Source organism: Panthera uncia (genome assembly GCF_023721935.1).
Source record: "Panthera uncia isolate 11264 chromosome C1 unlocalized genomic scaffold, Puncia_PCG_1.0 HiC_scaffold_4, whole genome shotgun sequence".
NCBI classification, from domain to species: domain Eukaryota; kingdom Metazoa; phylum Chordata; class Mammalia; order Carnivora; family Felidae; genus Panthera; species Panthera uncia.
In genome coordinates this window covers 95,271,491-95,333,787 of record NW_026057585.1, presented here as the reverse complement: position 1 = coordinate 95,333,787, position 62,297 = coordinate 95,271,491, and the positions used below count along the sequence as shown (strand labels likewise).

The 62,297-nt window shown below is 46.0% G+C and overlaps 2 protein-coding genes and 1 long non-coding RNA gene across 3 annotated transcripts; 2 read left to right on the top strand and 1 right to left on the bottom strand.

Moving 5' to 3' along the window:
* Window positions 1-3,819: 3,819 nt before the first annotated feature.
* On the bottom strand, window positions 3,820-11,740 carry LOC125913096 (uncharacterized). Its single transcript, XR_007454924.1, has 2 exons — window positions 11,547-11,740; window positions 3,820-4,078 (listed from the first exon to the last, which is right to left on the bottom strand). It is a non-coding gene; the product is annotated as an uncharacterized LOC125913096 (long non-coding RNA).
* Window position 11,741: 1 nt separating this feature from the next.
* CFAP107 (cilia and flagella associated protein 107) lies at window positions 11,742-25,541 on the top strand. The gene is made up of 5 exons (XM_049618055.1): window positions 11,742-12,077; window positions 19,239-19,352; window positions 22,661-22,838; window positions 24,030-24,232; window positions 25,291-25,541. Exons 1-4 carry the CDS (start codon window positions 11,964-11,966, stop codon window positions 24,209-24,211), a joined length of 588 nt encoding a protein of 195 aa, XP_049474012.1. The 5' UTR covers window positions 11,742-11,963; the 3' UTR covers window positions 24,212-24,232; window positions 25,291-25,541.
* Window positions 25,542-38,542: 13,001 nt separating this feature from the next.
* Window positions 38,543-41,623, top strand: LOC125913760 (PRAME family member 12-like). Its single transcript, XM_049618940.1, is given in 4 exon segments — window positions 38,543-38,847; window positions 39,286-39,616; window positions 39,618-39,850; window positions 40,988-41,623. Coding segments are annotated over 4 exon segments (1,410 nt in total). The 5' UTR covers window positions 38,543-38,560; the 3' UTR covers window positions 41,547-41,623.
* The last annotated feature ends 20,674 nt before the right edge of the window (window positions 41,624-62,297 follow it).

Below are 62,297 nucleotides of genomic sequence, written 5' to 3'. Positions count from 1 at the left end.
GGACATCAGTGCCAACTCTGCTGGGTGGACATCGATGCTTACTCTACCACAGAAGCTAAATGAACTCTGAATCAGAGTACTTCGATGTGGCAAGGGATGTCAAGGACCACTCAACAAGTTGGCCACTTGTCCGTGAGGAATAAAAATTCCAAAGAAGGGGCTCCTGGGTGGCTCCGTCGGTTGGGTGTCTCCGACTTCAGCTCAGGTCATGATCTCGCGGTTCGTGAGTTTGAGCCCCGCATTGGGCTCTGTGAGCCTGCTTCAGATTCTGTGTCTCCCTCTCTCTCTGCCCCTCCCCTGCTCACACTCTGTCTCTGTCTCTCTCAAAAATAAATAAATGTTTAAAAAAATTCCAATGAAAGGGATGGCCCAGGTTCCCAGGCTGGCCCTACCTGGTCTTCAGGTTGGCTAGCAGCTTTTATAGGCCAAGATCCAAGTCTACTTCACAGAGACCCCCGTGCATGACCTTAACTGGCTTTCAGATGAATGCTCGTGCTGAAACATGGGGCAGAGAGGAATCCCATCTGGTGGCTCCTCAATCCATTCACAGCAGGAGACCAGCAGGTGTCTTTGTTGGAGAATTAGGAACCACTCACTGAAAGCACCTCGTCTGGTGGCCCCTCAGCTGTTGGGCAGCCCTGGGATCTGAGGAGCATGGTCCCTTCTAGAATAGGTCTCTGAGCTGAGTCTGGGTAGGCTCCTCTCCTGGAATGTGGCCTTCATTGTTTTATGCTGTCTCTGACTGAGCTGGCCTTCTGGGGAGTTGGGTGGTTAGCTCTCCTACTGTGGGATGGCAGGGGGTGTGTGAACCAGTGGAGGACCATACCCAAGGGAGATGAGTCAGTTACGTTTTTGGGGCTGGAAGAACCTCTGGCTTTGAATTTCCATTGCCCTGTGATAAGAAAGCAGTTGCTTCGAGCTGCTACCCTGGCATTTTCCAGCACGACAGCCCTGCTCACACCCACAGGCTAGACATTCAGATAAGAACCTGGAGCTTAGGATTCTTGCTGTAAGTTCCCACTCTACTTTTCCTGGGCCACCTTTAAAAATAGCCATGTAGGGTTGAGTCCACAAGAAATTAGTGACCTCTGCCACAGCCACCTTATCAGTAGCAGGTGCTTACTACCCTGCTCTCTCTCCTGCTCACTCGAGACCTGAAACAGAGGACTTGGCTCATTGTACATCACAACCCCATTTCTGGGATCTATAAGCAATAAATCTTGAGACTTTACTACCTTTGTGTGAGCATGTTGAAACTGCGCCTTCAATCAAAAAGACCCCCAGGTTTCTACATCCCCAAGGTCGGAGCTAGGAAACCGAGGGAGCTGCCTGCCCACCCTACGAGGGAGGCTCACACCTCCTCACTCAGCAGGTCATAATCTGCATATTCTTAATGTAATACACCAGCTATGGTCCCCCCAACAAACTCGTGTGTTCCTCATGTGAATTCTACAAAGTAGGTTTTCTTTTTTTTTAAGTTTTATTTTATTTATTTTCAGAGAGAGAGAGAGAGAGAGTGAGGGAGCTGGGGAGGGGCAGAGAGAGAGGGAGAGAGAGAATCCCAAGCAGGGTCCACACTGACAGTGCGGGGCTTGAACCCACGAACCATGACATCATGACCTGAGCCAAAACCAAGAGATGCTTAACCAACTGAGCCACCCAGGAGCCCCCAAAGTAGATACACTTAAGCCCATTTTACAGATGTGGACAGTGAGGCTCAGAATCATTAATAACATTGCTCACTTCCTGTCTCTTTGTGGTAAGGTTCAAGGCCACGTGATTGGCCAGGTGCTGTGCATTGTAACCCTGATCCAACTGACGACACCCCTTTTCTGCTGTGACCCATGACCCATTAGCTCGTTCCTTTCCTCCTCATTCAGAATTAAAAGACACAACTGAGCCACATGACCTTATTTGAGTCATTTGCCATCCACCTAGGTGCTGGCTCCTGTCTGATCTGAGTCATGTTGAAGAAGCTAGGTGTTTTTGCCTCCTGGTTTCCTTTGTTTTTTCAACTGTAGCTTTCTTGAAGTCTGAATGACTTTGGAATTGGTCATCGTAGGCCTTTCCAGCTGAGGTGCCCAGCTAATACCAGCTCAGGGGAGGTGGGCACCTATGTATACCATTAAACCTGGACGTTCTGCAACTGTTTTCTCAGTAATCTGCCAAGACGTCCCTGAAAAGATCTGCCAGTTAGCCTAGGGCAAGTGCCATCTGATAAAGGGCAACATGTCGCATCCCAAAGTGCTCTCATTGGTCGGGGGGTAATTGAGGACAAGGTCCTAAGGCAAAGTTGAAAAATGGGCAAAATTAGCATCTGCTGCTTTTCGGTCTACTTCCCTTTCAGTGTCCTCCTTGGGGTCCTCCTCACCCCCACCCGGGACCTCCAGGCCTTTCTGACCCCAAACCTTGTCTCCCTCTCTGCTCCAGAGTGGCTGCTACTCTCTGTTATCCCTGGGCTTCTCTGGGCTAGTCTAGGTTAGGTTCTGCCACAGTGACAAGTGGTCCCCACAGTCTCAGTGGCTTATAATAGCAAAGGTCTATTTCTTGCTCCCATCACACGTTGCATGGCCTTCACAGGTTGGCTGGGGCTCCGCTCCACATTTGTCTACTCCAGGATCCAGGCTGATGGGACAGCCTCTCTCTGATATGTCTCCAGTCTTGTGGCAGAGGAGAAAAGAACACGGCAAATCACACACTGACTCCTCAAGCTTCCATTCTCCTTTCATTGGCCAGAGCAAGTCTGACATTGATAGCACAGAGAAGCATCATCCTCCCCAGAGAGGGGCAGCAGATATTTTTTTTGGACAATATTACAGCTTACCATGCCCTCAATCATAATATTTCCATTCTACCTGTAAAATTTAACTTTACATTATGTAAGTGATAGACAAAGATATTATCTTAAAAAAATTTTTTAATGTTTTTTTTTAAGTTTATTTTTGAGAGAGAGACAGACAGAGCATGAGTGGGGGAGGGGCAGAGAAAGAGGAAGACACAGAATCCCAAGCGAGCTCCAGGCTCTGAGCCATCAGCACAGAGCCTGATGCGGGGCTCGAACTCATGAACCTCGAGATCATGACCTGAGCCGAAGTCAGAAGCTCAACCGACTGAGCCACCCAGGCACTCCAAAGATATTATCTTTTTAAATAAAACCTTCAAATACCAGAGATAAGGCTAAAATCCTTTTTGACCACCCTCCCTTAAATCTATCCCCTTTTATCTGGATGTATCCACTGTTACCTTTTTTGGTTGGGGGTGGTCTTTCAACTCTTTAAAGCCTCTTTCTATGGTTTTACATACACAAATATGTACCCATGGAAAATATGAAGCATTATTTTGTGGGATGGTTTTGCTAGATATTAGTACATAAAAGATATTCTGTACATGTTGTTACACTTGAGTGTTTTTCAATGATATACCAGAAATCTATCCTAGTAAACAATACAGATTTACCTTACTCTTTCTAGCTACTGCATAAAAATATTCCCCAGTGTGGCTATATTATAGTTCTTAGCCATTCCCAACTAGTGGGAATTCCCAATGTTTGGTCTCTTTCCGGTTTTTGACAAATAAATCCGTAGTGAATGTGTCTGCATACACCCCCCCCCACTTTTGCACATGTGATTCTGTGATAGATTCAAGAAGGAGAAGTGTTGACTGGGCATATTTTACCTGTCGGTGGATGTTACCAAAATGCCTGTCCCATTCCCTTTTTCTCAGCAGATCTCAACTGGGAGGGAAATAGATCATAACCACCCATCCCAAAGACAAAAAAAAAAAAAAAAAAAAAATTGATTGGCTTGACAAGCAGTAGGGTGCGACCAAGTTGGCATGGCATGCCTGTATTTTAAGTTCCTTAGTTCAAATGAACCTCTATGAGAATCAGCTGAGGAGTCAAGGGAAGGTTGCAATATAATCGGTCTCTTGCCTCCAACATCTTTGCATCTTGTCTAAGAAAACAATGGATGTCTGAATCAAAAGATTGGCTCCTCATTCCCATGGTTGCCATGGTTTGCTCTGTTCCCCAGCAAGAACATCTCTGCCCCAACACTGTAGCTGGCTGTCTTGCAAATTGCTGCACAAAGTTGAATCAGATAAGTCAGTGCCTGGGGTTCAGTTTCAAAGCATTTCTAGTCATAGGGAAAAGCCCTCAATTTCCCAGTTTCCCAAATTATGATTCTCTAATGTAGGGAAAGGAATGGATTTTGCCACCAACATAAACTGGGTTTAGGCACAAACAGAAGAAGGGGTTGAATATTTATCTACCCCTTATATGTGACAAACATCTTATGAAGTGTTTTATAGGTGACATTACACTGAATTCTCATAATCTCATAATGCACATGATATTTCCTCCCAATTTATAGATTAGGAAACCAAGGTTGACTTAGGCAATCTTCAAGTTGATGCCAAATGTGTCTGAGTTCCAAATCTACCACCCACCACCATCCCATTGCCTGTGAAATAACCCGAAGCAAATTGGCCATCTTTTAAGAAGTGTTTCTAGGCCGTGCTGGACAAGGAGAGGAGAAGTCAATCTATGATCCCTCTCTCAGGTTTCACCTTCTCTGGAAAGCCAAGCAGGGTTGGATCCTTCTGTGAGCTTGCAGAGTATGCTGTATTTCCTCTAACAATACCTCTAGCACACAGTATTGGGGTCATACAATGACCAAAATGTCTGTCCCTGGATGAAAGTGATCCCCAATTTCTAATGTCCACAGGAGACTGGAATAGCAAATGGCAATAATCTCTGCAGGAGGATGAGTCATCCTAGACCTACATTATTTTTGCAAGTAATTTTTCATGCACCAGGTACATGAGAAGAGAAAAGCTAGCAAAAAGAAGCCACAGAAATAACAGTTTAAGTTAGGCACCAGTCAGGGTTCCTGAGTGGCTCACTTGGTTAAGCGCCCAACTTTGGCTCAGGTCATGATCTCATGGTTCGTATGTTCGAGCCTCCCATTGGGCTCTTTGCTAACAGTGTGGAACCTGCTTTGGATTCTCTCTCCCTCTCTCTCTGCACCTCTCCCACTCACACACAAACACACACACACACACACACACTCTCTCTCTCTCTCCCAAAATAAATAAACTTTAAAAAATTAAACAAAACAAAATAAAATAGAAAAAAGAGTCACACACTGTAAAATAGTTCTGCTTACATTCTCCAAGGAGATAAAAATCTGTATAAATATATTTATAAGTATAATCTATATAAATATAACAAGTAAATCTATATGTAAGTCTATAAATATAATCCATAAATTTAAAATTTAATCTATAAATCCATAGATTTGAAAATTTGGAAGGCAAAAAGTGCTAATTTAAAAATTCAGGGGCACCTGGGTGGCTCAGTCAGTTAAGCGACCAACTTCAGCTCAGGTCATGATCTCACAGTTCGTGGGTTTGAGACCCACGTTGGGCTCTGTGCTGACAGTTCAGAGTCTGGAGCCTGTTTCGGATTCTGTGTGTGTGTCTCTCTCTGCCCCTCCCCAATTCACGCTCTCTCAAATAAATAAACATTAAAAAACATTTAAAAACTCAAAAGGTAGAAAAATTAAAAATTGGAACTATAAAACACGATGTATATATAAATTGAACAGAAATTTTAGAAGTGAAAAATGCAACAAATCAAACTAAAAATCCAGTGGGTGGGCTTAATTGTACACTTGATAGAGGATGTGTGAGCTGGAATACAGGTCAGAAGAAACTATTCAGAATCAGGCACAGAGAGACAAAAGGGTAGAAAACACAGAGGCGGGGACGAGAGGCATTGAAAATGCCTCATACTGAGGCATTGAAAATTCAGTGAGAAGGTATAGCAAATATGTAGTTGGTGGTCCAGAAAGCAAGGAGAAAGAAAGGAGGCAGAAACAATATTTGAACATATGGTGGCTAAGAATTTCCTAAAGTGGTTGAAAGATTAGCATTAAAAAGTATTTTATAGGGGCGCCTGGCTGGCTCAGTCAGTGGAGTCAGCAACTCTTGATTTCAGGGTTGTGGGTTCAAGCCTCATGTTGAGTGTGGAGATTATTTAAAAATAATATCTTTAAAAAATTATTGTGTAGTTTTCAATGTATTTGTTATCTTTATATATTTTTTTATATCATTAGGGCAAAATTTGTAAAATATAAAATAATCACATGGTAGAGATCATCAATATTGCCTTGTTTGGGCTCTTTGAAAACACTGAGAAAATTGATAAGCATCTGATGAGACCAATGAAGAGAAGGGGGGCACAAATAGAAAATACTTGGAATAAAAAGAGACTTCAGTACAGATCCTAGAGATATTAAAAAGATAATAAGAGGAAATTATGAGCAACATATATTAAAAATTTGAAAATTTGGATGCAATGTGTGAATTCCCAGAAAAATACAGTTTACCAAACTGACACCCACAAAAAAAAGACAAAATATGATTCATTTTATAATAAAAGATATTGAATCAAAACAAACTGAAACAAAATGTAAATCTCCTGGCCCACATGCCTTGATTTACTTAATATTAAGGGGAAAATGAACTTAATCCTACATAAATTGACCTAGAGAATATGAAAAGCAGGTAAACTCTTTCTGTGAGGCTTACCTAGTAATAAAATTCCACAAGGAGAGTGGAAATGAACATGACAGGCTGTGAGAATCTTACTCATGGGTATAAATATTTTTTAAATGTTTATTTAGTTTTGAGAGTGAAAGAGAGAGAAAGAGAGAGAGAGAGAGAGAGAGGGAGAGAGAGAAAGCATGAGTTAGGGAGGGACAGAGAAAGAGAGAATACCAAGCAGGCTCTGTGCTATCAGCTCAGAGCCCGATGCAGGGCTCAATCTCATGAACTGGGAGATGGTGACCTGAGACGAAATTAAGAGTTGGACGCTTAACCCGACTGAGCCACCCAGGCGCCTCTAGATATAAATATCTCTAAAAAGTATTTAGCAAACTAAATCCATCAATACATACAAAGGATAATATATCATGACCAAGTTGGGTTTATACTAGAAATGCAGGATCAGTTTAACATTGGAGAATTTGTTCATATCACAAACTCAATATAATTTGTGATACTTAATACATTCAATGAAAGAAACTGTGATTATCTTCATAGATGCAAAAAATTAAGCACTTATTTATGGGGGAAAAACCTGTCGCTATTTAGAAGAGAAGAAAATTTCTTTAACCTAGTAAATGGCATTCACAAAATCTACATATAGCAAACATCGTACTTAATGGTGAAACACAGAACTTTCCCCCTTGGTATCAGAAACAGGAAAAGAGTTGTTCCCTAACATTTTTACTTAACATTGTACTAGTGGTCCTAGGCAATGCAAAAAGACAAGGATAAACCAATAGGGATTGAAAGGGAGGAAATAAAATCGTTACTATTTTCAGATGTTGTGATCTTACATGTGGATTCTCAAGGAATCTACAAAAAAAACCCAGTAGAATTAATAAGAGTTAACAGGGTTGATGGATATAAAGTTATAATCTGTAAAAAAAATCAACTGCATTTTAATATGTAGGCAAGAATCAGAAAGTGAAATGAAAATAATCCATTTAAGTAGCATAAAATGTAAAATACATAGGAACAGACAATATCAAGAGAGAAAAGATAACACATTGAATATGAGAAAATATTTGTAAATCATGTATCTGATGAGGAATTAATATCAAAAATATACAAAGAATTCCTCCAACTCAACCACACACACACAAAAGCAAAAGCAAAAAAAACAAAAAAAAACAAAAAAAAACCACTCTCAAACAACCCATTTAAAAAATGGGTAAATGACTGGAAAAGATATTTTTCTAATGATTAAGGAGGGCACTTGTTGGGATTAGCACCAGGTGTCGTATATAAGTGATGAATCACTGGGTTCTGCTTCTAAAATTGATACCACCTTGTATGTAAATTAACGTGAATTTAAATAAACTAAAAATAAATAAATAAATTGTACCCACAAAACTAAAAAAAAAAAAAAAAGATGATGCACAAATGGCCAATAAGCACATGGAAAGACGTTCTACATCATTAGTCATTAGGGAAATGCAAATCAAAGTCATGATGAGATGTCACCTCACACCCATTAAGATGGGCTATTAATAAAAATGAAAAACAACAAGGGTTGGCAAGGATGTGGAGAAATTCAGAACACCTATGCATTGCCGGTGGGGATGTAAAATGGTGTGAGCACTGGGGGAAATGGTTTTGTGTTGCCAATTCCATCCCTAGGTATTTCAAAAGGTTGAAAGGGGAAAAACTCAAGCAGATACCTATACACCAATGGTCACAGCAGCATTATTCCCAATAGCCAAAAGGTGGAAACAATCCAAATGCCCATCAACAGACAAATGGATAAACAATGTGTGGTCTACACATATAATGGAATATTATTATTCAACCATTATTCATTCTGAAAAAGGACATTCAGAGTGAAATTCTGACACATGCTATAATATAGACGAACCTTGAAAACATTAGGCTAAGTGAAATAAGCAAGACCAAACCAACCTGAACCAAAGCAAACCAACAAACCAAAACCAAAAAACAAACAAACAAAAACCCTATATGGTTTCCCTTATATGAGGTACCCGGAACAGGCAAACTGATAGAGACAGAAAGTAGAACAGGGTCTAGGGGAAGTAAGAATGGGGCGTTATTGTTTTGATGGGTACAGAGTTTCTGTTTAGGATGGTGAAAAATTTCTAGGGTGTGGAGTGATGGAAACACACATACATACTGATGGGGGGAATATAAATTGACATTTTGGAAAACAGTTCGGCACTATCTAGCAAAGTTGAAGACACACATACTCTATGACCCAACAATTCCACTGCTAGGTGTATCTATGTGTCCTAGAGTGGAGGTTTCCAAAGCAAGATCCTCAAGCTTCCTTCAGGAGACCTGCAAGGTCAAAACTATTTTGTTACTAATGCTAAGATGTTATTCACTCCTTTCCACAATGTCGGCATTGGCACTTGGGCTGTAGAAGCAGTGGTGGGTAAAACAGTTGGTGCCCGATGCATGAATCAAGGCAGGGGCATCAGTGGTGATTGCGGTCGTGTTCTCCATCACCACACGCTTTGCAGTGAGATAACTAACAACGATCACAATGCTAGTTTCCCTTAAGGATGTCCTTGATGAAGAAGTAAAAATTACTAACTTTATTAAACCTTGACCTTTGAGCGGTTATCTTTCTAACACGCCATGTGATGAAACAGAAAGTAGGTATGAGTTAAGCTCTGTTGTTGCGCACCCAAGAATGATGTTCTCTTGAAAAAGAGCGCTGTGTGCAATTGCTGAAATTGTGAGCAGCATTAGGTAGACTTTTTTTTTTTTAATTAAATACGACTGTTACTTGAAAGCATGATGGGTGGACAAACCATGAATATTCAAATTGGAACACTTGGCAGATGTTTTCTTAAAAGTGAACGAAGTAGGAGCGCCTGGGTGGCTCAGTCAGGTAAGTGTGCAGTTCTTGATTTCAGCTCAGGTCATGATCTCGTGGTTTGTGAGTTCAAGCCCCGCATCAGGCTCTGCACTATCAGTGCACTATCAGGCTGCTTAGAGTTCTCTCTCTCCCTCTCTCTCTGCCCCTTCCCTGCTCGTTCTCTCTCTCTCTCTCTCTCTTTCTCTCTCTCTCAAAATAAATAAATTGAAAAAAAAAAGAACAAAATAAGTCTGACACTTCAGGGAAAACAGTGGACATTAGCTGTTGCCAATGACAACAGTTTAGCTTTCAAGCTAAAATTAGAATTTTGGAGAACTTGTATCCATCACTGTGAACTTGTCAACTTCCTAACACTTAAATGCTCTTCTGATGAGATCACTAGTGATATTTAAGATCCTACAGATTTTTAAGATATCGTATAATAGGTCAACATTTGAAAGATCTGGACAGCTCAGGTATTCAAATGACACCATGATGTAACAAAATCACAAATAACTGGAAGGTCTCCTCAAAGCACAAAATCAACAAGTAGATTTTAATGTAACAGAGTTCAAAGAGTTGCCTGAATAGGTTCAGATTCCACCTTGTAACTAACCTTTAAGAAACTACCGCTGAGTTTTCCTGTAGTATTGAAGAATATCCACAATTAATTGCAAAGTCTATTAAAATACCTCTCTCTCTTCTAACTACGTATCTATGTGATATTAGATGTTCTCCTTTACACAGGACAATATATCATAACAAATGGAATTTTTTTGAAATCAATAAATAATAGTCAATATATTTATATTAATCCACTGAGTTTGCCTGTTCTGTGGTACAAATGTTCCCACCATGACTGATGTTGAGCTATCGATATGATTTTACAGAATATGGTGTTGGGAAGAGATGGGCACAGTTGGCTCTCATGCACTGCCATGATCTGGCTCCAGATCACCAATACAATTCATATTTTATTTTATTTTATTTTTTTAGTTCTTTTAGTTTAATTTTTTTTTTATTTTAGAGAGAGAAAGAGAGCATGAGTGGGAGAGAGGCAGAGGAAGAGAGAGAGAGAGAGAGAGAGAGAGAGAGAGAATCTTAAGCAGGTTCCATGCTCAACGCAGAGCCCGACATGGGGCTCAAACCCACAACCCTGGGATTACGACCGGAGCCAAAATCAAGAAGTTGAACGCCTAACCGACTGAGCCACCCACATGCCCCTCAATCCACATTTTAAAAAGCCCCTTTGGGTCCTCAATAATTTTTAAGAAACTACAAATTTGAGAAGTACAGCTCTAGAGAAATGGCTGTATCTGGGCACCAGGAGACACATACTAGATCCAAAATAGTCATAGTAACCACAGCTATATGCAACATGAATGAATCTTAAAAACATTAACCATATTGAGGAAAGGAAACCAGACTCAAATGAATACATGCTCTACGGTTGCATTTATATCAAGTCCACAAATGGGCAAGGCTAAGCATTAGTGTTTAGGAGCACACCCTTTGGTGCTCAGCCTATTTAAAAAAAAAAAAAAAAAAAGGAAGTGACAACTACAGGAGTCAGGTGGTAGAGGGAGGAGGCACGTGTGGCCTCCACGTGTGGTTTCCAGACTCCTTTGCTTAGTGAATAAACAAAATAATAGTCTTTCTCCCATCGGACTGGGTTCTGTGGGGATGGGACCCTGGTCTAGTCACTGATGCATTTATAGCCGCAGCTCAGTGCCCAAGATGTAGCATGTGGTCAGTGAGAGGATTGTGGGATGAATGAGGACTAACCAAATGAACCATACAGCATCAGTTTGAGCACAAAGATAGGATTCTCTGTGGAAACTCCTTGGGCAAAGGGGCAGACAGGCACTGAGTGGAGCCCAAGGGTCTAGGCCTGAATCAGACTGGATTTAAATCCCAGCTCTCCCACACGTGGGACTTTCAACAGCTACTTGGTCTCTCTTTGCTTCACTGTTCTCATCTGTAAAAGGGTGTAACGATGGCACCTGCTTCAAAGGGCTGCCGTGAGGATCAAATGGGTGAATGCACACAGATATCTCAGAGTGGGCCTCACACATCAGTACTCATTACGTAGTGATAGAGTGCGACCATCTCAACTCACCCTTGTAAAGAGTGCCTTAAAGATGATGCCTCTCACGGGGTCACAGCACGAACACCAAGCCCTTCTGGCTCCTGCATTTGTGGTGGTTATTGCTGGTTTGATTTGCTTTTATGAGGTCAGTTTTGCTCCTGAAGAATCAGCTTCTCCCTTCAGGAGAGTATTTATACACAATCTATCACCATGGAGACAGTCAACAGTAGGGAATCCAAGATCACATCACCTCTCCCTGGAGGCAGAAAGCAGACTCTCAGGCCCATCTATTTTGTGAAGTTGGCAGGGTGTCATCTCTATCCACTCAGAAGAGTGGCTGGGACGATAAGAGAGAAAGACACCCTACACTCAACAACTTCATAACATCTACCCACCCCTAAAGCCTGAAACTGTCTCAAGTCTAAAGACTCGGGGCAAGCACTTACCATGCAGTTTTTGACTGCAGTAAGTCCACAGTCATTCTCTACCCCAGGCTGGAAGGTGGAGACCAAGTATTCAACCCAAGTGCTCACTGGAAACTGGGTGGAAGAGAGGAGGAAGGTAAGGAAAGGGAGAGAGTGGACAGAGGGCTTGGGGGATGGACTGGCAGGCAGAGGTAGGAGTGAGGTCATTACTATTTCCAAATTAGGGGCCATAGATAGTTACATCTTAAGAATGGGGCATTAGGGTCTCTGTGCTCTTCGGAGAGGAGTTACATTCAAGTAATCAGCAAGGTCCCTGGTATAGCTTGAAAACACGATAGTACAGGTATGAATATAGCTGTGCCTTACAGCATTATTTTCAGTGGAGTGTTTCTAGGCATCTGGTGCTCCCTGTCTCTAATTCCTCTGCATCTTGACCTGAAGAACATCCGTTCTCCCTGGCCTGGCCCTTCCCAGAGTGTGGTACTTGCCAGGGAAGGCTTGCCACTCTTCTACATTGATGTCCAGGGATGGGCTGCTGCTCTGTGGCACCTGTTCCACAACCTTGCCCGGCCTGTGCGTTTCAGTTTTTCTTTCATTTTTTTTTAAATTTTTTAATGTTTTTATTTATTTTTGAGACAGAAAGAGACAGACCATGAGCAGGGGAGGGGCAGAGAGAGAGGGGGACACAGAAACTGAAGCAGGCTCCAGGCTCTGAGCTGTCAGCACAGAGCCTGACGCAGAACTCGAACTCACAAACCGCGAGATCATGACCTGAGCCGAAGTCGGATGCTCAACCGACTGAGCCACCCAGGCGCCCCTCAGTTTTTATTTTCAAAACAGAACAAATGGGCTCTTGGTGTTCCCGTGTATTTTAAGGCCACAACAAAAATACTTTGCCTGAATTGGCCTACTTGAAATTAAATATCTTCATTAGTGGCAATCAAGACTGAGCCACTTAAATGTCTGCAGAGACATGTAGACATCCTCATTTCTTCTTGGGAAATGAGCAAAGAAAAGAGAGTGAAATACAATTGGAGGCTTTGGTTTAAGTGTGGAGAAGGTTGGTGGTGACTTCTGAGAATCGGTAAAGACTGTTTTCGGGGAGAACATTGGAATTCACCAGCCCTCTGGCTAGATGTGGTCTATGGCCATTGTTAGCTCTGATTTCACTTGGCCTTATTTGGGGAGTAAGGGTGTGTGTAAGAGAAGCTCCAAGGGCAAGAAGAACTGGCTGAGCAATCCTCCAGGCTCTTGTGGGTGAGGTAGTATCCAGGAATACTATGGGTTGGTCCTATACTTAGAAGAGATTGCATAAAGAGAGCAGAGTTGGAGTGATATCAGAAACCTGGTAGACGAGAAGCTCCAGCTCCTTATTCTCCCATGGAAACACTTAAGAAACAACTATGGCCTGTCTAAAACAACTATACAAGAGCTCTGGGAAATAGTTAAAGGTCCACAGTGAACAGAAAAAGGCCCAGTTTAGAAAAAGTCACATTCAAAATGGTAGGAAATTCTAAGGTATTTTTAGTTGCTTTTTTTCCCCATTCTCTCCTTAGAACAGCATAGTTCAGTTTCAGAGAAGCAGTGGCTTAGCGGCCATTCCCCCTCCCTTGAGCCCAGAGAGAGTAGAGGCACATTTTTTTTTTTCTGCAAAGAGGAAAAGAGAGTTAAAATTTTATTTTTTTATTTTTTTACTTTTTGGACATCCAACTTTTTATTTTTATTTTTTTAATGTAATTTATCGTCAAGTTAACTAACATACGGTGTACGCAGTGTGCTCTTGGTTTCAGGGGTAGATTCCCGTGATTCATTGCTTCCATACAACACCCAGTGCTCATCCCAACAAGTGCCCTTCTCAATGCCCATCACCCATTTTCCCCTCTCCCCCACCGCCCCCCATCCACCTCAGTTTGTTCTCTGTATTTAAGAGTCTCTTATGGTTTGCCTCCCCATCTGTTTGAAACTATTTTTCCCCTTCCCTTCTGCCATGGTCTTCTGTTAAGTTTCTCAAGTTCCACATATGAATGGAAATATATGGTATCTGTCTTTCTCTCACTGACTTATTTCATTTGGCACAATACCCTACAGTTCAATCCACGTTGTTGCAAATGAGAGGATTTCATTCTTTCTCGTTGCCAAGTAGTATTCCATTGTGTATATAAACCACATCTTCTTTATCCATTCGTCAGTTGATGGACATCTGAGCTCTTGCCGTACTTTGGCTATTGAATGGGGCAACGTTTTAATCTGTCTGGAGGCTGCCTAAAGAACTGGTCTCTGTTTTGCTTGACTCAGAGCTCAGATGGGGAAAAGTGTCATAGTTCATGTTTCAGGCCAAGAAAGGCTGTTGAAAGCAGACTGGTTACAGTGAGCAAAAGTTGCCAGGGGACTACAAACCAGTGAAGGTCTGAGGCCTGAGATTACAGGTAGAGGAATACAACGGAACATAAAGGGCCTTGAGAAGAAGCAGGGGAGACACTCTTTGGGAAAGTAAGGCATTTTAAAGTAGCTGTGAATACAGACTAAATACAAAGGTACACACACACACACACACACACACACGGGCCCAGGCGAGATGCATGCTCAGAAAACTCCTGAGAACTTAAGCCTTCCTTCATATCAGGCTGATTCCAAGCCTCAGAACATGCCCTGTTAATTAGTGGAGATCTTCCCTTAAATGGAGCCAGTTTGCAAAGACTATGAGAGGGGGCTGTTTTTACAAATGTCCACGTTCAACAAAAAATTACAGGACATACAAAGAAATAGTCAAACATGGCCCGCCGAAGGGAAGAAAACCAAGTGGGGAAAACTGCCCTGGGGAAAGACAGACATCAGAAGGACTAAACAAAAACTTAAAAGTCTTAAATATGCTTAAAGAGCTTAAAGAAGACATGAACAAAGGAACTAAAGGAAATCAGGAAAATGATATATGAACAAAATAAGAATATCAATAAAAAATAGAAATTATAAAAAGAAATCAAATAGAAATTATGCAGCTGAAAAATTCAATAACTACATTGAAAAAATTCACTAGAGGTGTTCGGAGAACTTGAAGAGAGATCATTTGAAATTCTTGAGTCTGAGAAGACCAAAAAAAAAAAAAAAAAAAAAAAAAAAAAGAAAGAAAGAAATGTGAACAGAGTCTAAGGACTTATGAGACACCATTATGCAGACCAGTATACACATTATGGGAGAAAAAAGAGAAAGGAGTAGAGAGAGTATTTGAAGAAACAATGGCTGAAAAATTCCTAAATTTGGAGAAAAGATACAAATCCAGGAAGCTCAGTGAATTGCAAAAAGATACATCCAAAGAGACCCACACAAAGACATATTATACTCAACCTGTTGAAAATCAAAGACAAAGAGAGAATTTGGAAAGCAGCAAAATCAAAATGACTCATCACTGTACAAAGATGCCTTTATGAGATTATCTGTAAATTTCTCAGCAGAAACCATGTAGTCCAGAAAGGGGTGGGGTGATATATTTAAAGTGCTAAAAAAAAAAAAAAATCCACAAAACTTATCAACTGAGAATACTATAGCTACCAAAACTGTCCTTCAGAAATGAAGGAGAAACTAAAAACATCCCCAGATAAACCAAAGCAGAAGGAGTTCATGACCACTAAGCCTGCCCTGTAAGAAACAGAGCAATGCTAGACAGTAACTCAAAGTCATATGAAATAAAGACCTCTGGTACAGGTTAAACACATGAACAAATATAAAAACCACTATTATTGTGATTTTGGTTTGTAACTCCACTTTTTTTTATGGGATTTAAAGACCAAATGCATAAAAATAATTATAAATCCATGTTAATGTGTACAAAATATATCAAGATGCCATTTATGACATCAGTAACATAAAATGGGAGATGGCAGGGCTGTACAGGAGCACAGTTTTTATGTTTGAGCTGAGTCAAGTTGGTACCAGTTTAAAGTAGATTATTAAAAAGATTATTATAAGTTTAGGATATCATATGCAATCTCTATGATAACTACAAAGAAAATATCTCCAGAGTATACACAAAAGGAAACGAGAAGAAAATAAAAATGTGTCACTACAAAAAGTCAACTACACAAATGAAAGTAGTAATGGAAGAAATGAGGGACCAAAAACCCTGTAACAAAATAAATAACAAAGTAGTTAAATGAAGTCCTCCCCTGACAGTCATTACTTTAAATGTAAATAGATTAAACTTTCAACCAAAAGACATAGATTGGCAAATGGGGGGAAAAACGCAAACCTGGGATGCAAGTATATGACACATATGAGACAGTCTTTAGATCTAACGTCATGCGTAGGTTGGAAGTGAAAAAAGATATCCATACAAATAACAATCAAAAGAGAGTGGCATGGCTATACCAACATCATAAAAAGTAGACTTTAAGTCAAAAACTGTTACAAGAACCAAATAAGGAGAGTACATATTGAAGAAAGGGTCACAAAGAAATAGAAAATTTGAATAGTTCTAGAACTAGTGAGCAAATTGATCCAGTAATAAAAACATCTCCTGGGGCGCCTAGGTGGCTCAGTTGGTTAGGTGTCCGACTCTTGATTTTGGCTCAGGTCATGATCTCATGGTTTGTGGAATTGAGCCCCGCACCGGGCTCTGTGCTGTCAGTGAGGAGGTTGCTTGGGATTCTCTCTCTCCTTCTCTCTCAAAAAATAAACAAATAAACGTTTAAAAAAAATCTCCCAAATGAAAATCCATGACTAGATGGCTTTTCTTGTGAACTCTACTCAGTATTTTACTACTATAACATAACAAAGGCCATAAATGAAAAGCCCACAGCTATCATCGTACTCAGTGGTAAATAACCCAAAAATAATTTCCTCTAAGATCAGGAATAAGACAAGGATGCCTGCTTTGCCAGTTCTATTCAACATAGTATTAAAAGTTCTAGCCAGAGCAATTAGGCAAGAAAAAGAAATAACAAGAAATTGGAAAGGAAGAAGTAAAATTATCTCTGTTTGCAGATGATGGGATCTTATATGTACCAACCTTAGAGACCACACATACAGAGACAAAACAAACAACAAAAAAACCCAGAAAAACCTGTCAAAACTAATAAATGAATTCATCAAAGTAGCAGGATACAAAAATCAAATTGCAAAAGTCAGTTGCATTTCTATACACTAAAAATGAACTATCTAAAAGGGGGATTTAAAAAATTCTATTTATAATAGCATCAAAAAGAATAAAATAGTTAGGAATAAACTTAACCAAAGAAGCAAAAGACCTATACAATGAAAATTACAAAATATGACTGAAAGAAATGGAAGTTTATGCCAATAGATGGAAATATCTCCTATGTCCATGGATTGAAAGATTTAATATCATTAAGATGTCAATACCACCCCAAAATGGCTACACATGCAATGCAATCCTTATGATATTTTTTGCAGAAATTAAAAAATCCACCCTAAAATTCACTTGGAATCTCAAGAGACCATTCTCAAGAATAGTCAAAACAATCTTGAAAAGAAGTACAAAGTTGAAGGATTCACATTCTCCGATTTCAAAAATTATTACAAACTACAGTAACCAAATATTGATATATGGGCATAAAGGCAGTAATATAAACCAATGGAATAAAATAAAGAGCTCAGAAGTAAGTCCTCACATATCTGGTCAAATGATTTCAACAGGGATCATTCAATGGAGAAAAAACAGTGTTTTCAACAAATGGTGTTGGGAAAACTGCATATCCACATGCAAGAGAATGAAGTTGGACCTTTATCTTACACCACATACAGAAATTAATTCAAAACAGATCAAAAAGTTAGATGTAAGACTTAAAATGGTAAAACTCTTAGAAGAAAACATAGGAGGAAAACTTCATGACATTGGATTTAGCAATGATTTCTTGGATAGGACACCAAAATCATAGGTAACAAAAGAAAAAAATAGATAAATTGGATTTCATCAAAATTGAAGTCTTTTAGGCATCAAAGAACACTATCAACAGAGTGAAAAGGTGACCCATGGAATGGGAGAATATGTTTGCAAATATTACATATGATAAAGGATTAATATCCAAAATATATAAAGAAGTCCTAAAGTTCAACAGCAAAAAAGCAAACGAACAATTAAAAATGGGGAAAAAACTGGAAAAGATATTCCTCCAAGTTATGCAAATGGCCAAAAAGCACATGAAAAGATGCTCAACATCACTGGTCATTAGGGAAAAGCAAGTCAAAACCGCAAGATACCACTTCACACCCATTAAGATGGCTAATATTGAAAAAAAAGAAAGAAAAAGAAAATAATAAGCGTTGGTGTGGATGTAAGTGAAATCAGAACCCTTGTACATTGCTAGTGGGAATGTAAAACGGTATAGCTGCTGTGGGAGACAGAAGCTATGGCAGTTGCTAAAAACAGTACACATAGAACAACCATATCATCTAGCAACTCCAGTTCTGGGTTTATAACCATCAGAACTAAAACCAGGATCTGGAAGAGAGAGGTTCATACATTATGTGTGTAGCAGCATTATTCAAGGCAGCCCAAAGGTAGGATGGGTAAGCAAAAGGTAGCATATACATACAACGAAACAGTATTCAGCCTTGAAAAGGAAGACAATCCTACCTCGAAGACACTATGCTAAGTGACATAGGCCAGGCCCCAAAGGACAAATACTGTAGGATTCCACTTGTGTGCGCTCCCTAGAGGAGTCAAATTCATAGAGACAGAAAGTAGAATGGGGGATGCCAGGGGCTGGGGAGGGAGCCATTTAACGGGTTCAGGGTTTTAGTGTGAGAAGATGATGTTCTGGAGACTGATGGTGTTAATGGCTGTACAACCATATCAATGTACTTAATGCTCCTGAACCGTGTGCATAAAAATGGTTGAAATGGTAAATTTTGTTACATATATTTTACCACAATCAATATTTAAGAACTGAACCAGGAGACATAAGATAATGGGGGGAAAAAGAGTGGAACTGGGAAGAGCGAGGAAAACAAGAAGAAAAGAAGGAGGCTAGCAGGAGTGGATAGCGGGGAGAGAGAGGACAAAGGGAACAGGTGCAGACCATGACAAGTGGTCGGGTGACCCAAGGAACAGCTTTCCTGAGGCGTGGGTCTGGGCAGTGGGGTGCCAATGGCCTGAGCATGTTCCTTTCCAAGCTCTGGGAGGGAGGGGGCAAAATGAAGCCCGGCTTGTGTAGGCTGTTGCCCTGGGGTCGTGTCTATCCTCCCTCTTCCCAGCCTCCCGTAGCCCAGGAGGGGAGGGGACACTACAGAAGCATGAGAAGGTGCATCACAGAAGTTATCCTGAGTATTTGGTCTTTTTCAGTTCACCAAAGCCATGGAGGAAACACCTCAGTCCATTTACAGAAAAGAGTATGTCCCCTTCCCGGGCCACAGACCCGACCAGATCTCCAGGTGGTATGGCAAGAGGAGAGTGGAGGTAAGTGGGGGAGGTGGGGGCCCCACACTCAGGCCTGGGATCCCCTCCAGAGCTCAGGAGACACCACCTCCTTCTAGGCTCGGTTCCCTCTGGGGACACAGGAGCAGTCTCGCGGGCATCCTCCCCCACCCGGGGGCCACTGATGGCATTCACCTTTATTTACAACCCACCAAATCTCAAGCCAGTAGCATTCCCTCTGCCCTGTACCCCAGCACTTTCTTGGATCATTTTCCCCGTTCCCCCACACTTTCCCAACAGGAGGTAGGCAAAGGGTAAATACTGAATTAGGTGAACATAGTGAGGAAATCGGGGAGGTCCTGCAAAAACAAGTAGCGGTGATGCTTGAACGGCAGTGTTTTGCATCATCTATGCCCCAACTTCCTGTTCTTTTGTATAAAATCAAGGGCCATTCTGTCCTCTCTCACTCATTGAGGGCCTATGTGCGTCATTGTGTCACAGGCCTCCAGAGCAGGAAGCAGGGCACTGCATCCTCAGGACACGTCCCCCACCATGACCCATCTAACCCTTACCTGCCTAAACTCAGGGTGGGGGCCCACAGTGAGGGGTGGACATTGTCAGATGGAAGCATTTTGGAGCTGGAAGGGATCTGAGAGATAGTTCAGCCCAGCAACCTCCTTTTCAGATAAAAAGGTGTCCCAGGTGTGGTCAATGGTTTGTCCAAAACCGTTTGGCTGGTTGGTAAGGGACAAAGCAGGTGGCCGGTCTGTAAATCAAGCAAGAAGTATCTTCATATTCCTTTACGCTATCTGTTGGAGTTGACTCTGTCTTCTGCATTTTGGGGGTCCATCTTAGTATAAATAGCAGCAAATTTTCAGCTCTGTGCTGGCACCGCTGGGCTGTGTTGGCATCTCTGGACAATCCTGGCATCTTTGGATTGCACTGACTTTCCTGGAGCACGCTGGCATCCACAGACCCTGCTGATGGTCTGGAGGTGCTAGCCTTTGCCACTAGCGTGCCAAATGCCTGTTAATGTAAGGAAGTCAAAATAAAAACCCATGATCTGGGGATCCTGGTCCCCAGTTATCAATACATAAGTACTTAGGCTAGTTCTCAATACACATTAGGTGTCCTCTCTTTGGACTCATAACAAACCCTGATGAGATAAACACACACACACACACACACACACACACAGTCTGTTTAAAATTAAGAAGCCCCCTGCCAACATATACACAAAATAGAACCAAGCAATCAGATATTCGCTTCTAAGGACTCTGTTCAAATATCTGTGTGCCAGGGACCCTGGACACAGCGCTGCTTCTGAACAGCCGTTTCAGTCCGTCGGCTGTTCTGTGGATTTCATTCTGCACCTCTCCCATCCCCCACCTCACACCTCCCCCTTCTTAGGCAAATGCTGATCTCCCTTCAAATTGACTTTGGATAGATGGGGTTAGCATTCCCCAGGGAAAACCCCCTTCCTGTTTTCCCTGTGCTTTGCCCCTAGGCAGGTGTATTAACCAAATTTTCTATGTCCTGTATTTTATTTTATTTTATTAATTTCTTAAAGTTTATTTATTTATTTTTGAGAAAGAGAAAGAGAGAGTGAGTGGGGGAGGGGCAGAGAGGGAGAGAGAGAATCCCAAGCAGGCTCCCCACTGTCAGTGCAGAGCCCGATGCGGGGCTCGAACTCATGAACCGTGAGATCATGACCTGAGCCAAAACCAAGAGTCAGACGCTTAGCCAACTGAGCCACCCAGGCGCCCCCTATGTTTTGTATTTTAGATGGCTTGACATCTTAGGGGCCTTGCTGATCCTGGAGAGACTGCCTTCCCAGGGCTTGCTAATTCCTAGAGATAGTACACAACTTGCCTATAAACAAGCTTGTAGGATACAAAGCAACCAACCCAGAGCCCATATCCCAACCACCTCTTTTATCTAACGCTTCTATGCCAAGTCAATATCCTTTTGCCCCAAATCACTCCAGGGCCTGGCACCAACAAGAGTGGGCACCCCTATAGCCCAGAGCCTGCTGAAATCATTCAAACTCTGTAATCCTCAACTCAAACTTGACTATCCTGCCTCACCTGTTCCTTCCCTTGGAAACCACATGGACAACCTGGGTCATGCTCTCTCTCATCCTCTCCTTCTGGGTGTTTCCCTAATGTGGCCCCATGTGGTGTGGCATGTCTTTCAAAACTGTTTCTTTCAAAGGCAGTTGTCTCCCTCTCTGCCACCTGACCATACCTGATCAAAACAAAAATCCTAGGTACATAATCCAGACAGCAGGGCCACACCCCAAACCAAGAGGAACTTGTGGCTTTCCTCCTTTCCCTGCCGTGATGCCCCCCCCAACACTTCCCTTGGTTCATGGGACCCCGCCCCCCCCCGCCAATGTGCCCTCCCTGGCGCTGGAAATGTACTCTGGGCACCCAGTGATACGGATCTTGGGAACCCCTGCTTAATGTCTGTGCCTCCCCCCTTGTCTCCCTTCGGCATTGTGATCTGACTTATTTATGGAACCACTAACTTGAAATATTATGTGCAGTCAGCGTTTCCAGACCATAGCAGACACAGACCTCCCTGTTTGGTCCAGACAAGAGAACAGGCATGGAAATCCACATTATCTTCCCCTGTAAATCAGCCCAGTCCTCCAAGATTCCCTTGCAGGGCCAAGAGGATTTTCTTAGGAAAAGCACTGATGCAGGCAAACGTCCCAGAATAAGGAGAACATGGCTTTCTTCTCCTTGTAAATAACCCCCACCAAAGAAATCGCTCCCCAAGTTTCCAGCTGAGGGAGCCATAAATCCTTTGCAGGAGAAGGCAATTTATGGGACATGCTCTGATTCTTCCCATAGTAACTGATTGAAATACAAGGTGCATATGTCAGGCTCGGTATTCAACGTCTTTCTCTCGCCATGGAAATAGGCACTTGGATGGATGAGACTCGAGACAAATCAAAGGGTATAATTTCAGATCACAGGGCAGCACTGAGATGGTTCTGACTCTTCCCATTCAGCTGGAAGTCCTGACTTTCATTTTAATGTGTCCCCACTGCCCATTCTAGGGATGAATTGACTTGGCATGGGTTGGGGGCCCTCATACGGAGAACGGACTGCAGCCAAGATGGAATGTGTGTGCGAAGGTGAGCTGTGTCAGGTGGGCCAGACAACCGCGTCTCCCGTTTGGTGGCCCTGAGGGCCCAGGCGGCAGACCCTCGCCGCCGGCCCGTGGAGGCCTCCTCGCCATCAGCACCACGAGCCTCGGTGGCAACAGTTTCTGCCTCCGTCCACCGCCCCGTGGATGCCTTGCTCTGACCAGTAACACACCCGCTGTGTCTGTCCTTCCAGGGGCTCCCGTACAAACACCTGCTGACGCACCACCAGGAGCCCTCACACCGCCATCTGATTAGCACATATGACGACCATTACAACCGGCATAATTACAACCCCAGCCTGCCCCCGCGTCGCACCTGGAGTGGACACAAGTTGCTGTGGCTCCCGGAGAAAGCAGACTTCCCCCTTCTTGGTATTTGTATAATTCAGGATTTCCCCCCTGTAGTGGGCTGCGAGGGGTCCACAGCCGCGTAGGGCTGAGGTGTGCCGGGCACAGGCTGAAAGACGCGCAGCGAGGGCATCAGAATGACCCGAAAGCGGGAGAATCCCGTTTCCCCCCAGGGCTGCTGCCTGCCCCCGCCCCCTGACACAGAGGTGACGCTGGCCGTGCACTGGAGCCCTCACCTGCGTGCACCATGGAAACATGGTCACCTGAGCACAGGTGGCAGGAACAACACCGCTGCACGTTCGGATCAGGCAGCTGTGCTAAATGGGGACTGTTACTTCCCAGGGGCCCTGCCCTGCGGGAGCACCTGAGGACACAGGAGTGACACACAGGGGAGAAATTCCTGCCCTTGGGGAGTCGTCATTCCAGTGGGTCTCAGATCAGACGCCATGCATGCATAAGATACCTTAAGATCTAGTAAATACGGTAATTTTGGACAGGGATGTGCGTCATGAAGAAAACTTATAGGTAAGCAACAGAAAATGAGGCGGGTGTTTGTGAATTTCCTTCGGGTGGAATGATGCCGGATGGTCTTTGTGGGAGAGATAGCTGAGTCGAGAAGGAGGGAGCCATACAGGAATGGGGGGGTGGGGTGGGAGAGCATTCCAGGCAAGGGAATGGCAAGTGAAAAGGCAGGAGTACGGGAAGACCACATCAGGGCTCGGAGGCCACAGTGAGGAGGGGGGCCGTGTCCTTCCAGCGGAACTAGGACTTTGGAGTGATTTTTGTAAGAGAGGGCCTTGATCTGATTTACATTTCAAGCTGCACCTTGCCTCTTTCCATGCCTCTTTCTCTGCACCCTATGCTTTGTACTCCCACCCTTCCACGCAAAGGGGTCCGATGGTGAGCTGCGCGCCACGCCCCGTTACCCTGGGGTTTGTCCTCGACATCGGCCTTCGCACGCCTGCACTGCTCGCTTCGCCGCTGGGGCAGGACGCTCCCCTCCATCCTTAACCAGTCACGGCGCTGACTTCTCCGAGGCCCACAGACCGGCGCCTGGTCCCTCCTGAGGACACAGGGAGCCGGCCCCCCGCAAGCCCTTCTTCCCTCCGGAGCCCGGCCAGCCTCGCTCCGGGAAACCCCCAGGGCCCCCGCCGCGCTGTCCCCCGGCCAGTCTACGCCCGGTCCCGTTCACGCAGACCCCGGTTTCTCTTGCAGCTCCCCCTACCAACTATGGACTCTATGAGCAGCTGAAGCAGAGGTGGCTCACGCCCAGGGCTGCCCCGAGGGAGAGCATTTACACCTCGTCCTACCCGAGACCGCCGCTGTGTGCCATGTCCCGGCGGGAGCACGCCATCCCTGTCCCTCCCCCTCGCCTGCACCCTGTCCCGCGCTTCTGAGAACGGCCACGGGCTGTGCAGGTGGGTCCGACCGGAGCCCCAATGTGCTGTTGGACCCGCCAGGCCGCAGGTGGCTGCAGACACACCCAGAGTGCTAAATCCGGCCGGCCGAGGCCCCTAGTTCATGGTCTGTGTCCTCCAAACCCTCAGGCTCCTTTCTTTTCCATCCCATAATTAAAGCTCTTCCAGGCAATGGAGTGACAGCTATATGCACAACTCTGCAGAATGTCAGGACTCTTAAGTTCCTCCCCCGGCCTTTCACGTGAGGGGGAACTGAGGCCCAGAGAGGTGACGTGATTCCTGCAGGTTCTCACCGCATAGACGCCCTCCAGGAGTGTCTGGTCCATGGAGAAGGGGGTCTGACCACGAGACCCGCTGCAGAACTCCAGGGAAGGGTCGAATGTGGTTATGGGGAGGGCAGGCACCCTGCAGGAGCTGGCCATCCGTGGGGGGGGGGGGGGGGGGGAAGGGGGGAGGGGGGTGCCCAGCACGCCGTTGTCTCCCCAGGGGCTCAGAAGAAGGGAGACACACAGCATCTCCCCTCCACCTCCGAGCTCTCAAATCTTTTCCAGAGTTGAGTTTGAGGATGGGGGATTTTTTATTTATTTATGTAAAGAATTTTTTTTAACATTTATTTATTTTTGAGAGACAGAGAGAGACAGACAGAGCACAAGCAGGGGAGAGGCAGAGAGAGAGGTCAGCACAGAGCCCGATGCTGGGCTCAAACCCATGAACCGAGACATCATGACCTGAGCTGAAGTCAGACGCTTAACTGGCTGAGCCACCCAGGCGCTCCAGGGAATGGGGGCTTTTTCAGTGAGTGTCTTGGAACAAGGATGGACCCCCGGACAGAAGGACAGGGCGCTGTCCTGGCTCAGGGACTTGGTGCTGTCCTCGCCCAGGATGGAGTCCCTAGAGGCATGTTCTGCCACCTGGCGTGGAGTCCAGCCTCTGGTTGAGAGTGGCCGGCCTCCTCTGTCCTCTCTCACTGACACAGTTGGATGGTTATAGCCTGCTTTCTCTGCGTGGCCTTCCCTGCCTGATGCCTCCACCCTGATGATCTGCATTCATTATTGTAGGTGCAGTGCTCCGTGGAGAGTTGGTGCTGAATTTCCTTGGCTGGACGGATGAATAAATTGTTGTCTCTTTGGGGGCTCCTCTCTGGACCCACGCTGTACCCCACTCACCACGACCCAGTCCAGTTCCACACTTCGAGCCTCCATATAGCTGCTCTCCCCAACCCCCGTCCGCAGGGTGGACCTCCATCCAGACCCCAGCCCATCCTGATGTCCAAAGACCCCTTATTCTTCCAAGATCTTGGCTTCTCCCACCTCTTTTTTTAAAAAGTTATTTGTTTATTTTTGAGAGCAAGAGAGGGAGGGGAGGAGGGGCAGAGAGAGAGGGAGAGAGAGAATCCCACGTTAGGAGCCTGACACGGGGCTCGAGCCTGTGAAATTATGACCTGAGATGAAATCAAGAGTCAGGAGCTTAACTGACAGAGCCACCCAGGCCCTCTCACTTCTGACTCAGGGAAAAGCGAGCCCACCTAGAATCCTTCTGTCAGCATCAGGGAGGAAGTCGCTTTTCTGCTCCTCCATACTTTAGAACCCGGCCATCTGTCCATGGCGGTGCATCAACGCAATTCTGAGTCTCTGCCAGCCCATCTCACATCTGCTACGACAAACGGTTGTTTTCTCTGCTTTGGAGAAAAAGGAATGCGTAGAAGTATTTTCCGTGATGCTTTTCCTTACATTTTTGGCACCTGCTACCACATTCTAGCAAATAATCAAGAAAAAAAAAAAAAACAAAAAAACAAGCTGGGGCGGGGAAAAACCCAAGTTAATATTTATTCTGGGTTGAAGGCCCGGGATCTGGGCCTAATTTAGATTATCTCATTGCCTTGTCACCACCACCATCTATATAGTACATGCCCCAATAGGGATTATAAGTGTCATTTCTGTTTACAGATGAGGGAACAGACCATAGAGATTAACCGCCTGGTCTGCAGTTGCATGGGGAATGAGTCCTAGGCAGGCTGGTCACAGAGCAAGCATGCTTAGCTCTGGTGCAAAACTGTCTTTTCAAAGAAATGCCAGCAGGAACCCTTGGGACCAGCTGGACACGTCGATCCGCTCCGCCGTGCGGGTGGCTCAGGGGCACGTGTGTGTGGTTGACTTTAATTCTGTGCCACAGGTAATGTGACTCAAAGTGGAGGAAGACTGGGTTCGGACTCTCCCTGCCAGGGACGCCTGCTGGCTCCAGGCTTCCCTAGATTGACCTCAGCACACTTCAGAGCCGTCACTCATTTCTCCAAGAGTCTGTTCAATGACCTTGTCTTCCCTACGAGACTCGAAGATTCCTGAAGTCAGAGCCTGGCGCTACCTGTGAGGTGCTGAGTCATGTTTGTTGAATGAGGGATGGGCCAGAAGAGGAAGAGGAATAAAGGATGTTGTGCCAGAAGAGCTTCCGAGTGACAGCTGTGGGCTGGCGCCCAGCTGGACTTCCTCACCCCTCCAGGAGCCACTCATTCATCCCGTAAACATCCTTTGAGATCTGGTGGAGCTGGTGCCAATACAGAACCTTCCATCAGGCAGAGGAGAGGGCTCTTCAACCAATACAGGACAGGATAGAGAGAAGTTGGAGACAGGTGTATGGAACTCGGGACTTTGGGGACCAAGGGGTCATCAGGGAGATCAGTGGGGGCAGGGGTGCTGAAGTGAAGGGAAGCCTTAAGAGCAATAATGGGGGCATGGGGACAGGATATCAGGGAAGCCTACCCCGAAGAAGGGACATTTAGGCTGAGGCTGGGACATTGAGGGGACTGGCCTCGTGCAGGGGCAGGTGGGGAAGGGGGAGGGGCGGCCCAGGCTGCAGGAATAGCCTGTGTGTGTGGCTCCGTGTTGGGAAGGAGCTTGGCAGGTCTGTTAAGAGCCCAGAAAGCTGGTGTATGGGTTTCCTACTGCTGCTGTAACAAACACCACAAACTTAGCCGCTTAAAACTTATTCTCTTGAGGTTCCGGAGGTGAGAAGTCCACTATGAGTTGGTCTGGAAACTCTAGGGGTGACTGGGTTCCTTGTCTTTTCCTGCTTCGAAGGGACACCTATATGCCTCGACGCATGGCCCTTCTCTCTGTTTCCAGAGCATCAATGAGACGTCTGTCTCCGCCTCCCTCTCAGGAGGATCTTTGTCATTACATTGGGCCCTGGATAATCCAGGATAATGCCCCCCCCCTCCATCTCAAATCCTTAGCCACATCTGCAAAGTCCTTTTTGAATATAAACTAACCTATTTAGAGGTTCAGGGGGTGAAGGTGTGGACTGTGGTTGGGGGCTGGGAGTGCATTATTCACCTGGAGCCTGGATGCAAGGCAGGTGCCCTCTGCACCCCACGTGTATTCCATCACTTAAGCCCCAAGACATATCTAGTCCTTTCCAGGCAATTGGGGAGGTGGAGGCTGGGACTGAACAGACCCAAGGCCTGTGGCTGCCCGTACCAGTCAGTGCTCCCTCGCCTTCCACACTCACAGATTAAAAAGTGGCTGTAAACACTACGGTCACCGGAAGAACTAGAACCAGATTAAGTGGTCAAAAATCAGACTACAGCATTTGTAACCAGATTAATAAATTGGGCTGCACGACCAGTAGCCGCGGCCCCGGTTAGGCCAGGGTGGAGGATGGCCCAATCTTTTCCAAAGGAGTGGAAAGGAGAGAGAAACTGAGGCAGGGAGGCTCTTTTTCCCACATCCCCGCCTCAGCTCGCTTCTCCAATTTAAGCAGCATCAGCATCGCTGGGCAGGGGTGGGGTTCTTGTCCTGTGAGTTTGTGGCTCAGTAGGTCTCGGGTGGGCTTGAGAAGTCCCATTTCTAACAAGTTCTCAGGTGATGCGGATGCTGCTGGTCTGGGGAACACACTTTGGGGACCGCTCTAGCAGGCTGCCCTCTTACTTCAGCTGTGGGATGTCTTTGGAATGACAGATTCTGCAGTGAAAACAGTGATTCTCTGCAAGGCTTCCTCCAGCTGCACTAGGAGGCCGGGTGTCCAGAATGTATTACAAAGTATAAAATGAGCAGTGCATTCCTGGGTGCTGGGACAGCATAGTGAAAGGTTCAAGAGCACTGGCAGCCATGCCTTAGAATTCCAGTTTCACCAGGGATAGGCTGTGTGACCTTGAAGTAGTTACTGCCCCTCTCTGAATCTCTCTTCCTCCACCAATGGGTGCAAATAACTGTCTCTAACGCAGATAGAAATACTGAGGCCAGACCTTAGTACGTAATATATCCTCCATAAATGGTGGCAACTCTTGTTCAATAAAGACAACAGTCAAGAAAACAGCCAAGAAAAGAGAGATAAAAAAAAAAAAGAGAGATAAAAAAGAAAACAGCCAAGGCCACAGAGAACAAGTCTAGCCAGCCGTTCCCTCCATCAAGACACGATGCTTTGATGTTTTTACTCTGCAACCTAGCACTTCAGGAGCACAACCCAGGAGCCATCCTTGGTGCTGTCCCACTGGCTGGGACCAGCCTGCCCCCTACTGGCCAATTTGACACCAGTTTACAGTTGTCTATGGTTCTGGGTTCAGGGTTTCTCTGGGATTGACACTAATTCTGCAGACGTGAACATAATTCAAAACCAGATTCTCTGTTTCTTCTCTTCAGCTGGTGGTGAACCTGGGTGTACCGATGCTTAGAGAATTCAGTAATGAATTTTTTTAAGTTTTTAAGTTTTTTTTTAAAATTTTTTAATTTCTTGAGAGACAGAGAGAGACAGAGCATGAGCTGGGAGGGGCAGAGAGACAGAGGGAGACACAGAATCCGAAGCAGGCTCCAGGCTCCGAGCCGTCAGCACAGAGCCCGACTCGGGGCTCAAACTCGCAAAACCGTGAGATCATGACCTGAACTCAAGTCAGATGCTTAACCGACTGAGCCGCCCAGGTGCCCCTAAGTTTTTATTTTCATCACCTGGGACTCATCACAAGTGCTATTTCACCCATCCCCCTCCCACCTCCCTTTTGATAACCATCCAGTTTGTTCTCCATAGATACGAGTCTGTTTCTTGGCTTCTCTCTCTTTCCCCCTTCGCTCATTTGTTTTGTCTCTTCAATGCCACCCATGAGTGAAATCATATGGTATTTGTCTTTCTCTGACTTATTTCACTTAGCATTATACCCTCTAGCTCCAACCATGTTGCGAATGGCAAGTTTTCGTTCTTTTTAACAGATGAATGATATTCCATGGCATACACACCACATCTCCTTTAACCATTCACCAGTCGATGGACACTTGGGCTGCTTCCAAATCTTGGTTACTGTAAATAATGCTGCTGTAAACAAAGGGGTTCGTGCACCCCTCTGATTTAGTGGTCTTGTATTCTTTGGGTAAATACCCAGCAGTACAGTTGCTGGGTTGTAGGGTAGTTCCATGTTTAGCTTTTTGAGGAATCTCTATACTGTTTTCCAGAATGGCTATACCAGTTTGCGTTCCCATCAACAGTGCAAGAAGTTTCCTTTTTCTCCACATCCTCGCCAGGCCTAGTTTCTAGAGGTTTTTTTTTTTTTAACCACTTTCACACGTGTGAGGTGATATTTCAACATACTTTTGACTTGCACTTCCCTGACGATGAGTGATAATGAGGATATTTTTACGTGTCTGTTGGCTATCTGGATGTATTCTTTGGAGAAATGTCTGTTCGTGTCCTCTGCCCACTTTTTATTGGATTACTTGTTTGTTTGTTTGTTTGTTTGTTTTGGCGTTGACTTGTATAAGTTCTTCATATAGTTTAGATTCAACCCTTTATCAGACATGTCATTTGAAAATATCTTCTCCCATTCAGTAGGTTGTCCTTTAGTTTTGTTGATTGTTTCCTTTGCTGTGCAGAAGCTTCTTACATTTTTTTTTAATCTTTATTTATTTTTGGAGAGAGAGACAGAGTGTGAGTAGGGGAGGAACAGAGAGGGAGATACAGATTCCAAAGCAGGCTCCAGGCTCTGAGCTGTCAGCACAGAGCCTGATATGGGGCCCGAACCCACAAACCATGATATCATTACCTGAGCCGAAGTCGGACACTTACAAGAGAGAGAGAGAGAGACAGACAGAGACAGAGAGAGACAGAGAGAGACCAAGCACGAGCAGGAGAAGGGCAGAGAGAGAGAGAGAGAGAGGGGTCAGAGGATCCAAAGTGGGCTCTGCGCTGACAGCAGCAAGCCTGATGCAGGGCTTGAACCCACAAGCCGTGAGATCATGACCTGAGCCAACCAGGAGGCCCTCTTCATTGATTTGTTTCAGAGAACCAGTTCCTGGTTTCATCAATCTGCTCTATTGTTTTTTTAGTTCCTATATCATTTACTTCTACTCTAATCTTTATTATTCCCTTTCTGGATCCAGGGTCATTATTCTGGATCCAGGGTTCATTTGTTGTTCTTTTTTTTAGCTCCTTTAGATGCAAGCTTAGGTTGTTTGAGATCTTTCTTGCTTCTTGAGCTAGGCCTGTATTGCTATAAACTTCCCTCTTAGGACTGCCTTCTGCCGCATCCCAAAGGTTTTGGGCTGCTGTGTTTTCATTTTCATTTGTTTCCATGAACTTTTAAATTTCTTCTTTGATTCTCTGGCTGCCCCATTCATTCTTTACTAAGATGTTCTTTAACCTCCATGTATTTGTGCTGTTTCCAATTTTTTTCTTGTGCTCGTCTTCTTGTTTCATAGTGTTGTGGTTAGAAAAGATGCTTGGTATGACTTCGACCCTTTTAATTTGCTGAGGCCTGTTTTGTGGTCTAATATGTGATCTGTTCTGGAATGTTCCATGTGCACTCAAGAAGAATGTGCATTCTGCTGTCTGAGGATGAAATTTTCTGAATATATCTGTTACATCCATCTGGTCCTCTGTGGCATTCAAACCCATTGTTTCCTTGTTGGTTTTCTGCTTAGAAGCGTGTCCACAGATGTAAGAGGGGCATTAAAGTCCCCTACTATAGTTGTATTATTATTGATTAGTTCTTTTATGTTTGTTATTAACTGTCTTATGTATTTGGGTGCTCCCATGTTGGGTTCAGAGAATTCGGGCATGAATTTGAAGGCATATCCTTGTTGACTTGCAAGTTTATGTAGGGCTCACTTTGAGGCCCCAATTCCGGCCATCTGAGAAATGGGATGTCTCTGAGGTCTCTGGAGAGATGGCAGTGGAACTGTGGTTATAGTCACTCCTCCAGACCTGAAACCGACCTTGGCTGGGGGCCTCGGCTTTGGATGGTGCTGGTGCCCCTCCAACCCTGCACCATCAGGTAAAAAATACAAAATCAACCGGAGACATTTGCAAATAGAGATTGAATGGGTATATATATCATTTTATTTGAATAGAATTCTATTGCATTTGCTATTCTGTACTTAATTTTTTCACTCAGTGATAGAATTGTCTGCAATCTAATACAGTGCAGCCAACTTCTTAACTTCTTACCCCCTCCCCACCTTTTTTTTTTTTTTTTTTTGATACACCTGCTCCCTTCCATTCCTCTTAATCTCAGAAAGTCAGGACCGAGCTTTAGAGGGTCTCTTGACCCCTCACACCTGCCATTTGCTCTAAGCAAGTCCCAGTGATTCCACCTTCAGGATGTCCACAAAGCTATCCCCAAGGCCACCCAAGGGCAAGCCAGGATCCCCCATGGGGAGCAGCAGTCTCCTGGCTGGTGTCTCTGCTTCCCTGTTTAACTCCCCCCGTGGGACATAATCCAGCCATAGTGTGGGGAGGGGAGCGAGGAGGAGTGGCAAACATTCATCAGGTCAGGTCACAGCCCTACTTACAAACTTCCAGTGAGACCCTAGCCAGCCTCTGCCCTCGTGGCTACCTTCTGCCTTCCTAGCCTCCTCTCCCTACGCTCCCCGCTAGTTGAAGCAGAGACCAGTGCTTTCCAGGGGATCCTCCACTGCCGCCAACTCCGGGCCCACAGTGCCCCCTGGTGGTCAGAGACACAAGATGGTCCAGACAGAGAGGTGCGGGACGAGGCAGATGAGGCGGGACAGGACCCTGTAGATTTGGAAAAGGCTTTGGAAGAGCAAAGGCTTAGAAGACCAAGAGCGTTAGTGAGAGAGAGGAAAGTCTGACTAGTAGTCCCCGCGGGTGTGGCGCCTGCTCGCTGGGAATTGGAGCTGCGGCTGGGACGAGAGAGCAGCGGACATCCGAATGGGCCTAAAGCTCGCCTTGGGGACCTCGAATCGGACCAGCGACTACGTCTGCGTGGGCGTGGCCACTGGGCTGTGTCTGAAGCAGTTATCAAGGAACCTCCTGGGAACCTGGACTCTGAGTCACCGCCTTCCCTGGGGAACGGCTCTGCCACTGATAGACACCCTGCAGAAGGACCACCCTGGAAAGAGATGTGGCGTCGTGGTAGCCCCAGGGGGCGCTCTGCAACTCCAGCACGAACCGGGAGACGGCGTCCTGGGGCCTAGAAGGCCCTGAGGATAACCTTGTAGTCTCCCAGCCCGCCCACGTGTCCACTCTTCCAAGGTCTGAAGAACCGTGTCCTGTGATCCAAGTCGGGAAAGGGTTCTGAGGTCAGGCCGGGAGTTGCACCCAGTGCAAACTAGGGGCGCTGGTGGGGGAAGCCCCAGTTATGCAGATGAACTTCACTTGGAAGTTCAGGGGACAGCTTGATATGACTCTAGCTGGCTTGATTCTTTGGTGTTGGCCCAGTGCATCTTCAAGCATAAACCATAATAAGGAAACCGCTGCACGAATGGTCCAGGCACCGCCAGGCTGGTGGGTCCGGCTAGGAGCCAGGGCATGGAACCGAGCGCCTCGGGTCCCACCGCTGAGAGGTACCCCTGCACCCCAGACCGCACCCCACATTTCTCCACACTCCGTTGGTTTGTAAGGCACTGCGTGTTGCTGACTTCATGATTCATATTAAAATTATTCTGAGAAGTCATGCCAAAAACTGGACTGGAAAGAGAAATGAAAGCAACGGAAGAGACAAAAGAAATGTTTGCATTTAGGATTGACTTCTCTGTCTAAACTAACACAACCAAGCGAGGAGTTGCCGCTAGAGTGTGGTCTGTCTGGGGGGGGGGGGGCGCTGACCCCTACCAGTCAGATCATGCCAGGTGTATGTGGGTGGCTCGCAGGGCATCAACTAACAATATAAGGAGAAAAGAACCATCATGTAAGTTCTCAACACTAGGGAGAAACCACTGCTTTCCTTTTTGGTAACTTTCTTCCTAGATCAGCAGGTCTCAAAGTTTGGTCTCAAAGACTCCTTTTTATCCTTAAAATGTATCAAAGATCCCCAAGAGCTTTTGTTCAGGTGGGTTATGTCTATTAATATTTTCTATATCAACTCAAATGGAAAAATGTTAAAAACGTTTATTAATGAAATTATATATAACAGTTCGCAACCTATTGGCTACGAAATATAAACACCATCTTTTTTTTTTTAATCAAAAGCAGTTGTGTTTTCCAAAATTAAAAAAAAAATGAGTGTGAAGTGTGACATTAAAAAAAATAACAGCTTTACTGGGGTATAATCCATATACCACACAATCCAGCTATGTGTAGGCTACAATTGTGTGATTTTAGTCTATTCATAGAATTGTGTGTCCATCAGCACTATGAATTTTATTTTTTTAATTAAAAAATGTTTTTATGTTTATTTATCTTTGAAATAGAGAGAGAGACAGAGCACCAGTGGAGGAGGGGCAGAGAGAGGAGACACAGAATCCAAAGCAGGCTTCAGGCTCTGAGCTGTCAGCTCAGAAACTCTTCGGAAACTCTCAGCCCCCAAATCCAGGCTGAGACCCTGGTGGGCTCAGCCTTGAAGGAACACAGCTCTGCAAGAACCAGGGGACATATTCTTCTGCTCAGCTGGCCATACCCTGCTCTTTTTCCTCTTCCTTCCCTAGGTTCCTCTGGCGCCTCCCCCCCCTTGAGGGAGCTAGCCGACACGCTTCCCACCCCATGCTTCTACAAGCTAGTCCCTTGGCCTTAATTGTCTGGACCCAGGGTGATTTGTCATGAAACCTTTATTGATGAGGAAGAAAGAGAACAGCCCCTTATTTAGGGCAAGATATTCGTGGAACTGGAGGGGGTAATTAGGGTCAAAAGAGACTTGGGCTTTTAAAAAGGCACTGAAGACAAGACACTTCAAGGTAAGAAGAAATCTAACTTGGGAGAGAACAATTTCCTGGATCCCAGTAGGATTTTGCTAGCTCAAGGTCTGGGCCAAGAGAGACACAGAGGGAAGAGCCACTTCATAATGGTCCCCAAAGCCTTTCATCATCCTTGAACCTCTAGGAAGACCAGAAGAATCAGGGTCCTCCTCTGAAACCCAAAAGGGGTCACTTTCCAGCATTTCTGGGTGCCTCTTTGGATTCAGAAGAGCAGTTGGGGTACTCTGTGCCTTGTGGTTAGTCATATCCTTCAAAATAGCCTAGTAGAATGTGAGAAGAATTTCTTGATTTCTGCTGATACCATGGGAAAGGTCTCCATGCTCCACATTCTAGGAGAGGTGAGCTGGAGCTCCTGGAATGGAGGAAGAGAAGGCTGCCACGTCAGCTCAGGCTGGGAGAGGGAACTAGAAGAAATATTCTAACCCCCTGAGCAAGGACCCAGGAGCAGATTTTTGGAATCTCAGTTGGGATTCTGTAACTGGAGAAAGGGGGTCAGGACATCACCCTGATGGGTTCAGAAGGCTGCTCTCACACGGGCAGTAAACTAGGGGTCATGAGGACAGGAGAGCAGGACACAATAAAATGTCCCACAAATCCAGGCTTCTCACCAGACTCCAGGAGTCCTGCTGGACCCCTGAATTGAGCAGGGATGATGGCATCTCTGTGCAGATGGGCTCCCTCCTCTTCGGATGCCCCAGTGTGTCCCCTTAGCAAACAGGCCCTGTGTGGTGGTGGACAGAAAAGAGTGTCCTGTTGCCTGAGAAGAGAAGAGTGTTGAACATTTATATTTTCGAGGACATTTGAAGACTTTGACCCCTCCTACCTCCTTGGGTCTCATAGAAGCTTGGATCCCATAGAAATATCCCTCCCTTGGACTTCTACAATTTTCTCATTTTCACTGATACTCACAAGAAGTCTGTCAGTAAGTATTTTCTAACATTTAAGTTGTCTGAAAACTAGGGAGGTTCTTCTGAGCCTCCAACTCTTCACTGTGTCAAAGCTAGTAGGCTTAAAAATGGGGGAGCTAGCAGTGATCTTCAGATTCTCTGTGAAGGTTATTTGAGGCAGTGGAGGAAAAGTGCTGGCACCATGGCTTGCCCAGTGTGTGTTCAATAACAGGCATTTATGATTATCCTTGTCACGAATCTCACCCTAATGCAGGTTATTAATAAAGGTGATTGCTAGGAGTTAAAATGTCTGTTGAGTACAATCCAACTAAACCCAACGTTATGCAAAGGCCATTTATCCCGAGGGCAGATATGTGGCAAAAAAGAATCTTCCAGAAAGATACCAAGATGGAGAACATCCTTCAAAGAATCTTAGCCCTGGCACCCAGTGGTAATAGAAGAATTGTTTGGACCTCACACTGAATGGAGGAGAGAAAGGCTTGGGGAATTATCTGGAAACAGAGGGATAGTCTCCCATTCTTCATATCCTGAGACTTCAAAAGAATCCACTTGTGATCCAGCCCGGGCGGGGATTCATCCCTACATTTGGCAGATCTGCAAACACTGAACATAGCTTCCGGATTTTGTGGGGGAAAGGGGGTGGTGTTCAGTGTACTCCACTTGTTACAAACAGAGAGTTTTATTTCTTTGCCTAATGTCATGTCCTTGGTCAGGCTCTCCGTGTCCAAGATATCTTAAGGGTAGAAAGGGGTCTTTGAAGCTACATTTGCCTCAATTGTTACCTAAATCGGAGGAAATGTTCATTGTCAAATTATGCTTCGAAAGGGGCCAGTGGGGTTGGAAAGGTTAGGTTCCCGAGGCCCCAGAAATGGCTGGGGCCAATCTACCTGCTGTTTGGGAAGTGTCCTCTGTGGGAACAACTCTGAGGCTAAAAGAAAATGTCTCCTGGAAACAGCTGCCATGATGCTGACGAGGTCACATGCGTGATTGGCCCACGTTTATTTGTCTTCCTGGCTCCAAGATCCCGAAGGTCCATGGTGTCCACCCTTGCTGGAGCTTTCAGACTTGGAAGTGTCTGACTTGCTAGGGTTACCTGCCTCTCCCTCAGCTGACATTTTTAGATTTAGGCTTCTCAGGTCAGGTCCCCAAGCTAATCCCATCTTTCTTGGAGAAACACCCTTTCCCTCCCTGGAGGGTCTGAAGAAAGAATCTCCCTCCCTGCCCTCAAGAATGGTGTTGTCTCTACCCCAGCCACTCCCTTGTTAATGTCTCTATTGAGAGAAAAGTCTTTCAATCTCCCTGCTCCCCAAGGAAAATAACCCGTATTTTACAGTCTTGGGTCATTCACAGGGTCCCATTAGGATCGCCCACCTCTGCCCTGCCCAGCCCCTAGCCCCACTTTCTCCTTATGACTTTGACCTGATCTCCTTCAGAGAAGTCTTACGGTCTGGAGAACCAACTTCAACCCAGCTGCCCCACCTTGCTCCCTGAGTGGGCTCCTGATTTGCTCTATTACTTGACGTAAAACCTAAGTGACAACTCAATTCAGAGACCCTTATTTTGTTTTCTTTGGGGATGATACCACTGTCTGCATGAAGCTGTTTTAACTCTGGAACATCTTGATAATTTTGATGGGGTCAAAGATCGCCCAATAACTGATACTTTCTAATGTCAGGAATAGATTAAACTTCCTTGTCTCATACTCAGGGCTAGACCACACCCTATTAGTAAAACCCAATCCATTTTTGTGGAGTGAATCGATTAATGAGTTCTTGACTTTCCCCCCCTCTCTAACTCTTTCCCCTTCCTGAATAGGCATATGATTCAATCAATCTAGAAAAAGGCAAAGACCCAATCAGGAATAGCCGGAAGGAGATTGAAGAATCTAATCAAGTGTTGTTCTCCAATTAGAAGTTAGTGGTTGAAAGGGGTGGGGGATATGGGATTAGAAAGGTGTGTAAAAGCCTCAGGCACCAGAGAAGAAATACAGAGCCCTCCATCCTTGGAACCACAGACTTGGCTTCTCCACCAGGTCGGAGATCTGAGCACCTGGCCGACTGCCTCAGAGATGGTAAGTTCCTGTCCTGGTTAAGGACATTCCCATCCCATGCAGCTCAAGATGGCACACATTTCCTTTTCCTTTCTTTTTGAGGTGAGCAGGTTTAAGGCTTTGGTTGTTTTTTGTTTTTTGGTTTTTTTTGAATATTTATTTTGAGAGAGAGCGAGAGAGAGCAAGTGGGGGGAGGGCCCAGAGAGAGAGGGAGACACAAAATCTGAAGCAGGCTCCAGGCTCTGAGCTGTCAGCACAGAGCCCGACGTGGGGCTTGAACTCACGAACCGTGAGATCATGACCTGAGCCGAAGTCGGACGCTCAACGGACTGAGCTACACAGGTGACCCTAAGTACAGTTTTGCCTAAATCCCAAACATTTTGATTTTGAGCTTTGGTTCATGTCATTTTTAAATGTCTTGGCCAGGCAGATTTTTTAAATATATTTTTAAATTTTTATTTCTTGACATTTTAAATATTTAGTTTGTGCCCTTCAATTATCGCTGCTATATTTTATGGCTTTGTGATTTTACCAGTTCTTCCTTTTTTAACTAAACGCTTAAAAACATCCCACGTGAGGTGCCTGGGTGGCTCAGTGAATTGAGCTTCCGATTCCTGATTTGGGCTCAGGTCATGATCTCACCATCGTGGGACGGAGCCCCCGAGTTGGGCCCCGAGCTGGGTGTGGATCCTGTTTGAGGTTTTCTCTGTCTGTCTCTCTCTCTCTCCCTCCCCCTCCTCCCCCACTTGTGCGTGCATGGAAATGTACCTCTCAGGGATTTTCTTGCTACTCCCAAATTCTGTATAACACTGTTATACGGCTTTTACAATTTCTCATTTAAAACTTTTGGAGGTATCTCCCTCATCTTTCCCAGTCAGGGGGCACTGAGGATGAGTTAGGCCACATGACACTCTCAGGCCCCTCACTACCACTTGCCAGTGGTACTGGAATCAAGGGAAGCAGTGGGTGGAAATGTCTGGGCCAGCGGTTGCGTTTCCTTCCCCCTGGTACTTGTGAGACACTCGCCCCGGTGCCGGCAGGGGCAGAGCGATGGCTTTGTGGCCGGCCACAGAGCCCAGAGTGGAACTGGGGTAAACTGAGGCTCTCCCACCATTGCCAGAACCGTGACTTTGGCCCTGAGTGGGTTCCTCCCGAGGGCGAGGAGAAGATGGGCCTGGCCCGGGAAGGAGGACTTGTTCCCTTGACATTGCCAGAGGATTCCTTTCAGAGCAGATTCAGGATGGTCACCAGGACCCCGCCCAGACTCCTGGAACTGGCGGCCAAGAGCCTGCTGAAGGACGAGGACTTGGCGATCGCCGCTCTGGAGTATCTGCCCACAGAGCTCTTCCCGCTGCTGTTCATGGAGGCCCTGGCTGGGAGGTGCGACAAGACCCTGAAGGCGATGGTGCGGGCCTGGCCCTTTGCCCGCCTCCCTCTGGGGGGCCTGACACAGATGCCTCACCAGAAGGCCTTACAAGCCGTGCTCGATGGGCTTGACTGCCTGCTTGCCCGGAAGGTTCGGCCCAGGTAAGGCTCATCCATGTAGCCTGGTAGGGTCCCGGGCATCCTGGAAGAGGTGGCTGGGGTCAGGGAGACTGGATGGCCAAAGGGTGGATTAGAGGCAACCGATGAGGCCAGTGAAGGAGCCCAGGACTTGGCTGCTGCTGGGCTCCCCGTGGGCAATGCCTTCTGGAGGCGAGGGCCGCTTGTCTCCGCCTCCTGCCAGTGATACTTAAAGGAACTAAGCAAACACCAGGGAGGATGGGAGGGGAAAAGGAGTTAGAGAAAAGTAAGGCAGGGAGGGAAGAAGAGGGCGAGGGAGCAGCTGAGCGATGTCTGGGATGTGAAGTGAAGGCGCGGCGGTGGGGGGGGGGGGGGCGTCCCACTGTTGCCCAAACTGAGACTCCTGGTCTCTTTCTGCACCGATCGCGAAGCATCTCGGCCAATCTCCCCTGTCGCCCACAGGAGGTGGAAACTGCGGGTGCTGGATTTACGGAATGCCAGTCGGAACTTCTGGAGCATGTGGTCTGGAGCCAGGGTCCACGAGTGCCCGCTGACGGGACCCGTGGCAGAGGACAGCTTAAGGATGAAGGGGCCCTCGGGTCCCTTGACGGTGTTCGTAGACCTCTGCCTCAGGGAAAGGGCCCTGGATGAACGCCTGGCCAACCTCATTAGGTGGGCCAGACGGAGGAGATCGCTACACCTGTGCTGTAAGAAGGTGACGATTTTCGGGATGCCCGTCCAAAATATTAAGGAGGTCCTGAATCTGGTGCAGCTGGGCTGTGTCCTGGATGCACCTGGAGGTGCATCTCACCTGGCAGCTGTCGACCCTGGGGAAGTTTGCTCCTTACCTGGGCCGGATGAGTAACGTGCAGAGACTCGTCCTCTCCCATATCCACAAGCCCTCCTCCTCCTCCGAGGAAAAGCACATTGGCCGATTCACCTCCCAGCTCCTCCGGCTGCGCCACCTGCGGAAGCTCCGTATGGAATCTCCCGCCTTCCTCGAGGGCTGCCTGGGCCAGATGCTCAGGTGAGGGCGGGGCCCCACTGGGCTGGACTGGGTTGGAGGCTGTGGAAAGAGACGCCTTGCCGGGAAGCCGCGGGGGGGGGGGGGGGGGGGGTCAGATGGGCGTGGGGGTGGGCTTGGGAATTCCTCCATCGGGAAGAGAGGTCTGAGTCAAGGTGGCCGGGGGGACAGTGAAGGGAAGAGGGCCCCGAAGAGGGGGAAGCCACAGCCGACGTGAGCATTTCCCAAGGTAAGCGCGGAGCTCCCTCCCCGGCCTCGCGCGCTTGCGCAGCCCGTCTCAACTCCCCTCTGTGAAAGGTTTTGTGCTCCAGGTCAGGTCATCAATGAGGGAAATGCAGGCTCCTGGAGGTGAGGAAGGGGAACAAGAGCAGAAAGAAGGACGAGGAGCGCTAGATGGTCTGCGGATGATGCAGGGATGGGAGCCCCTGCAGACTGGCGCCCCCAGCCGACGGGGTGGGGTCTTGCCCCGGTTTATTTATTTATTTATTTATTTTTTTAACCTTTATGTTTTAGAGACAGAGACAGCACGAGCAGGGGAGGGGAGGAGAGAGAGGGAGACACAGAATCCGAAGTAGGCTCAGGCTCTGAGCTGTCAGCACAGAGACCGATATGGGGCTGAAACCCACGAACCAGGAGATCATGACCTGAGCCGAAGTCCGACGCTCAACGGACTGAGCACCCCCCCCCCGCCCCCCCGAAAGCGCCCCTTGCCCTGGTTCGTTCTTTGTGTGTCTCCGTTAGCCTCACCTGGCCCAAAGATATGGGCACCTAAGGCCCAAGCAGCGGCCTGAAAGAAGCCTGAGTTGAGAGTATTTCTGGTCTTGCATGTACCACCATCAAAACTCACTGGTGCCCACGATTAATTGAGCATATTCTAGCTCGTTCCATTACCTTCATTTCCATAAGTAAGTGGAGTATGTTGTACTCTGCTTGCTTGACAGATGGGGAAAGGGAGCTTTAAAGATTTTGCGAAATCTCAGTCGCACAAGTGAAAGGGCTCAGCCTAAAATGAGACTGGGATCCTGGGACTGACCTTCATCAGATGGTCACGACGATGTCGGCCTTGGACAAGCCAGCTGTCTCCCCTTAAGGCTCCCTGCTCCCCCGATCGCCAGACCTAACTGCCTGGTTTCTCCCCAGGTGCCTGAAGAGCCCCTTGGAGGCCCTCTCCATAACCAACTGCCAGCTTACAGAATCAGACTTGGCATGCCTGTCCCAGTGCCCAAGCATCAGTCAGCTGAAGGAGCTGGACCTGAGTGGCCTCAGCCTGGCCCGTTTTAGTCCCAAGCCCCTCCAAGTTCTGCTCGAGACAGTGGCAGCCACCGTCCAGGACCTGGTACTAGAATATTGTGGACTCTCGGACACCCACCTGGAGGCCATCCTGCCGGCCCTCAGCCGCTGCCACCAGCTCCAGACATTCAGTGTCCGCGGGAACCACCTCTCCGTGGCCCTGATGGAGAGGTTGCTGCGTCACACCGCCGGGCTGAGCCGCCTGAGCCTCGAGCTGTATCCTGCCCCTCTGGAGAGTTACAGCAGTCGGGGGATCATCCACCCAGGGAGGTTTGCCCAGGCTCAGGCTGAGCTGCTGGGCATTCTGAAGGACTTAGGACTGCCCCGGACCATCTGGCTTAGAACTAACCCCTGTCCTCACTGTGGCAGCAAGATAGTCTATGATTCGGACCCCTTTGTGTCCTGCTAATTGCCTGACTAGTTGAGTGCATCCACCAGAAATTTCCTTCTGGGCACTAGGAGACAGAAATCTAGGCTATAGGTATATCATACCCACGATTTCAGACATCTGCTCAGTGTGAATGGGGAAAGGACAGGTGATCCAGGACTGCAGGGTGCTGGGCGGAGGAAAAGTGACCTGGGGAGCTGCTGGGACCTCCAGGGACCTGTGTCCTATAGAGTCAGAAACGTGACTGTTTCTGGAGGGGGATTTGAGCCTGAGACCCACGCGTGGGTCTCATCCCTGGGTGGAGGGTTGTAAAGAAAAGGTAGGAAATAAACAACCTTGGTGTGAACTCTCTGGTGCCTTCCGTGATACCTTCACCAGTTGTCCCAGTATACACTTCAGGAGTCTCCAGTTACTGATGGGGAAAAAGCTGGTGCCGAGCTGTCTACAGTCAGAAACTCTCACTGATGCCCTGGGGTTTGGCCCCAGGAACTCACAGCATATTTATGATTTTCTCCAGTTCTTTGTTCCCTCTGGGGCATCTCTTGCTTCTTTTGTTTCGGGGGCTATTCAGGGGGTTAATACACGCAACTGGGACATACTAAGTGGCCGATGAGTCACTGGTGCACACGGCTCTGGGGACCCTCGCTGCTGCCTCGGATGCCCTGACCTGGACACGAGCACTTGCTACCTTTCTCCAGATGGTTCCAGAGACCTCAGTGCCTGGCCTTTGTGCAGAGAAAGGGCTTTGCTGCTCAAGGCAGGGCCCCGGTTCTGGAAGGGGTTGTTTACGCTGCAGATTAGCTGGAGAACTCTGGGCCTCACCGTGCCTGCGGGTGGGTAGTAGTCCTTGAATTCAACTAGTGGCCAGGAAAGACATCCAAGTTCCTTTTATTTTATTAATTTTATTCTATTTTAATTTTTCATCCAAGTTCCTTTTAGCAAAAGCACTGAAATCATACAGACAGGCAAATTTTAGTTTTTATGTTTATTTTGAGAGAGAATGCACGAGCAGGGCTGGGGCAGAGATGGGAGAATTGGCTCATGTGGTTAGAGACCAAGAAGTCCCGCCATCTGCAAACTGGAGAACCTGCAAAGCCAGTGGTGTAACTCAGTCCGAGACCGAATCCCTAAAAATCAGGGGAGCTGATGGTGTATCTCCCAGTGTGAGGCCAAAGGCCTGAGGAGGGGTGAGCCCCAGGGTCTGAAGGGTTCAGAGCCGAGAGCTCCAGACGTTCATGGGCGAGAAGAGAGAATTTGCCCTTCCTTCCCCTTTTGGTTCCATTCTGGTCCCCAGGGGATTGAACGGTGCTGAGAATCTCTAACCTCAGTCTAGTGATTCAAACACCAATCTCTTCCAGAAACACCCTTACAGACACACCCAGGATTAAAGTTTGACTGGCCATCTGGGCATCCCTTAGCCGTCCAGGCGACACACACAAAAAAACTCATCACAGTTACTCTGAACAAGGGCACCCAAATGAAGGTTCTCTGCTAAGGATTCGGGGGCTGAGTTGCTGGTGGGACTTAGACAAGCACCTCAGTCTCCCCGTAAAATAATAACCCAGCTTATTGGATTTTTGTAGGATCCAATAAGATGATGCACGTGGAGGGCTTGGCATACAATAAGAGCTCAATAAATGGGTCTTTCCCTTGACTCCTCCATCTTCCCTTCTGTTCCTGAAAGTAGGGCACAGGGGATGCCATGGGACTCAGCTTTTACATGTGGCCACCAATGGATCATGATTCATGCAGCCAGCTTCAGCAGCCGGTGCAGGGAGAGGGGAGGCACATGTGAAAGACTGGATTTCTCTAGTGTGGCTCAAACATTTCCAAGCCTCAGGACTTGTGTGCCACCTGCTGGTAGATCCGGATAACACAAGTTTGTGTTGCGCGCTGGGCTATACTCGCTTTTTGTTTTTTTCAATCAGTATTTTTAAAAAATCTGTTAGGTAAATGCGATTTGAGTGTAAATACTTGTGTTGTGATACATATAAATATTAGAGACATATATCGCCTTTAAAGATTCTAAAAGAAAGTGTTTTTTAACAAGAAACTTTATTTTTTTATCTATTTATTTTTAATTTTTTTAACGTTTATTCATTTTTGAGAGACAGAGCATGAACAGGGGACGGGCAGAGAAAGAGAGGAAGACACAAAATCCAAAGTAGGCTCCAGGCTCTGAGCTGTCAGCACAGAGCCCGACGTGGGGCTCGAACCCATGAACCACGAGATCATGCCCTGAGCTGGAGTCAGATGCTAAACAGACTGAGCCACCCAGGCGCCCTTATTTATTTTTTTTAAGTTTACTTTTGAGAGAGAGAAAAAGAGCGTAAGTGGAGGAGGGGCAGAAGAGAAAGGGAGTCACAGAATTGGAAGCAGGTTCTAGGCTCTGAGCTGTCAGCACAGAGCCCGATGAAGGGTTTGAACCTACAAACTGTGATATGACTTGAGCCTAAGTCGGACACTTAACTGACTGAGCCACCCAAGCGCCCCAGAAATTTAATGTTTTTAAAGCACGCATGCAGATATTTTCAAAAAGGTTTTACTTCGTTTGATGCCTGTGAACAAGTGAGATTTTAAAACTGAGTTTAAAACATCAAGGAACAAGAATTGTCTCCTCTGTAAAAAAAAAAAAAAAAATTAGAATCAGAAAATTTTAGAGCTGGAAGGTTATAGTTCAATTTTTAAAGTAGACTTTATCTTTTAGAGCAATCTTAGGTTCACAGTAAAATTGAGCAGAAAATAGTTTCCATTTAACTCGACCCTCCCCACCCCACACAACGCGCAGCACCCCCCCCCCCCCCCGCCAGAGAGGTCCCCTTGTTACAACTGGCCGACCTACACTGACATGTCATTATCATTCAAACTCCATACTAATTTACATCGGGGTCCACATTGGGTGCTGCGCATCCTATGGGTCTGGGCAAATGCACAACGATGTATGTCCACCATTGCAATATCACACAGCGTAGTATTACTGTCCTAAAAAGCGTCTTTGCTCTCCGATCATCCCTCTCTGCCCCCAGTGCCTGAAACCACTGATCTCCACTGTCTCCAGAGTTTGCCTCTTTCAAAATGTCTTATAGTTGCAATAATATAGTCAGTAGCCTGTTCGGATTGGCTTCTTTTGCTTTGTAATAGACATTTGGGTCCGTCCCTGGCTTTTCATGGCTTGATAATATTCCACTGTCTGATTACACCCTGGCTTATTCCTCCATTCTCCTACTGAAGGAGATCTTTGTTGCTCCCAGGTTTTGGCAATTATGGCTAAAGGTGCTCCAAGAATCTGAGTGCAGGTTCCAGTGTGGACATTAAGTTTTCACCTCATTTGGACAGATGGCAAGGGCCAAGACTGCCGGATCACCTGATTAGGATATGTATTACGATTATTTTTTTTCCCCTTGACAGTCTCACCTGTGAGACAGAGATGGGCCCATAACGGGACTGTGTCCCTGTCACCCTGTGGTCCCATAGCAGAGCACAGAACCTGGTGGTAGCAAACGTTATAGCTGCATCGTTCATGGAAATGAACCATGAGTTTAGAGCTAAATGCAAATTTGGGGAAAGCCAACATTAGCAGGCTACCAATAATATAAATAAATTGGATATGGAAGGACGCGCCGGTGGGATTCTGTGGTCCCCGCATTTGTACATGTAAACGGTACAGGAGGGCGAACTGCCTTTGTCTTCCATGCTTGGTTTTGGTTTTGTCCAAGTAATATAGACAATGTTCTCCATGTAAAACATTCTGTTAATGCAGACAGAACAGACATCTCCCTGAACTTTCTCTTCATCCCGGGCCCCTCTCCAGAGAGTTCAATTTCGTGTACCTTCTTCCAGAGTTTTCTCCGTCTTTCTATACATTTATATGTGCATATAGAAATGTCTGGTCTCGGGGCGCCTGGGTGGCTCAGTCGGTTGAGCGTCTGACTTCGGCTCAGGTCAGGATCTCACAGTTTATGGATTCGAGCCCCACATCGGGCTCTGTGCTGACAGCTCAGAGCCTGGAGCCTGCTTTGGATTCTGTGTCTCCCTCTCTCTGCCCCTCCCCTGCTCACGCTCTGTCTCTCCCTCTCTCTCTTTATTCAAATAAGTAAACATTAAAAAAAAATTCCAAATGCATGGAGAAGTATACTGAGTAATATACAAAACCCTTAGGTACCCGCACCCAGCTTAACACTTTTAAAATATTCACAGTTTGTCATATTTGCTTTAGATTTTTTAAGCCTATTACAACTTGATAGTCACATATGACTCTCCCTGGGGAGAGTCATCGCTAAACCTCATCATCCGTCAACTCCTATGGCTCCTTCCTTCTCAGAGCTAATCACTACCTTAACTTTGTTATATATTATCACCGTGCATGTTTTAATAACATTTTTATACATATGCATCCGTGAATAACAAATTATTTCAGATGTTGGTAAAATTCACATCAAGGTCATACTTTATATATCCTCCTTCAGAGTGTTTTTTGGGGACCAAGATGTTGTTTTTGAGATTTATCAATATGAATTCATGTAAATTTTAAAATCAATGGTATTGTGCTATGGTTTATTGATAGGAAAGTATACACAATTAGTCTACAGTTTAAGTTTTGACAAATATGTGCATCTGTGGAACCAGCACCACAATAGGACACAATATATTTCCCTTACCCTCCAAAGTTGCTACTGCCCTTGCCCGTCCTTTGCTGTCAGTCACCCCTGCCTGGCCCCCAGGGACAACTGATCTGTGAGATTTTTTTCATGATGTTGTTGTTTTTTTGTTTGCTTTTGTTTTTGTCACTATAAGGATGCATTTCCCAGAATATCCTATAAATTGAATCATAATTCTACCTTGTTTTTTGTGTCTGGCTTCTTTGAGCCTCATACTTTGAGGACCATTATACTATGCGTACAGGTGATTTCTTCCTTTTTAAAAAAATTTTTTTAATGCTTATTCATTTTTTGAGAGAGAGAGAGAGAGACAGCACAAGGAGGGGCAGAGAGAGAGGAAGACAGAATCTGAAGCAGGCTCCAGGCTCTGAGCTGGCAGCACAGAGTCCGACGCGGGGCTCAAACCCACCAACGGTGAGATCATGACCTTGAGCTGAAGTCGGATACTTAACCGACTGAGCCACCCAGTGCCCAATTTCTTCCTTTTTATTACTGTGTAGTGTCCATTGCATGGACTCACCACACGTTGGTTATCTACTCACCTCTTGGTGGACATTTGTGTTGTTTCCAGTTTGTGGTTGGTATGGAAAAAGCTGCTGCGTGAATTATGTACGATTCTTTGTGTGGACATATTTCATTTCTTTTGGGCAAATACCTAGGAGAGGGATTGCAGGTTTGAACAATAAGCTTATGCTTATCTTTATAAGAAACTACATTTCCGTGGTAATCAATGATGCTGAGGACATTTTTGTGTGCTTATCTGGCTTTCACATCTTCTTCTGTGAAGTGTCTCTTCAAGCGTTTTGCCCATTTCTTTTGGTCTTTAAACTTTTTTTTTATGTTTATTTATTTTTGAGAGAGAGAGAGAGAGAGCATGAGCGAGCAGTGGAGGGGCAGAGAGACAGGGAGAGAGGGATTCCAAGAAGGCTCTGTGCTGTCAGTGCAGAGCCTGACATGGGGTTTGAACTCACAAACTGTGAGAGCATGACCTGAGCCAAAATTAAGAGTCAGACCCTTAATCGACTGAGCCACCCAGGTGCCCCATAATCTCATTATTGAGTTGTAAGAAATTTTTAATATATTCCAGACACAAGTCCTTGCTAGATATATGTATTGTGAATATTTTCTTCTAGTCTGTGTCCTGTCTTTATTTTCTCAGTGGTACATTCAGAAGAACAAAAATTAAAAAATTTAATAAAGTCTAACAGAACTACAAATCAAAACTACAATGAGATACCACCTCACACCTGTCAGAATGGCTAAAATTAACAACACAGGAAACAATAGATGTTGGCAAGGATGTGGAGAAAGGGGAACCCTCTTACACTGTTGGTGGGAATGCAAACTGGGTGCAGCCACTCTGCAGAACAGAATGGAGATTTCTCAAAAAGCTAAAAATAGAACTACCTTAGGACCCAGCAATTGCATTTCTAGGTATTTACCCAAAGGATACAAAAATACAGATTCAAAGAGGCACAGACACCATGCTGTTTATAGCAGCATTATCAACAATAGATAAACTGTGGAAAGAGCCCGAATGTCTATCTATTGATGAATGGATAAAGAAGATGTGGTGTATATATATATGTATATGTGTGTGTGTGTGCAGTGGAATATTAGTCATCAAAAAGAATGAAATTTTGGCATTTGCAATGATGCAGATGGAGTTGGAATGTATTACGCTAAAGGAAATAAGTCAGAGAAAGACAAATACCATGTGATTTCACTCATATGTGGAACCGAAGAAACAAAACAGATGAACATACGGGAAGGAAAAAAAAGAGGAAAGCAAACCACAAGAGACTCTTAATGACAGAGAACAAACTGAGGATTGATGGAGGGAGGTGGGTGGGGGAGGGGCTAGATGGGTGATGGGCATTAAGAAGGACACCTGTTTGTAATGAGCAAATAAGAAAAAAGAAAATTTTAATAAAATCTAATGTATCAACTTTCTCTTTTATCATTTGTGCTTTTGTGTCCTATTCGAAAAGTCTTTGTTCACTCTAACGTTGCAAAGATTATATGCTAAGTTTTCTTCTAGAAGTCTTATAGTTTTAGCTCTTACATGTAGATCTATGGTCCATTTCAAGTTAATTTTTATGTATGGTGTGGGGTAGGCTTTGGTATTTGTTTTGTTCCCATGTGGATATCCAATTGTTCCAGGACCGCTTGTTGAAAATACTTTTCTCTCTCCATTTAGTCACCTTGGCACCTTATCAAACTGACTGCATATGCATGGTCTACTTATGGATCCTCTGTTCTGTTTCATTAATCTGCATGCTATCCTGATTACAGTAGTTTTATATTAAATCTTGAAATCAAGTAGACCGAGTCTCCCAAAATGTTCTTTTATAAAATTGCTTTGGCTATACAAGGTTATTTGCATGTCTATATACATTTTGGAATAAGCCTATCAACTTCTACCAAAATACCTAATGAAATTTTGATCAGGATCCCATTGAATTTATAGATTTGGGGAGAATTGACATCTGAACAGTATGGAGTCTTTTTTTTTTTTTTTTAAAGTAGGCTTCACGCCCAGCACAGAGCCCAATGCAGGGCTTGAACTCATGACCCTGAGATCAAGACCTGATCTGTAATCAAGAGTCAGATGCTTAACTGACTGAGCCACCAAGGCACCCCAACAGTACTGAGTCTTTAATATGGTGTGTCTCTCCATTTATTTAGGTATTTTTAAGTTTCTTTAAGCCCTGTATTCTATTTGAGATGACAATATGGGTTTTTTTGGTTTTATTCCATTGACATGTTTAATTATATTGAGTGATTTCCAAATATTAAACCAACCTTGCATTCCTGGGATACAACTCTCTTGGTCATTAAATCACTGGAAGAGACTTAGAGGGATGGAGTTGACAGAGGCAGAGAATGGGGACACAGAGTGGCCCTAAGGTAAGTGGGCATGGGTCTCCACTTTACTATTATTTTTTTATAATTTTTATTATTACTGTTTATGTATTACATGTGTATGTATATATATTACATATAGTCTTTTGTCTGTATGTATATTTCATCATAAAAATGTATTATTATTTTTAAATTTTTTATGTTTATTTTTGACAGACAGGGAGAGAGAGAGAGAGAGAGAGGGGGGGGGGAGGGGCAGAAAGAGACAGAGAGACACAGAATATGAAACAGGTTCTGAGCTGTCAGCACAGAGCTTGACGCGGGGCTCGAACTCACTGACTGTGAGATCATGACCTGAGCCCAAGTCGGGCGCTCAACCGACTGAGCCACCCAGGCGCCCCCATAAAAATGTATTATAATAAAAATACTAACAACCATATGCTAATACATTTGAAAACCAAAACCAAGGGGGTAAATTTCTGGGAAGCAATGAAATGGCAAAAATTGGTGAACAAAGAAACAGAAACTGGAATAGACAAATCAAAGACACTAAAATGGTAACCAGACAGACCTTCTGCCCTCCCCCAGAGCTCTGGGCTCAGACACTTTCCATGTGATATTCCCCCACACTTTGGGGTAATTCCTGTCTTACACAAGAAGATCCAGAAAATAGACTAACAGAGAAAGCTGAGCAATTCATTTCATGAGGCTAGCTGTAACACATATTTCAAAACCGAATAAGGACATCAGAAGGAAAGTACATTGTAAGTCCATTTGGCAAAAATTCTTATTTCCACTAACTGAATCCAACAGAGTTTTAAAAAGTAATACATCATGATCAAGGAAGGTTTACTCCAGGATGGTGAGACAGCCTCTGAAAAATCTACCAGTGTAATTCACCACACTGAGAGAGGAACAAAAGAAAAGTACAGTTCCCTCAAAGGTTCAGAAAGTAATTTTACAGAAATCAAATCTTATTTCAGGTTTTAAAATTCTGGGAAAAGAGGGGCACCTGGCTGGCTCAGTTGGCAGAGCATGTGACTCTTGATCTCGGGGTCATGAGTTCGGGGTCATGGGTCTACCCCCAAGTTGGGGGTAGAGCTTACTTAAAAAGAAATAAGATAAACAACAAAATTCTTGGAAAATAAAATGGCATAAACTGAAAAGTCATATTAAACATTAGATGCCGTGGAGAGACTTTAGCTACTTTTCCACTGAGATACGAGATAAGATAGGACCCTCAAAACCTTTAAAAGGTAGCTGGTCTCACTATCATACCACCAAGGCCACTGAAAGCCCACAGAACCTTTGGATTCAGAAGCAGTTGTGGTGTGCTCTGGGTAGTAGCAGAGACTTCAGAGCCAGACTGCCCGATTCAGGTTCAAAACTGGCTCAACCCTCACTGGCTGTGTGACCTGATACAACTTGCTTAGTTTCTCTGTGCCTCAGTTCACTCACCACAAAATGGGAATAATAACAATATCCACCTTTCAGAGTTGCAAGTGTTTGCCATATAGCAAGTAATATTACTGCTGTTGTTGTTACTACAATTTAATAACATGTTACCAAGTGAAACAATTAAATAAGAGAACAAAGTCTGTAGTTAGGGTGATTGTAGGTTTAACAGGGTATCTCTGTTCTGGAAGTATTAATAACAGCACTTCCATTCACCCCTCCCCCTGAGTGTCTTGGACTGGACATTTAATTAATTGAGCAATTAAGGATCTCTCCATAACACTGTGCCCTATTCCACATATGCGAGTTAAAATAAATACAAGCACAAAATGACATCACGTGTTTTATAAGGACACGTGCAAATTCAAGGTTAGGTCAACTGGTAGAGCGCTCATCTATGGCGGGGAGGGGAGCAGAAGAGGGTATTAGGAATAAAAAGGAATAGATGCCGATGTATAATTACGTACCTTTGAGACAGGCGCCCTCTCATGGACCAGTTACAACCATGAGCTATGAACAGAGAATCTAGAACAGTTCAGTTCTGTTCTTGAGATGGGAAGAAAGACGGGAGGAGGGAAAACAGGACTAGGGAGAAGAAATAAAATAGAAGAGAGAGAAGAAAAGAAGTAAAGTACAAAGTTAGTGTCTCTATCCTGCCAACAGTAGAGAAACCTTTTTTTAATTTATTTTGAGAGAGAGAGAACATGCATGGGCACGAGTCGGGGAGGAGCAGAGAGAGAAGGAGAGAGAGAATCCCAAGCACTGTCAGCACAGAGCCCGACGTGGGGCTTGATCTCACAAAATGTGAGATCATGACCTGAGCTGAAATCAAGAGTCAGATGCTTAACCAGCGAAGCCCCCTGGGTGCCCCCACAATAGAGAAAATTTAGTGCCAATTAATCCTCTCTCATTTTACATTATACTATAGTTTTGATTTGAGTTTTAATTATCCTTTGTTTTTGCATCCCAAATTTGTATTACTTCTTTTCACACAGTTGAAGTTGGCCTCAGCTTGGGGCTTCACTTGGGGCTCGATCTCATGAACCATGAGATCAGGAGCTGAGCTAAAATCAAAGGTTGGCCGCTTAACTCACTGAGCCACACAGGTGCCCCAAATCTCAGACCTTTTTTATAGAGGTGATTTACTTTTTCATTGAACAGAGCTGGGAAACTCTCTCAACTCCTACCTTATAAGGCTTTGTTCCACCTCCTTCTTAAAAAGTTTTCCTGAATTTAGAATTCTAAGATGACAATTATATTCTTAGTGATTTTAAGATCCTGTTCCTACGTGAAGGACTTTTAGTTTCCATTGGTGGGGTTGAGAAGCCAGCTATAAAGGCAATTGTCATTCTTGTGTAGTTTCTTGTTTTTTTTTCTTGGGCACTCTTTTTTTTTATGTTTATTTATTTTTGAGAGAGAGACAGAGAGAGAACAGAGGAGGGACAGATACAGAGAGAGACACAGAATCCAAAGCAGGCTCCAGGCTCCAAGCTGTCAGCACAGAGCCTGATGCAGGGCTCAAACTCACCAACTGTGAGATTATGACTTAGGCTCAAGTCCGACACTTAACCCACTGAGCCACCCAAGCACCTCTCTCTTGGGCACCCCTGAGATAAGTTTTTTGTCTTTGGTGTTCTGGATTTCATGTAGTTTATCTGGATATGGATTTCTTTTCCTTTATTTTGCTTGGGATTTATTTGGCTTCCTGAGTCTGAGGATTAGTGTCTTTCACCAGTTCTGGGAAAATTGCAGTCTTCAGCTCTTGGATAAAAAATTTCAAAATGTTCTATTTGCTTTTATTTTTAAAAATTTGTCTTTCCCCCCCCCCTAGTAGCCTTTCTTAACTTTTTGATTCCTTTATGTTTTTGTTCATTTCTAAAATCTTATTTTAGAGCCATTTTCAGACTGTTGTCTTACCTGGAGTTTCCAGGGTTCTAATCCTCCTGATTATTATGGTTTGTGGACCCTGAATCTCGTGGAATATTTTAGAACGAGTGTTATAATTTTGGTTTGTGGGCTCATCTTCACCGGATCTTTATTTGTGGGAATGTCTTACAGCTTGCATTCCTGAATCATCCCCCAAGGTCAGCCTGCTGATTTGTCTTTCCCAAGCGTCCCAGGGATGTCAGCAGCCTGATACAAATTGTAGTTTTGTAATTTCCCATCTTGGAGTTTCCTAGACCACACAGTGGACATAAAATAGGCCCCAAACCTGCCCAAGCAACAGGCTAGCGGATTGAATGTATGAGGGGGTGGCAATTTTTTTTCCTACCCAGAACCATCCTGGACTGGCAGGTGGACTTCTAGAATCCATCCTGTCACTGAAGGTAAGCTCTTAAAGACCCTGCTTTATGTATATATGGTATTCATCCCAGTGCCCTGTCCCTTGCCAGCTAGTTTCCTACTCACCCCCCATGCGGATCTTAAAACCCAAGCTGCTAGGTTACAGCGATGGTAATGACCCCTGAAGTACATCCTCCTTTGCTCTGGAAGCCATTATGTTAGTGCATTTTCTTACCACCCTGTCTCAAGTTCTGTTTTATTCCAGCATGTAAACACTTCCCTTTCTTCCCCCTCATGGGCTCAGCTATGCATACATATTATAGTTTTCCAACATTCCAAAATGTGTTGTTAGGTATTTGTACAAGAATAGGAAGTTGGAGAGGTCCCGATTTTTGTACCTTCCCATTTTGCTGAACTGGCATATTAGTTCAAATAAGTTTATTGGTGGAGTCTCTTGCATTTTTTATGTAGACAATCATATCATCTACTCTATTAATTTCAAATATTTATACCTATTCTTCTTCTTCCTTTTTTTGCAAAATTGGATTAGTACCCTTAGTGCAACATTGAATAACAGCAAAGTTAACAGACATATTATAGCACACAGCCTATAGTGCTGGTGTTGATTCACTATTAATGATGATATTTGCTGTAGGTTTCTGGAACATGCCCTTTATTAACAAAATTTCTCTGAACTTATGATATTTAACATTTATTAAATACCTCTAGTGATGTTAAATGATTTCTCTAATGCTATCGTAAACCAGAATTTTTATATTAGGTATAACATATATAACATAGAAATGTAAGCAATGGTGGGGCACCTGGGTGGCTCAAGTCGGTTAAGCATCTGACTCCATCTCAGGTCATGATCCCATGGTTCTTGGGTTTGAGCCCTGCGTCAGGCTCTATGCTGAGTGCTCAGAGCTTGGAACCTGCTTTGGATTCTGTGTCTCCCTCTCTCTCTCTGCCTGTCCCCTGATCATGCTGTCTCTCTCTCTCTCTCTCTCTCTCTCAAAAATAATTTACATTAAAAAAATTTTTTTAAAGAAACATAAGCAATGACACTATGGAGATTGCCACAGAGACATCAGGGGCTGGGTATATTCTGAGGGACTTAGACCACTCCTGAATCTACTTTCCCAAATGGTGTAAGAACTTTCAAGGCTTTTGGTTGCCCTTACCACTGTCCCCTGGGGGTTTCCAATCCTGACCCACACAGTTTCATATTAAACATATGGCTACTGCTGGTAGAAGAGCTTACTTATGAGAAAGTTCATTTATTCCCCATGTGAACAGTCCATGCAGTTCAGTCTTTGCAACCCTCCCACCCCATATGATGAGAAAATGCCCTAACTGCTCATTGTCAGGTCCTGTGCTCTCAAATGTAAAAGGATTTCTGCAAAGATAATGGAGATGAATTGTGTCTGTGTTGGTCAGTGTGACTCATTCTTGGGCACCTGCATATCTGTAGGGGTTCAGAATAGATGTCCCACTTGGGCAAGAAGTTTATTTTGAGCTGAAATCAATCAGACTTCTAGGGAGGCTCAAAAGATTTAGGAAGAAATGTTGATCTTCCTTCTAACTGCCTAAAAGAATTTAGATAGAAAACCTGCTCCAGGAAGAGAGCTGTCATCATAGATAACACAATGTAATATGAACTAAGGATAGTAAACAGGGAAGCATTTAGCAAAACCTCATTGTTAAAATTCCTCTCTGTGTCCCATTGTTTCTGTGGGGACTAGCAAACATTTGTTTACCAAGCACTTACTCTTTTTCATCTTCCCGTGAATCATTCCCTTGCCTTTGAAGCACCAGACTCTTACTGCCTTCTCCTTAATTCAAGATGGTATATATACTTCATTTTACCTTTCTGTCTTTGAACGTCTTGTGCATATGGGTTCTGTATATTCAAAATTATATTTTGTTGTCTCCAGTTAACTGACCTCATGTCAATTTAATTCTCAGATCAGCCAGAAGAACCTTGAAGGGTAGAGGAAAACTATTTCCACCCCAACGTATCCAGATGTTTTAGGTCGTGTTCTCTAGAGGTAGAGCCTGACACAGGGATGCAGGTGCCTGGGATTGACTGAGGGCAGGCTCTCAAGAGAAGAATGTGGTGGACACAGGACTGGGCAGGAGAAGGAGCCAAGTAAGGACATGGTCCCAGCTGAAGCCGGGTTCTGCCTGACCACACTGGTGGGCTCTGGAATGTGACTGTGCCACAGCTGAATCCCACCTGGAGGCCAGGGGGCTGCCTTTTCTTTTCCTCTGTCAGTGAGTGATGATTGTGGGGTGCCTGGGGCAGGGCTGACAAGGGGGCTCCACTCCTGCTGGAGGTGATTCTCTGGAAGAAGCAGGAGCTGGGAGCCGTTAGCAGTCAACACACACAGCAGTTGGGGATGGGTGTGCCCAAGTACAGAGGTCTGGATGGGACACTGACAGTTCACTACACAGGGTCAAATGTGGCTAAGGAGACAGTTGGGTGGGCACTGCTGAGTGACCAAGAGGCGGACACAAGGCTCTCAGGACAAAAGATGATGGCAGTGAGGCCAACTCGGCCGATTGGAGAGAGCTGCACAGTACACAAGGGAGACAGGGTTTCGAGAAGACGTTTTAAGAAAAATGAGCAGTGTGCTGGAGTTAATCGCTTCTCACTCAAATTGTTCTTTAAACATATACATATTCATGAGCGGGCATCGGGAGAGGTTGTCTGAAAGTTAACTTCCTGTCAAAATGTGGCATTTTTCTTCCACTTAACGCTGTGGCCTGCCTTCTCGACTCCGCGTCTCCACGCGATCCAAAGGCTCCTGGATGGGAAATATTCTATTAACTTTCCATCACGGGCTGGGCCTGGCGCCAGCCTCCTATTTGACAGTGAAATCTGTTAGAGCGGATCTGTGACCCACTTTGACGTGGTCACAGACGGAGGGCTCAACCTCTTTGAAAATTCAAAGCCCTCTTTGGTCCCCAGAGGGAGAAAGTTACCACGGCGACTCCAGCCGTATTTCTCGGAAAAGTCTTCGGCCTCATAGGACCCCTTATTCCTCAGGAAAAAGATGACAGCAAAAGATAGAATGTTTTGAAGAATTACTACCTTTCTCCCTTTGTTCTTTCCTTAAGTGAGGCAGACGTGAATTAGCTTGAATTCTTTGGGTAGCACAGAGCGTAGCCTAAGTACTCACCTCGCCTGGTTTGAATCCTTGATTTGTCTATGTGCTTGTCTCTGTGTAGCCCAAAGAAGGAAGTCCAAGGTGCTGCATGGGACAAAGAAGGGAAGGAGAAGGTGTTAAGGGATTGTATCTGCCAGGTTGATCGTTCGGGGATATAAAAGAGTAAAGTTCGCTTTGAAGAATCAAATGCCACTTCCAAGGTCAGACACAAAATCGAAATTGTAGACACTTCGGAATTTTAGTCTAATGCTCTTATAACCAGGCTTTTCTTTTTTTTAAACCTTTCTTTAGCTTAATTCAGATACCACCGAAGCTTCACGACTCTATTCTGGCATAATCGAGAAACGTACAGAAGAGTAGTCAATGGTGGTGAGTTTTTGTTTTGTTTTGTTTTTTTTCCAGGTGAGCTCAAAATTGATTTTCCGCGTTGTTATTCACTGGGGCTGTCTTGAACGGGCTCTGGTCGGTGTGATAAACAAGATAATTAAGCCAGCAACTTGTCCCCTCCCCAACCTGCCCCCCAGATCCTCTGTACGTGAATTTGGCCAAATCCTTCCCGTTTCTCCACAATTCTTTTTGCTATCAAATCATTTCTTCCTTGTCCAAAGCAGTTTCTGCTTCCTGAGTAAATATACGTTCAGGCTGCCTCGTCTGAACGCAGCTCAGGTCTATTTAGGTGCTGTTTAGTCACCGACGGGGAGGCATGTCCGCGAGAGATAAATCAAAGAGCTGTCACCTTTCGTAGCAGCACATTGCAGGGGATGTTAACTTGCCTCCAAAAAAGACAGAGGTGACCCTCCCCTCTCAGGGTAAACCTCCCACTGCGAGAGGTTGGGATGGGAGTTGGTACAGGGAGCTGTGACTGGCTGCATGATCTTGGCTCTAAGGGGTGGAAGGACACAGGCAGGGGGGTCTCTCCTCTCCGTCAGGAACCCTCTCCTACCCCACCCCCACCCCCTGTGCTAGAACAGCTCCTTCACGTCCTCCAGGTCTCAGTTGCCCTGCCACCTCCTCAGAGAAGCCCTCCCTGGCCACCTCCGCTCGTCTCCATCCCTCTTGAGGCTGGTTTTGTCCACAGAAGCATAGAACGATTTGTAATGATGTTCTGCATTCTTGTTCCTTCCAGATGACCGGCTCCGGGAGGGCATGAGACCTCACTGCAGCGACCCCATGGCTAGTCCCTGTAGGCGCTCGATACATATTGTTGATACTGTTGCTGAGTCTTGAGCGGCGACAGCTGGTCATCTTTCCCCGGCCTCCACGTCCACACCCAAGGGAGAAGATGCAGGAGGTAGGCGTGTGCGGGTCCCAATGTCGGCATGGTGCCAGTGACTCGAGGACCGGAGACTGGCACAGTCTCAGTGCCTGGTCCCACTTGAGCTGGCCACCGGGCTGGGCTGCAGGCTTTGGGGATGGGGTGGAGGTGAAGGAGAAGGAAAGCAAGGAAACAAGAAGGGGTGGGGGGGGGTGAGAGAGAGGGGAGAGCCAACATCCTGCAGGAAACCTGTGGAGTGGGGAGAAGGTGACCCCACCGCCCACCCCGGGCTCTCCTGCCCACCCTGAACAAGTGGCCAGACCCACAAGCCTCATGGACTCTCCGGTGCACCTCCCTGGGGACAGGAGTCTGGTGGGCCTTATTCTGTCACGCCGTGGTTTTCAGGAGTGGCCTAGGCTGATCACATCATTCGTTCATTCATTCATTCCTCCACTCATTTCCCCTGGTTTCACTGGGTGGAGGCAGTATGTCTTCCAGTTTTCAGCTCCCTCGCCTGGCCCCTACTGGAGAGGGTGAGGTGCCCTCTCAGGTTACCCTGAGGGGCGGGAAGATGAAGCCCGTCTTGAACTCCCCCCGACCCCCACCAGCTCCCACTGTAGGGACACACATGGGATCTACACAGGGCATCAATCACCAAGTTTTCTCCAGCAAATACCTGCTGACAGACGGGTCCCCGGCTAAGTGCCGTGGGATTTCGGAGAGGCATTAGGCTAAGCCAGACCTTAGGAGCATCATTCATTCATTCATTCATTCCACAAGCTTAAGCGTCTACCATTTGCCCAGCACTCTGTTGGAACCAGGGCTACAAGGTGGTCAAGACCAAGGTGCCTGCACCCACAGAGCTTATAGTTTAACGATGGAGACAGCCTGATAAGCAGGTAGAATTCGAAGCAGTTCAAGCCACGAGAAAGAGCTCAGGGGAGGGAAGGCGGGAAGCAAAGACAGAGGACACGTGGGGCGGGGGGTGGGGGGGTTGGGGCTACTTGGGATCCAGAGGCCAGGGAAGATCTCTCTGAGGAGGTGGGGTTCAAGCTGGTTGATGGGAAGCCAGCCCTCTCAACACTTGAGGAAGAGCATTCGAGGCTGGGGAAGATCACGTACAGATCACGTTCCTGGGGCAGGAAAGGCCTGGCACATCCCAGGGCCTGACAGAGGGTGGCAGGAGAAGTTCCTGGCATGTGGGAGGTAAGTCACAGAGGCAGCTGAGCCATCAGCCCGTGGGAAAGGGGTCAGGTTTATTCTAAGAGTGCATGGTCTCTTCCTCACCGTTTCTCCATGTGACCTGTCACCAAATCAGGACCATCCCCCCGTGGCTGAACTTCCCACAGCACGGTAGTCTCGGGGGAGTTGAACTTCCTATCAGGGCTGACTCAGGGGCCCCCAAACTCACCCTCACCACGGACCCCACCTCTTGACGGGGATACGGCAAAGTCACGTTGCTGAAGCCAACACGGGGTGGGAGACATCACTGTAGCCATTGTGGGAAACTCCCATCTGCCACATAGAAAATGGAGAAGAGAGGGGTGCCCGGGGGGCTCAGTCAGTCAAGCGTCTGACTTCGGCTCAGGTCACAATCTCACGGTTTGTGGGTTCCAGCCTTGCGTTGGACTCTGTGCTGACAGCTCGGAGCCTGGAGCCAGCTCCAGATTCTGTGTGTGTGTCTCTCTCTCTGCCCCTCCCCCACTTGTGCGTGCGCTCTCTCTCCCTCTCTCTCTTACTCAAAAGTAAATAAACATTAAAAACCTAAAAAAAAAAAGAAAATAGAGAAGAGAGAAGTGGACAAGGACAAGGTACTTTTTTTCTTTTTCTTTTAGGAGATAGATTCAATAAGACAATACTGCAACAAAACAGAAAAGAGAGATTTGAACGTGCCACGGGTGGAAAACTGAATCTAGGTAGTAATCACGCTTCCTAAAATAATTTTTTTCTTCTAGTTCAGAGGAGGGAGAGATCACTTGTATCTAGAGGCAGGCAGGTTACCTTGTCTGGTTGTGCAGGTTGTGCACCGCATGACTCTGGGGAAGCGACTTTCACAAACTGTATGCAACATGCCCTGTGGAGGAGAATCCAGAAAGCTCCGTGGACAACGTGGCATTTGAGATGTAGGATCTCAACAGGTGGAAGAGGTGGGTCGACAGCCTTCCAGGTGGAAGGAACAGGGGAAGGGGGCCAACCAGGGGGGGCGTGCTGGGTGGTTATGGCTGTGGGAGGGCTCCGATCTGGCAGGAGTGGAGTAAGGGGAGTGGCAATAATATGGGATACGGCTCACAGAAGGGCCTGTGGGAAGATCACAGGAGGCCTTGAATGCCAGGCTGCGACTTTATTCTTTAAGCCGGGGGCCAGATCTAGTCGGTGTCCTGTCTGGACGTGGACTAAGGGTGGCTTTTCCATTTCTAAAGAGTTGTAAGAACAAACAAAAAAGAAATGATACAACAGAGGCAATAAATGGCCTGCAAAGCCTAAACTATTACCTTGTCTGATCCTTTACAGAAAGAGAATCTTGGGAAGTTCCCGGGTGCCCTGCTGTGCTTAACCAAGAGTGAGCTGGGACAGGCGGTGGTGGAGGAGTGAGAGGCCGGCGGGGGGGGGGGGGGGGGGGGGGGGGGAGCCAGGTGCCCAGAAAGGACAGCTCGTGCAGGGGGGATGGATGAGCCCTACCAGCGCCCAGTGGTTTCACTTCATCCACGGCTGATGCTTTTGACTTCTTCGATATCAGGGGTTGAAGAAGGGCACACCTTGCCCGGAGCTGGGGGACGTGCCAGGTGGCCAATCGCAAGAGGCGTCCCATGCCATCGGGGTTCTCCATGCCTGTCACCAGCGTCCAGACTTTTGCATTAGGTTCTAACTGGAGATTCTTTTTAATGATTAAAAAAAAATTTTTTTTAATGCTTATCTATTCTTGAGAGAGAGACAGAGCATGAGTGAGGGAGGGGCAGAGAGAGAGAGGGAGGACCATTATACTATGTGTACAGGTGATTTATTCCTTTTAAAAAAATTGTTTTAACGCTTATTCATTTTTTTGAGAGAGAGAGAAGGTGGGGGGTACAAGGAGGAGCAGAGAGAGAGAGGGAGACACAGAATCCGAAGCAGGCTCCAGGCTCTGAGTTGTCATCCTGGAGCTCGACGCGGGGCTCGAACTCACGAACCGTGAGATCATGACGTGAGCCAAAGTCAGATGCTTAACCGACTAAGCCACCCAGGCGTCCACCCCACCCCCCCTCCTTTTTTTTTTGGCTAAAAATACAGTTAGAAATCATTAGTAGAGAAGGTATGGTCTCCTTTTCATCCCAGGAAGCCCAAGGAACTGTTTGTAACAAAGAACTCGTTGTTATGGAGGAATTATGTCTTCCTGCCCATCTCCTCCAGAGCTATTAGCTTCTGGATGGTTCTGGGTGTTGATGGTGGGGTGGCGTGGTATAACGGGAGAGATACGGCCACTGGCTGGCATGTCTCACCGGGCACGTGGCTTCCCAGTCAATGTCTCCAAGGGAAAAACAGGGATCATGTGGCCTGCTGGCGTGGAGGTTGGGAAAATTGGGAAAATGGGGACCAGAAGGTACCTGGCATGCGGTATGAGCTCGAAAGCTAATTATTTTTCATCCTCGCCATCTCCCCCCGGGACATACCTTTGTAGGCATTTTCTCAAAGAATCTCAAAGTCGGAAGGGAGCTGAGCGGCGGGAATTCCTGGTCTGTGACACCTCCCCACCCCGCCCCCTGCCCCTGGCCATAGTGACTTCTAACGATGAGAACGGGGCACGGATGGGGGTCACCTGCAAAACGTTGCCCCTGGTGCTCCAGCGGGGACCCCACCGCATTGCCGGTCTCCCATGGCCAAGCCCCGCGGGAAATCCAATGGGCAAGGCAGCCCCGTTCCACGCGGGGGGCAAATTTCCAGTGATTAGAGACCCTTAGAGCCATTTAGGGACACCGTTTGCTCCTGGCTGGCTCTGAGCCTCGCACAGCTCTCTTCATTTCGCTTCTGTTTTTCACTGTTTCCTCCGACTCTTCTTTCCCACACAAAACAACACACACTCCTTCTGCATCTGCTGTCTGTTGTGTTTCCAACGGCAAATGTCTTTTTGTTCCTTCTTGCCACTGGGGCCTGCTTTGAAGGGACCCGCAGGCCGCTTCCCGGGCAGGGGGCGGAGAGGCACCAGCTGCCTGCTTTGTGCACAGATGAAGGGTCGCGTCGGGGCAGACGGAGAGAGGGCAGACGGCAGCAATCAATCCTCGGTTACACAGAGCTGTCCACCTGCCGAGGAGCCCCCCCCGCCCCCACCCCGACTGTCCACTCTGCAGTTCACAGCTGGGGACCCAGGCCGCCTCCTACACTTTCCTCAAGGCCCCTCCGCCGGGGGTGTGCCCAGAGAGGGTGGGAGAGGGAGCTCTGGGCTTGACCTCTCTGAGCATAACCATCTTGCAACCTTGATCCTGGTTTTCGAATTTTCTCTGCCTCTCTCCGTTCAGCCTGACGGGAGCAACGAGGCAGAATTCAGGCTGGACAGAAGTGAGTTCAAGTCCACTTTCTGGCTGTGCCACTTTGGGGAAGTCACTTAACCTCTCTGAAGCAGTTTTTCCCCATCTTTCCAATGAGCTTAATGGTCCCTGAGGATTCAGTGAGAGTGTGTGTGGTCAATTCTTATTATTTCTGGCAGCTATGTTCCATAAAGTCCACAAAATGTTGAACTGGTAAATACTGAATCATTGCCTCGAGGGGAAATACAGGGTTAGGTTCCTTGAGACTTCTGGCCACAACTTTTTTGCCAACTTATCAATACAAAACCTTGTTTTACATCTGTCGCTTTCCAAAGACATCTTAGTTGATAGATATTGTAGATCCATAACATTGACCTCATGGCCTACCCAGGCCAGAACGAAGCGTATGCAACATACATATTTTCTGTGAGGTTCATCCCAAACCCTCGCATTTAGGAACACCGGATGGCACTTCAACATACACTTGAGAGCCATTTTAAACTGCAAAATCACCAACAAAATGTGCAAAGATGCAAAAAATGTGGCAGTCAGTAGACCGTGCAAAGGTTGAGGTGTGAGAGCTT

Coding starts and splice junctions, on each gene's coding strand:
- CFAP107 (XM_049618055.1), top strand. CDS start 11,964: ATGCAGTTTTTGACTGCAGTAAGTCCACAGTCATTCTCTACCCCAGGC. Junction 19,353..22,660: donor ATGGCAAGAGGAGAGTGGAG/GTAAGTGGGGGA, acceptor CTGTCCTTCCAG/GGGCTCCCGTACAAACACCT. Junction 22,839..24,029: donor AGCAGACTTCCCCCTTCTTG/GTATTTGTATAA, acceptor TTTCTCTTGCAG/CTCCCCCTACCAACTATGGA.